A 72,089-nucleotide genomic window follows, 5' to 3' on the forward strand; every position below is an offset into this window, starting at 1 on the left:
CATGGGATACATCATCGCTGAGGATCAACGAAGCCTGAGGAGATGGTATCATTTGGCACTTTTTAGACTTGGATCATCATGCTTGACCTAGATCCAAAACTACTATTGAGCGGGCTGTGAGAATGTGTATGCATTCATCTTAGCCTATAGTAGAACGATGATTGTGGTCACCATGTATAATTGGATCCAAGCACTATCACCACAAAAGATAGTGCAGTCCTACTCAGAACCAACATAGGTGGACACCAATATCATACTCTATGGTCAACATGTGAGGTTTAGAGCTCGACATAGTCACAACAATGAAGTCAAATACTTAAGTATATTTAATTGATCAAACCCAAATGTATATTTCTATATGAAAAGAAAAACATAATTGTCTCAGCGAACACAGAAAGTAATAACGACATAGTACTTAGGGAACAACTGGTGAGGGATCACAGAACCCTCATGATGAATAGAAGTCAGATGATGAGGAATACAAGACAATGGTAGTACTATTGCCAAATGTTGTGACTAAGGACAAAACAAAAACTATATTTGCTACTAAATGGCACTTAGGATGCAAGAAATCCAAGGACTCTGACCAAAGGGACTCGTGAAAGGTCTAATAGTCGAGCATGGAAGTCCTTTGTCTTCAAATCCTAATTTCCCTTGGATACTTCATCCTTGAATTCATGGAATCTGCAACTCTTGATCTCCTCGCTCCCTTCCTTATATAGCTTGCTACCTACTACGACATTCTCTCTACCCATGTGCCGTGTGAGATGGTCTTCATTGCTCTTGCAGTAGTCCGCTCATTAGTATGTCATTTGCAGCTCCTAGCTTTAAAGACCGATACTACTGTCATCTTTAACAATGGGTTCACCTTTGTTTCTTGAGGCAAATTTTTCATTTTCTGGTGGCTAAGAAGTGGGTTTGGAGGGATGCTTCACTATTTTTTATGAGAGAAATAATAGCCTCAAATTTTAGCACCAAAACGTATAAAGAAAGTGATTCTACATCGGCAAAACATTTCATTATATGCAAAATTTGTAGCATGTATACCTTTGTAAATTGCTTGGTGTCACATTTATCTTTTGTGGAGGAAGTTGTGTCTTCTTCCTCCTTGTGGAGCAAGCACTTCTCTTTATAGCTTATCTCATTGTCTTTACTACAATTTCCATGACTTTTACACTTCTAGCTTGTCCTCCCTCAAAAAGTTTTGGTTGAGTTATGCCAATTTTTGGGCATCCTTTGATAGGTTGCATTCTTACAAAAAGGTGGGCCCCTTTAGACACCTCCCAAATTTTCAAGCAAGATGGCTATGTGTAAAGCTGTTGTGCTAAATAAGGCTTTAAGTGTGAGTTAAGAAAGTCTCATATAGTTTGTATTAATTGCATAGATGTTTCCCCCATTAATCTTCAATGTAGTTCCAATTCAACATTCTTACACATGTCTTAGTTAAAAGACAATAAATGTGACTAACCAACCTTCCAAATTGAACTAGCACTACTAGTCTATTAGCTCTATTTTTTCACCATTTCAATCAAAGATAAAACTCTAATATAAGAACTCTAACTAAATCCTAACCTTTATCAATACTCTAACTCAACCCTTTATAATAATTAATTAATAAATTAGATTTAAGCCATATTATCAACATCAAAATCCACACTATTTTTTCAACACATTTTGAAAAATAAATATACTATAGTCTCATTTCAAATGATTAAGAAATTTCATCACTATTTTTACTTATCAATTTTCATTCATTTTAAAGAAAATTAAAATTATTTAAATATTTACTTAGATTCATATTAATTAAACTAATTTAATTAAAATATTCTCATCATGAACATATTGTCCACATCAAGTTATTGTCAATAAGTGGACTGGGGAGAGAGAAAGAGGAGAGACAAGACTACAGAAGAGAGAGAAGGAGAAGTGTGGAAGTGAGAGAAAGAGAGTGACGAGGAGAGAGAAATACTAGAAATGGAGAGAGAAATATTGGAAAGAAGAAGAGAGATGGCTTGAAGTCATGAAAGGACAGGAGAAGCTAGAGAGGAAGGACAAAGATGTATTATTGTGCAAAAACTGGTTACATGTACACGTGTCCTTTGCCCTTTTATATGCCCCTAATTCAATTCTTTACATTCCATCCCCACTCAGATGTTATTTGTCCTCAAAATTAAATTAGAACTTATTACAAATTGCCAAGTGGTGGAAAGGGGTAGGGTACTCTGCATGGACTAAAAACAAAATGGCCTAATCTTCAAGGATTCACAAGACAAGTACAAATAGAGGGTTGAGAATCAAGTACAAAGCATTGAAAACCATTGGGAAATATAAAAATGAAGTCTTGGACCAAAAGGTTGCCATTAAGAGTTCCTCCTAGATGAAGACTCTGTGCTATCCACTGCAGACTTTGCTGTACTAAATCTGTAATAACTTTGGAATGATTGATTTAAATTAGACATGCTATAGCTCCAAACAAAGCTCTCATTAAGTTCTGTTAGCCCATATGCCTCACACATCTCTATCATTAATTCATCATTAATTCTGGTCCAAAATAGAGATCTATTCTGCAACAGTGAAGCAAAGCCCACTAGTTAAGCATAATAGTTGTCTCAAAATTCTTGAAGGTAAGGACATCATTCCCAAAGTAATGTTGGTCCATGTAGAGAGTTAAGTTCATCCATTAACCTCCCGGATCAAAAGGAAATGTAATATCCCATCCATGCATCATGATCACCAAATCAGAGATATCATCACTCATGAAATAATAGACATGTACGAATGAATCCACAAAAGCATAAGCAACCAAATCAAATAGAAGCCCATGGTCATAACAACTGAATCAAAGAGAAGCCCATGGTCATGGTGTTTAACAACTGGATCTTTGTAGGCTGCAACTATAAACCCTTTATTTTCCTCTAGATCATCATCAAAATGGTCTTCAACATGATTGTATTTATCCTCTTCATCCGAATATTCAAGTACCACAAATATCCTTGCATTCTTTAATCTGCAGATGTCTTGATGCATCAGTTCAGCACATCTATAGCATAACCCTTGAGCATGCAACTCTCTGATATGATCACTGGTTAATTGCTGAGCTTTATGGGTTGCAAAACCAATATTATCCACATCATCACTATATAGATCATCATAATCAAACTGTTGTCCATGGTACTCATGAGAAGCATATGGCTGAGAAGTACATGAAAGCTGCTTGTGGTCATTTTACTATCCATATAGGTATCAGTGTCCATGAGAGAGTGATTGGCTATACTCATTTCTATATATATTTAGCAATGATTGCAATAAGTCTTGTTGAACTACTGCATCAGCCATGACAATTGATACAACCAACATATACTTGTCACGTACATTTGCTAAACGCTCTTGCAAAACAAATTACCATAAAGATTGATGAGAGCTTCAAAGATGAATGGCTATACCAAGTGATCCACATGAGATGTCAAAAGTTTGACAAGTGCTCGTTCTATCCGGATAGCATCTATCACTTCAGCTGCCATCATGGTCGCATCAAAATGCATAAGTGCATATGCCAACACATCAATTATGTCAAGCATGTGAGAAACTGACTTGCTGAATTCCAATGCTCTTATGATGCTCATAATATTGCTACTCGATGCCATTCGGCTCCTATAAGACACTTCAGAGTCAATATTGCCTTGTGGTACATGATAGGGATCAAAACCATGTGAGCAATACCGCTGAAGCATCTCTTGCATCATAAACCATGGTAGTTGATAAAGTTTTGCTACCATGGTTACTAGAATTCTAACCAATAGTAACTGTTGCCACTACTGCCCTGGTAGATATCTTGAGTGATGTCCTCAGAAAAAGTTGTACCTTGTGGTGTTGGTAAATATAAGCTAGTTTCTCAATCTTCTTCCTTAGATCAACACAAAGAAGTGTAGGCTTTGAAGACTTGAGTAACTGAGCTTGCTGCTATTTAGGGAAACTCAACTTAAACAATCTGCCCAATTCTCAATAGCAATAGAACTGCTCATAGTATACTATAGAATTGCCATAGTTTCTGCTTTCTGCAATAAAAGCTTGGAGACTCTTCCCAATTCTTAACAACATGCCATTTCTCATGTGGAATTTCAGCTATGTAAATTCCCAAAGTTGGGATACCATTACAGTTGGCATATTCACAGTGACCATTGCTCCATTGAATGGGCACTTAGCTCTAATTACAAGGAGCTTAGGATCCTAGACCTTTCTTACACAGAAATCAACAACATTGACTTGGCATCTATCAAGAACCTCAGACACTTGGAATCTCTGAGCTTGGTTACTTGCCAAAGCATTGGTGTTGAAGGCTTGGCACACCTCAACATGGCTGCAAATCATTACAGATGCTGGATATATCCAAAAAATTCAGAAGTTGGAAGGCCTACAATCAATTAGGCTTGATGGCTATGATGTTGGTGTAGCTAACTTGTCATTTCTTGGAGGAGGTTGCAAAGCATTGAAAGAATTGAGCCTGAGCAAATGCAGAGGTGTCACAAATATTGGCTTACTTGCTACCCTTGTAACATCTCAGATATGCTAGAATTATAGGGGATGTCTCAAAATTAGTGTCAACCCCCCAAAATTGCCCATGACACACAGATGCTTTGAACTACAAACTGCAAATTTAATATGTGCTACATTACACCTAGTAGCACCAAAATCTTTTGCCTAAGTTCTGGCAGCTACACTTAGTGGCCCAATTTGGCCTCGTCCAAACAAAATAAGGATGTTTAGATAGCTTAAAGCTGTAGAGAAGCATACTCACTGATCTCACGACTTCTGTGCAAGAGCATCGGCATACATTTAGCCAACTCTAAACAAATCATCACCCTTCTTTATCTTTCCTAGGTAGATGATTAATCACATCTAGAAATTTCCTGCCCCAACAGTTGACACCCTCAACATTTGATTCTTGTCAAAATATGATTCCTTGAATTGATTTCAATGGCATAGACATTCAATTCCTTGAAACTCTACTCAAGCATCCACTCTTTCAGTACAGTAGACTTTCTGCATTAACTACAGAAAGTATGTCAGCTCTGATGGCAAAAGTTTGAAGATGCCTTCTTCTTCAAGAGTATGGGAACCTCAAATCTTTTCATGATGTTGTCATATCAGGTGCATGATTCTCATGCATAGAAAGTCCAAAAGTCATAAAGGTTTCTCAATTTTTTCTTGATTGGCAAATAGCGAGTATCTTTGATAACTCTATCTATGAGGTTGGACTTCCAAGATCAGTCTCACAGGTTCACTATTTGAATGTTGTGAAGATGTTAGAACTCTTTGTGAGTATAAACTTGCCTACATAGCAGCATGTAACCAAAAGCAATGTGTTGGGTGTGAGATCCACCTCCCCAAGTTGTAGCTCCAACATTGCCTATGCAAACCAATGTTAAACGCCACTAAAGCTGATTTAGTGAGCCAATATGATTGGTAGCTCTTGATTGGGAATCCTGTGCAGACTTGCTTGTGTTGTTGAACATAGACTTATTATTATTATTCAACTGGCCTCTCTCTAGCACCTAACCTTGAGGCATTTTTCAGATTTCTGTAGAAGCAGCTAGACCTTATGTTGAGGATTTTTTTTTTAATTATTCCAATTGTAGTCTACTTCTGTAACATTTGACTGTCCTTGGCATCATGTGAAAAGACCACACACAAGGAACTTTAGACACAAGACTAGATAGTAAAAATACAAACATCTAGTAAATGATCTAATTTTCCTAGTTAGTAAGTAGGAATTTTCATCTTCAAACAAGGTTTTTAATTTTACTACATAGAAATGAAGTGATAACTAGTAAAATGACTCTTAGCTCGTAAATGTATGAAAATTTTCTAGTTACCATGTAGGAAATTTTGGATTTAAACTAGGTTTTAATTTTACTAGATAAATGTATATAAAGCTAAAAAAGTAAAATAAATGTCTATATAGCAAAGCAAACAAATAAATTTTAGTTATAGTAAATAATAATGTTTATATAAACAAGCTAAGAAGTTGTTGCAAGCATGTTATGCTAGTGTATTGTACCTCAACCTATGATGTTGTCAAGCATAGGAGAGTTATTAGTGTAGCTTATGTTCTCAATCTCCTCTTGCATGTTTTTCATCTAGAACATACTATTTCCTGTAGAGGCAATGATGGAATAATCTTTCCTTGTAGCCATTGTTTGCACCAAACATAGTTTTGCAATGCAAAAGGGGAGGATGTATAGAATTGTAGAGTGATGTAATACGTATGGAGATTTTATAACAATATCATAAGAAATATGAAAAATTATTAGAACACAAACTTGTCAATTCAATTCTTGCATATCCATCTATTAATATTCTCATGCATGGTTTATGTTTGATATCTTGATAATCATGCATTTGCATGTACTTTCATTTATAAAAATTGTACATGCACATGGTATGTATTGCAAGAGAGAGATATTTTATATGAATTGAAAAATGTAAAACTTAGGTGAGAATCTTGATCACTGCAAGGCATAAACTTTTAAATACAAGACACACACATGCACATCATCTCAGTCCTTCATTTCTTTGCATGTGGATGATTAAATATGCATGTGCATGCATGTTCTCCTTCTTTTATGAAAATTGAATATTTTTATGCTTGTGTAAAACTTAAGATAACCTCATAAGTGAGCCTATTCAATGCTATCAAATGCAATAGATTTACTAAATTAACTTCCTCAATCACTCACACACACACACACACACACTCTCTCTCTCTCTCTCTCTCTCTCTCTCTCTCTCTCTCTCTCTCTCTCTCTCTCTCTCTCTCTCTCTCTCTCTCTCTCTCTCTCTCTCTCTCTCTCTCTCTCTCTCTCTCTCTCTCTCTCTCTCTCTCTCTCTCTCTCTCTCTCTCTCTCTCTCAACATAATCAAAATACATTAGAAATGAAATGTTCACACATTTTTTAATCAATGTCAATTGTTCTCAACTAGACTTCAATAATTGTCATAGTACTCATGTTTAAGTGGAGCAAAATATCAATAAAGGAGGATTTTCTTATGCAAATCAAGTCTTGTCTTGAATTTATCCATGCTATCATACAATTTGAAGCCATTCTTGATCCATCTTGCTTTGCGATGCTTATCTTAGAACTTCTCAGGATATATAAGATCCAATAGACACTAGATGTTGGAAACGGGTCTATTAGAGATGTAGACTCTATTAGATATGTAAATAAATCCACGAGTCTTGGTAGCTAATATTATCACTGATGAGACAAAACATTTTTAATTTAAAGAATCTTGAGTGTTACCAAGATCCCTTTAAGTCTTCCAATTTTGATGAGACATCGAAAATCTCTACAAGACTTGCATTTGGAATGATGATGATTGACAAAGTCTACTCATTGTACTCACAGAGATAATTGATGCGGTGTACGCACCAAAAAGCACCAAGAGTTGAGTCATCGAAGGCCGGGGGGGGGGGGGATTTTATAACAAATTGGTGATGCTATCAATATGATCATGTGACTTATCTTTTTCTAGAATTCTTCAAAAACGAAATAGAGAAATAAATATTGACAAACTCAAATTTTTTTTAAAAAGTTCTCATCCTACCATTGAAACACTAACCTTAATATATTCTCCCTCTAACGTTTTGGAACTCCCACCTTCTCTTCTTTTCCCCTTTTTTCATTCCGCAACATAGGAGTCCGTACTCTGTGAGCTGAGTGGAGGTACACAGATTTCATGATAGAGAAAGAAAAGATGGTCACAGAATATTGCAGCATCGATCACCATCACTAAGTTCCAGTCCATGTACAATTATATTTTTGCAATGTCTTATAAGCTTCTTTCATGCATCAATACGTTTTTGCTAAGGCTTATCAGGCCTGTTAAGCCTCAGTAATTACTTCTGATACGGGGGTCTCCTGCACTAGTACTTCTTTCTTGTGCTTGTATAGACACTGGCTTACAGACACTTTTTGGGATGTCATAGTAATAGTAGCCCTCTGAGTAGTTTCTCCCCTTCAGTCTTGAGAAGTACACTATCTTGCGATAGAGCAATGTTGCCAGTTACATCTACACGAATCTCAAGACCTTCCATGTAGTAGATCTACTTTGGGATGGTGCCTGAAAAATTGTTATTCGATAAGTCTAGAAGCTGAATTTTGTCAAGCTTCGGTATCCAAGAAGGTAAAGATCCAGTGAGTCTGTTATAACCTAAACTGAGCACTCTGAGATTCTCAAATTGAGCCCCGGAATCTAGTAAAGTTCCCTGAAACTGATTGTGGCGTATATCCAGAACTACCAGGCTAGTGTAATTGGCAAAGGATGCTGGAAGAGCTCTTGTCATGCTGTTGTATGCAAGCGAGAGTGTGTGCAAATGCCTGAGTGAGCCGAATGCAGTTGGGAACTCTCCATACAAAGAATTATTCCCAAGCTTCAACCATTCTAACTTGGTGCAATCAGCCAAGACTGCAGCTATTGTTCACATACATAGTCCTCGATGCTACTTGTGTCCTTTGAAGGGAAGTAGCTTAGACAGTTGTATCAAAACTTTGAAAGTTATTGGGGTGTATAATGATTATGAATCACAGAAAACTCTCCATTACGGAATCGTATTGCCCACTACTATAAAAGGACTTCCTATACTATAATGCTTCCAGAATAAGCAAGAGGGCTGAACAGTTTGCAGAAGGTTAACAAAATAAGTTTGGCCTCATGTGATGAAAGCCCATGGTGGACACAAGGTACTCTATACTCGGTCAAGTTAAAAAGAAAGGCCTGCTAAATAGTTACACATAAAGTCCTAGATGGCGCAGATTTGCACGAATTCTGTTACAAACTCAAACGAGCATCTTCTGAAGTAGGAGAATCGCCTATCAAGCATCTAGACCAGAATTACACATCATGCTGTAGAGACCATTTTGGACTACACATTCTAATCTGAGCTCAGGAATTATTGTTCATGAAGCCTAATAAGACATGGATCTTTAGGGCTAACCAGAGGATGGACAATTGTACAGATCACCAAGTTGGCCATTGATTGTGATGGCATCTGAGATATTGTGAGCCCCACCCTAGGCTAAAGCCTAAGTGATAGCATCCTCCACATTAGCATTCCACCATTCACCTGTCAGTATTAAATAAGCAGAAACCGAGGGAACCGTTAATTACACATGAAAACTCTATAGATGAACCAGAAAACAATTGTGGCCGTATGCAAGATTAGTTGTAGCTTTGAACTTTTGGAAAACATAGCTAGCTCTTCACATAGCTCAACATTCAGAGATTAACTAAATAGTTTAGAGCTATTAAGAAGGGTTGTGAAGGGATTTGCACTCTTAACATGTGGTGATTCTTATTTGAAAAACTAGCTACAATGACAGTAATAATGACATGTGGGTAAAGAATGGCCAGTAGAGGTGATTAAAAATTTCTCAAGGCTACACTTGAGTCTTGTCCCTTCTTGTTTCATGTGTGTACTGTCAAGGTCAGGAAACATGTCACCTGCAGCATGTATTGTCAAGGTTGTATCAACAGATTTCATTCATATAGACCTCCACCATGGTGAGGAAACATGTCACCTGCAGCATGTATTGTCAAGGTTGTATGAACAGATTTCATTCATATAGCAGCTGCATTTCTTAGGCAATCGAGCAGCCAGCACAGTCTCAGCATTGTCTACAAAACACACAGCTATGCCTGGTCCAAGCCACCTTGTTACAACTTGTATCAGCTTTAAACACCTACAAATAGCTAGAAACTATCCACTAGTAACACCTTGCTTATTTTGCCTTTCTCACTTGCCATACTTCACCCAGGCTCCAAGTTTTAGTACCTAAGGTGACATAACCTCAACCTAAGTCTTATGCATTGCTAAACACCAATCACACTTCTCCCAAATGACATGAAAAGAGTGATGATACAACTAGAGCTGATTCAATTTTACAATTAGCTGCTTCATGTTGCTTCTTGAGAGCCCTTGCTTCAATCTCATCTTTGGAGAAGAGAGTATTGTCCCAGTCTCGTATGATCTGGAATAAAGTACATTCAAGGGGGGTTATCATGCACCAACTGTAGCATCCTGGATCACTGCTAAGGCAAAGGAAGATGTAATGATCATACTAGGTGAAAGTTAAAGCTCTATATAGACTTACACTTCTCATAGAGCTGCTGTGGGATTGGATGCTATGTCCAACAATCTGAGACACTAAAAGTTACTGATAGTGTTTGTTTTATTTGACCACAAGTGGCTGGCAGAACATGACTGTTTGCAATAAGCTCTTCACCATTTGTTTGAGCATTTGCGAGGATCATGCCTGCTCCTCTGGCTTGCTTCACCACGATCCCCTTTGCAGCACGAGGATCAAGGCCTCTGTCATAGACTACAATCTTACCCTTGACAAGGTCTGGCATTAGTGAATCCATCCTGCACAAATTGGCCTCTCCATTGCTGTTTGGTTGGCCTGCATTGCCTGCATAAATTAAGGGCACTTGCATGATTTTTGCACACAAAAGAACCTTCATCAATTGGTATAAATGCAGAAGCTTGTTATACCAGCCCAGAAGAGATGCACAAGCTATGTTTTGCATCCATTCAGGCATACTCAAGAAAGTTGAAGTTTCAGCAGGATGTGTACCTGCTCATTGGCCAAATCATGGACTTGATACAATGAAACTCCTGTGTAGGTAGCTCCAGTACCAAGCTCTACAGTGGCTGGAAAATCACGATCAAGTGTGCTTGCACTTATAGTAAGCAGCCATGGGGAAATGTTTGTGACTAACTCTAGGTTTGGGCCTCCATTTCCAGTTGAGCCAACTACAAGGACCCAATGCTGCCAACAGGTCAGAACTGAAACAACCCCCTTTCCAATAGACCTTGTACATGGCAACTCGGGCCCTGGTAGCAATGCCCCATGCTGTTCCTGGTGCAGAACCAAGCAAGCTTGCCTAGGGGACATGGTTTCCTGCAGCGGTGGAGGCAGTGTGGGTTCCATGACCTTCATCATCTCTAGCAGATTTCGACTCCAAGGTCTCATTTATGGGTCCTACTGCAGACTCATATCCATTGTAGAATGCACGTGCACCTATAAGCTTGCCATTACAGTGGGAAGGAGAGAAGTTAGCTCCAGCCTCACATTCACCCTTCCATTTGATGGGAACAAGGCCAAGGGCCTCATCCTCAAAGCTTTTCCTTTCAGGCCAAATTCCCGAAACCATGATTCTAATTATCACATCATCACCATAGCCAGAGACCGGCCAGAGCCCATAAGAAGTGTTAAGGCCCATGAATTGTGGCGTCCTAGTAGTATGCAATTGAGTGGTAAAATCTTCAGAGACTGCGATCGAGTACACCGTTCAAATTTTCTAGAGCCTGAGCTTGGGTAGGGCTGAGCTTGGCTGAAAAGCCATGGAACACATACTGGACTCAAGATTGCACTGCAAAAGCTCCACAAACTTAGATGGGCTGTAGAGCAATTGCAGCGGTGACTATGCCCCCAGCATAGCCACGTAGCCCTCGATGTAGTCATTGCTCCCAATTGAAACATAGAACAGAGACCTGGAGATGAGGTGATGTGCTTGTTGCTGGATTCCCAAATTTGAGGTCAGCACTTGCTTGACGCGGAGCTGAAGAAAGAGACCTGTTCATGCAAAGGTATGTGCTGCACTTGCTTGACGAAGCTGAAGAAAGAGACCTGTTCATGCAAAGGTATGTGTCGGAGCTGAAGAAAGAGACCTGTTCATGCAAAGATATGTGATGTCCCTGCATTCAACACAGGTGGACACGTGCGTGCATGCATGCATACTCAAGAATAGAGCATTATATTACATCTCTAGCATCAGAAAAAGCTCTTCTTTGGCTTCAAGGATAGTGTTATGAGACATGTGAAAGGGTTACAAAATCTTCGTCTCTCTAATTTCAAGGACAGCATGTGAATAGGTATGAAAAAGCTCTTCCTTGGCTTCAAGGATGTAGCTATGAGGAATGTGAATAGGTAGCTACTCCAATTATAATAGGTAGCATATACCTGTTTGAATATAGTGTTTGCCATAGAGATGACAAAGACTTGTTTGGCATACAGAAAGGGACTTTCCAGATAAAATCCAAGGATTGGAAAGGAGTTTGAGGACTCACAAAAGTGCTACCCATGGAGTTGAGTATGCCTGAGGAAGGTGAAGCAAAGGCAACTCCCTTTAGGAAATTATCACCTGCTGACAGGTAAGGAAGGGGGAATGGCAGTCCAGCCAAAGAAGCTGCCACGAAAATAGGAAAGCCAAAGAAGCTGATAGGTAAGGAAGGGAGAATGGCGTGGGCGAGGGTGGAGAGCTTGTTGTTGTTGCCCGAGTTGGTGAGGGAGTCCCCAAAGATGAAGTGGCAAGGAATTTGCATGCATCTTTGTTGCCAACCTGGTAAATCTTGGTGTTGGCTATATTAGTAGACCAGGTGTGGGCTGGCGCATCACCCTGGCTGGTGCAGGTGTCCCTTCATTAATGCTGATGCTTGGAGGGCTGCTCCTTGTTGAGACCCCGATCAGCTTGATAGAGAGAGGTAGACTACAGCAAGGCATGGCTATCCTTCAGAAGGCGCGGGGCACGAAGAATGTGGAGGAGGAGTTCTAGGAAGTGGTGAAGTCGAGTGATGTAGCAAAATCCATGAAGGAGGACCCTTACAAACTCCTGCTGCAGTGCCGAAACAGGCCACAGTTGATCATATCTGTGATGGTCTCACTATTCCAACAATTTACAGGCATCAATGCTGTCATGTTTTAATTGCCATGGTCTAGCACTGGCTGTGCCCATGCACTCTATTGCTCTAATGAGGAATTATGGGCATATATGTATGGTAGGTGTAGAGGAGGGTATCATCATCATCATCTTCCTTGGTTTCACTACTATTGGTTCCAGTTCTTTGACAGAGGAGAGCAGGAGAGATCATTGTACCACTTAAGCTCCTTGCAGAACAGCCTCATTACTTTGTCTTCTGCACAGAAAGCAGCCACTGTGCGGATATTTCTTACGGCCTCTGCACCTGCCACTGTGGATATTGCTTACGGCCTCACCTGCCACCCTTGTCCTTCCTGCACGACATGCAAGGAGAGAAGCCCGAGTTTTGGCAACAGTACTACTAGATTGACTAGTGTGCATGAGAAGACATCCATCATGCATGAGAGCATGAGAGTTAGCCACGTGTCTAAGGCTTATAGAGTTAGCCACGAGAGTTAGTCATGAGAGTTAGCCATGAGAGCTAGTCATGCATCTTAATATAGCCTTATAGCTATTGAGCATGGGAATTATGCTTGTGTGTCTTCTCACTTCATTCTACATGTATGTATAGATGTATATGGTGACACCTTACCTAACGTTATTAGACTTCAGTTGCAACCTTGACCGACATTTGAGGAGCACTAGAGGCCATGACGCCCATTTTGGGCTTCAAATTTAAACACTGCCTCCACCGACATTTGAGGAGCAGTAGGAATAATGGTAGATCTAGTGGTAGCAAACAGGACAATCGGCTACATAATCTCAGTGTGGGACATGGAATGGTAAGGTGGGGATTCATAAGACCACCCAATGGTGTCCTCATTTAAGTATTTGAATAATAACTTATTTTTAAAAGGATCTAATTGTTGTTTTTGTGTGTTTCGAGAGTGGTTAAGGAGGGACTCCTCATCAAAGACAAGTGTGTGGGCATAAAAGAATATATGCCTACTTTCATCATATAATAAATATCCTTTCATACCAAAGGGTATGACTTGGATGGTTCTATCGAATTCGGAAAAGGTTCTTATTCCCTATTTGCAAATAATAAGCTACATATATGCTTAAGCATCCCCCTTGTTTGTGTACATCAACTTTTGTTTTCCCTCATTTTTCCTCGACTTTCCAATCCCTTATTTTGGCCTCATACCCACTTATGTGCTCATCAACTAATGCCAATGTTTACAAAATTCGACCCCATCACTTTAAGGAAGTGTTTAGGAAAGATTTCTTTTTTTAAAATGTTGTTAATTGTTTTTAAGGAAGTGTTTGGGAAAGATTGCTTCTTTTTAATTGTTTTTAAGGAAGTGTTTGAGAATAACAAACTAGTATAGACTATGATATCAACTACAAAGTATGGTTTTAAATGTAACTCTATTGCTAAACTAGTATAAACTATGATATTAACTGCGCAACTAAAATATGTTATTAATGTAAACTATGTTATGGGCCATTTTTTTGCAGTCTTGGAGTTTTAATTGTGGAGCTCATAATTTCATCAACCTAATTGGTCTGAAGATTTAAGATACTCAAGTAAGGGATGTCTTCTTCTTCAAGCACATTAAGAAAATGCACATGTAACTATAAGTGTGCACATAGTACTGAAGGTTGGCAATTAGTGAATCATAGTACTTATTTTAGACACGCTAAAAATGACATGCTTGGGATCACGCATTCTTCTCTAGAAAGATTACATCCTACTAAACCAAGGGACTCAAATGTGCAAGGAGATCATCTTGAGAACCAAAGGCACAAAGAACCATCTCTAATGCATGGTGAAACTAACATGGGTAAATTAAATAGACGATGTAGGTGGTGTGATTACCTTGCATATTGTAATGGTGGGAGGAGTGTTGGTCCACAAACTTTTATTAGGCACTACGAGTTGAAGGCCAAATATGATGCACTAAGTATGCAAATTGGTCTTACTCCTTCTAATGAAGGGCAACATGAACAAGGCAATGATCAAAATATCAATACTTCTATAAGTCCCTCCTTTAGTCATGACAAAAACTCAATTAACCATGTTGAGACTCCTCAAATAGATCCTTCTATAGACAATCACATATCTTTGGGATGAGAACCAAATATCAATTAGTGCACGAGAGAAGATGCTCCAATTATTGTTTGGAGACATGGCCAATCCAAGGGCTAGGGCTCAAAGAGTTGAAGAGTGCAAGCCAAGTTAAAGTAAGCTATTAGTGCAACTACCTGATACATGGGATGGAAATCTTGATGGAGTGAGAGTCCCGACATCTTGGGAGCAACTTGAATCTATGTATCATGGTCTTGGTATGGTCCAACCTGAGCGCTATAGGTTTTGCATGGGAAGTAAAAACAATGATCATGAAATTGAACTTCTTACACCTAGTAAAGAAGAATCTTATGCCAAATATGTAGTCTTGTGTTCTTACAAACAAAATATGCGAAAGCGTGATTGTATTGAATGTTGTGAAAAGTGTAAAAAATGCAATAGACCAAGGAGAGAAATGTTAGCTATTGATTATTTACCTCTAAAGAAACAATTAGAGCTTTTACTGCGATCCAGGAAACTTTGTCATGATTTCCTAAGCATGTGGCGTCATAAAACAAGATGGTTAGGGAAAGACATCCATATGCAACCAGAATTCATAAACGAGTTTTGGGATAGAACAAAGTGTCGTGAGTATCAAGATTTTTGGAATCATGATGCTGAGTATGAGATGGTTGTTGCGTGCAACAACCCTACATGTGGGAAAGCATATACAACTTTTCCAAGGTCTTGTTTCTCAATAGTTCTAGAACAAGGTTTTGACCAAGAGATGCAAGAGTATAATTTTGTTTGTAAAAAATGTCGACATCTCAACAAATGTAAAAGGAAAATGTGTAAAGGCGATCCTCGGAACTTGGCACTTCTTTTACATTGGGATGGCTTCCAAGCCTCTCGTACCACTCAAAAGGACTGTGGTGTGGTTGAAATTAAGGTCCTTAATGGTGGGAGGGGTTCCATATTAGGCATTATTCATGTTTTATTCATACCTTTTAGTTGTTCTAAATTTATTCGGAATATTCCTGGTGTATTTCAAACTTTTTTAAGACCACTTATTAGTGAGCTACAAGACCTTTACATAAATGGTATGCAAGTGTCATACAACTACCCTGTAGAAAAGATTTTTGAAAATCCAATGGGACAATCAAACTTTTGTGTTGTTAGATTAATGCTAATGATGGTTACAGGGGATCATCTTGCACAATGCAAAATAGGATCCTTCAAAGATGGTGGGCAATTCCTTTGTCGTAGAGACAAAGCCCAAGCTACTCTTGATACTAGTAATCCCTCATTCCAAGGACGTTACCTTTACGATGGTAGTCAATATCAAGCAAGATATCCCCCAACCCAACGGTCCATAGGTGAAATGATTGATGCCTTATCAAGTTCAAAGAGGGCATCCACACAAGCTGAAAAGGATGGAAAACTAAAGCTTGCAAGATTAGCTGGAGAGTCTATTCTATGGAAACTGTATGATTTGTATGGTTTTAACTTGTCAATAGACTTGGTATATGATGCGATGCATGTGTTATCTCTAAATATATTTCAAAAATACATACGAGTACTCATGAGAGCCATGTCCAATAAAAGAAAAATATGATAGATTTTTGTTGTGACAATGCTTATAAGCTCTCTCCACCCTCTATTCGTCATGGACGATGGCCTCGTAATCCAAGTAAGTACGATGAAAGCTTTAAGGTCGAAGAGAACCAAAAGTTCATCCAATGGTGCTTACCATATATTTTAGGTATATTTGATGAGATACCAAAGTCAATTTTTGACCTAGGTTTGTTGCTCATAGATATTGCACATGCCTTCTATAGTTATAGTCGATGTATTGGTTGGTCAAAAGAATGTTTAGGTATTGTACGCACTTTGTTTTCTTCTTGGAGAGTTCCAAAGGAAGAAGCCTTTGGTGCTACTTCTTCTCCCTTAGAACACATTGCGGGAAATGGAGAACTACTAGATGATATATTGAGACATGGATCGCATGATGTGTATTGGTGTTGTGACTTTGAGCGAATGGTAGCATTATATATAGCGGTAAAGACTAATAATCACTTTAACGAAATATCTTATGTAAATTATTATAAGAGGACATTCTTCACTTCAACATTTAAGTTATTAGAAATGGAAGTAGATGGGCTTTTGCCACATGAAAGAATGCTTATCCAAGTACATGCCTGTCTTGTTCTACCTGATGGTTATGCTTCCACTGATTACCAGACACGGTGTTGTTATTCATTTCATGAGAATGGTATTGTGGAGGTTTCTTCAATTGAGAAGGCAAAGGAGATGTGGAAACTTTTTGAAAGAGATGATTCCCAATATCCTTGTAACATAATGATGCGTGAAAAATGCATTTTAATCACAAAAAAAAGAAGAGAACGTAGGCCCCTTTCATTAGAAGAACAAAAATATATTGCGCAATTTCTTGGTCTTCGAGAAAATACACTAGTAGGACATCTAGTTGCCACATATAGAAGAATTCTTTATAATGGAGAAATATACAAGATCGCAGATGACGTCGTGGTAAAAACTGACACTTTTTGTAGTACGTTAGAAAGTATAGGTCATTGGAAAGCAAGACTCACTAATTTTTTTTCCATTCAATGGGATGGAGAGTATTACACCTTTTTTAGTGGAGAATATTACAAGCAATGCATAACTGTAAAAGAAAATGAAGAATGCTTACTTATAGATCCAATCATGGGAATGAGTGTACTACAAACTCAACGACTTCCATTTACATGGGATTGCATAAGACCGTTGAGTTCTTTATTGCATAAGTTTGTTCCTTTACCTTCACATAATAGACTTGTTGCATATGAGGTAAAAGATCTAATTCAAAGAACAAGATTATTACAAATAGGGGCAGTTGGTTGTATACCTCCTTGGTTGGAAAAATATGATATTGTGTTGGCAAGAAAACATGATGATATGGATGGGGAGTACATTCATGCAATGATAAGAGAGGTAAATTATGAAGAAAAAATGTGCAAATCGTCATGGTTGAAGTGTGATCATAATAGAAGTACATGGAGAATTGATATTGATGAAGATATTTGGAGGGATTGGAACTTGTGTTGCATGGTAATGTCAAACTTTGAAGTTACAAAGAGAAGGAGAGTAACATTATCAAATGGAGAGTCTATAGATGTTCCAATAGTGTGGAGATCACGTGATGTAACTTGACTGATTTAGAGAGAGTGTGTGTATGTGTGTTGCATTCTTGGAGATCCAAATGGGTGCTAGTAGCATTGGTCATAATGGACATCATTATCTGATCACCATCCCATTGTGTATATCATAATGCTTTATCTATGGGTGTTTGTATATTAGGACAGTATCTCGTGGATATAGCTCATGTTGTGTCTCATGTATAGGTAGTTGGACCTTTGTGTGTATGTGTGTATGTGTGCATGTGTGATTATTAAAAAATGAGAAAATTTCTTGCTTGAAGAAGATTAATGTATGGATATAATCTCTTGTTTGAGGAATACTAGCATATAAAGTTGTAAATTTGATTTTAGCTTGTATCTTGTTTGATTTTAGCTTGTCTCATGGTTTGTATAGTTGTATATTGTATCCTTTTTATATGATTGATTGATTCTTTATTGGTTGAATATTAACATAGTTTCTTGATTTAATTTTAGCTTGTCTCATGGCCTCCCCAAGTCAACAAACTCTAGATTCAATGATGCAAACTATCATCACTCTGTAAAAAACAATTAAGGAACTAAAATCAAAGAATGATAGTTCCAAACAAACAGTGACCATGAGCAAACCAGTTTCAATACCAAGTAAAAGAGTCCAGTTGCCACCTCAAAAGCAAATCAAGAGTATACAAATAGGGGATGTATCTCTGATGAAGACTCCTACATATGACTAGATTTTCAAACCACCTAAAAGGATTAGTCTAGGAGACCAAGATGAGTTTGGAAAACCATTTTTACTAAAATACTATCGAGATACACAAAATGTTAGGTATTGTGCTAATCACAGAAAAGTGTATAATTGGGTCAAGAGCAATCAGATTGGCAATGATTTACGGTTTCATAATAATAAAGATGACAAACATAGAATTTTAGAGATCATAGATCAAAACTATGATCAAATTTTACCCCTTGAGTTTCCTGGTGCTACTTACCTTTGGAAAAAGGAGGATGTATATCTGTACTATCTTTCTGTTGCTCAAAATCTCAGAAAGAAACTCAAGAGGAAAAGATCATCTTTGGTGGATATATCTTTGGTAAGCATACTTATTTATCAAAATTTTCTCACCATAGATTATATGCATAAGAAATTGGTACTGATTGGCACAACTATGTTTTTTTAATAGAAGAATCATAGCTTCGAGCAAGTAGATATGCAACAAAAACCGGTAAGATTTGCAATTTTCATCTCAAGTTTTATTTTTTCTATTGTATAATTTTTATTATCTTTATCCTTATTATAATCATTTCACTTTAAGTTTCTTAGACATATTTACCTTTCATTATATTTTCTCTAAAATTTTAGGATACAAGTGAGGAGGTGTATTATCCACAACTTATGGTGAAAGAACAATGTATCTTTTCTGAGAATAGTGCAACATATGTATGTACATCGTTCATCCATTTAAACATTTTAATATTTGGAGTTTTTAGTTTTTGATATTGACTTCAATTTTCTTGCTTGTACTAGTTGGAATCTCACAATGGTGGTCCGCCTCTTGTTTCAATTTCTGCTTCCGAAAAATGTCAAAAAATTAATGAAATGGTTAGTATATCTTGGTTTGTAGTCTTTTTTCATTTGATTGTCTCTAACACTTAACCTATGTTCAGGGCTATTTAAACTCAGATTCTAGTTACTACAAGGAATTCCATCTGTATGAGGAATATATACATATATTCTTAATTTTTGTATACTTTCAAATTAAAAGATATTCCATTTTAAGTTTTACTTTTCTTGTATTATAGGGTTCATGTAGTAGTGAACACTCTCTTCCACAAGATATGATCCAAGGTCCTGAGGAGGTTGAAGTAGCACGGAAAAGTCTTCGTGTACAAAAGGTATGCTTAGCCATCTCTTGATATTTTATTTTAATATATGCATTTAATAAATTATATCAAATCACAAACTTATTGTGATAAGATGAGCGAGAAAATGCAGCAAAGCAAGCAACAAAAAAAGGAGAGTAAGGGCAAAAGTAAGAAATTATCTAAGGTACTTCTTTGCATTTCTTTTTACTAAATGAGGCATAATTTTATTTTGTTAACTTTATTTTCTTGTCTATACTATAGACTCTTGACCATGTTGAGCCATCAAAAAGTGTGGATCCTTCTAATGTAGAATTGCCATCAAGAACTTCATCGGTAACTCAATGTTATTAAATATTAAGACAATAGAGTAGCTAATTAAATTATGATGTAGTAGCACACTAATCTATGTTGTATTTCTAAAATGCAGGTTGTTAATGCATTTGAAGAGGAAGACCAAGAAACCATTCTTCTCAAATATTTAGACATCCAATCCATTGATGAGTTGTATGCATCGTTAAAATCTACATATGGTGTTATTAAGAGAGATCCTACTTTTTTAGGAGGACGCAATGAGCAAACATTGCCAGCCATGAGAAAAGCTCTCGTGGATTGGTTACTCTATAGAGAGAAATTTTCGTGTCACAAAAAATCACAATAAACCTTTGAGTATTGATGATATATGTATCTTGAATTGACCTCTTTATTAATGAAGATAACATATTTTAATTCTTTCTATTATTTTGATTTATATTTTTTACCATAATAGTAATTCTTAAAACTATCTACATGATTGCAACTAGTTTTCTTATATATATACGAAAAACTATATGATTAGTTCTAGCTAGTCTGTTTATATAGTAAAATTTCACTACATAGATAACTGGAGAATTTTGAAATTCCTATACAGAAATATTTTACTATATCACTAACTTGTAAAGTGTTCCACTTTTACTAGTTGAGACTTTTTCTAGATACTTTGATAAGTATCTAGAAAATTTCTCTTTTTTTTCTATATGGATAGGTGTCTAAAGTTCCTTGTGACACGAACACTATTAATCAATTTTTGACTAGTTGAAGTTTTGCCTAATGCCTCAAAGAAAACGTTCGCTACTTTGTTGGCTAGATTTTCTCTAGGTACTGAAGATGAATCCTCCTCCTCCATGCATAGAATATTGAAACGCTGCAGTAGCACTGATGAGCTCTCTCTTGTTGTGCTTGCGGCGGCTGGTGATGACAACACCAGTGATGCTGGCCATTTTAAGCTTATTCTCTTGGAGGCCCTTCAAAGAAAGACACAATCACGAGACCAACCCCAGCCAATTAATCTCAATCTAGAAGTGGCTCAATTTCTACATCTCAGAACTGGAGCTAGTGGTTGGCATGAGAGGCCATGTCTACACATTCAGAACCACTTTGGACCTCCTTCCTAGTTTGACTTGCAGCTAAGCATTCCTTACTTCTAGCAAGACCTTGAGAACCCATTTTCAAGCCATGATATTTTAGTGTCTTTCTAATCCATGTCTTGTGGAAAAATTGTGCAGTAAGCTCCCTTTATGGTTCAATGCAAGGTGATCTTGAGTATACTCAATCCATTATTAGTACAAGACATTCTGAACTTCTATCAAGCATTTCTTCTGCAACTGCAGCTACAAATGTAAGGCCAGCGAGGATGTCTTTGTGTCTCGAATCTGAGAACGGAAAAGTCTGTTGCGTTGGCATCACCTACATTCCGAACAACAGTCTGCAATCCAATGATGTATCTCCTCTACCTTCAAATTTGTCGATGGTCCTCATAAAATCAGAGGAGTAGTTATGATCGATTAATTTTGTGATCTGCTTCTTTGAATCTCTTTTCTGTAGTTTCCGCAGCAACTTTAAACTTCCTAAACTGATCCAGTTTCTGCAACAATTTTGAACTTCGTAGACTGATCCGCATACTCTGTGGCACTTAATTCCTTAACCTTAGTCCAGAGAGACGAGACTCGAAAGCTCGCTAACTTGCTTGTGGCTTCATCTGATCTTATAAGGAGAAGGAGGTGGAGGCAGAGAGAAGGAGAAGAACAGAATAAGTGCTGCCCAGGATAGGGAACCTTTGAATTAGCACGCGAAGCAGATGTCAAGCTGAACAAATTTCTCGTTTGGTTGTTGCCGTCCACGAAGAATAGATTCTGCTTTTGGTAGCTGAAGACGACCTTGGCACGGATCTCAGCCTTGGCCAAGAAAGAGGCCTATGCAAGGCTATGGAGGCTGGCTAATGCATCGCTCAGTGAGAGGGAAAGGGAGAATACGAATCAAGAACAAGCTTTCCTTCAAAAGTAGTTGTAGCCAAGTTCCCTCTTCATTCCTATGAGCCCCCAACTTGGCCATGGTGAAATTTCCAAGAAAGTTTGCCATCTCTCCTTCAAAAGTAGTTGTAGCCAAGTTCCCTCTTCATTCCTATGAGCCCCCAACTTGGCCATGGTGAAATTTCCAAGAAAGTTTGCCATCTCTCCTTCAAAAGTAGTTGTAGCCAAGTTCCCTCTTCATTCCTATGAGCCCCCAACTTGGCCATGGTGAAATTTCCAAGAAAGTTTGCCATCTCTCTGGTCGTTCAATGTTGTACTTGTCCCGACCTACTAGGGTTCCTCAACTAAAAGAAACTAAAACTAGAGGGAGGAGAGAAAGAAGAAGGGACCAAACATCTAGGCTCTGATACCACTTGTCAAGACGTGGACTGGGGAGAGAGAATACTAAAGAAGAGAGAGAAGCAGAAGTGAGAGAAGAGAGTGATGAGGAGAGATAAATACTAGAAATGGAGAGAGAAATACTGAAAAGAAGAAGAGAGATGGCTGGAAGCGATGAAAGAACTGGAGAACCTAGAGAGAGAGAGAGAGAGAGGAAGGACAAAGATGTATTATTGTGTAAAATCTGGTTACATGTACATGTGTCCTTTGCCCTTTTATATGCCCCATATTCAGTTCTTTACATTGCTCTGATACCACTTGCCAAGAAGTGGACTAGGGAGAGAGAAGACTACAAAAGAGAGAGAAGGAGAAGTGTAGAAGTGAGAGAAAGAGAGTGACAAGGAGAGAGAAATACTAGAAATGGAGAGAGAAAGACTGGAAAGAAGAAGAGAGATGGCTGGAAGCCATGAAAGGACAGGAGAAGCTAGAGAGAGAGGAAGGGCGAAGATGTATTATTGTGTAAAAACTAGTTACATGTACATGTGTCCTTTGCCCTTTTATATTCCCCTAATTTAGTTCTTTACAATTATAAATATGTTTAATCCTTGTCTCCTAATATTCACTAACCACTCTCTAAAAATGCTCCACAAAATGCCATTTTCTACCTTTAAAATTATATGAGTTTGTATCATAATGTCTCATAGACTATGGATTAACCACATAAATGTTTTCCTTATTAATTGTATATAGTCCAAATTCAACATTCTTACATGCTTTTCTCAAAAGACCCTAAATTTGACTAACTAACTAGCCTTCCAAATTGAATTATGGCTACAAGTATACAAACTATGATTCCCACACCATTTTGATGAGACATAAAATATTATTTTAAAGAACTCTAATTAGGCCTTACCCTATGTTAATATCCTAATTGAGCCCTCATTATTCACAAATTATGAAATCAATAGCCTAAGGGCCCATTTACAAACAAATATTCTTAAATTAAATCCAAAACTCATGAAATTCTTTTCATATATTTTGACAAATAAATGTATTATAGTCTCTTTTCAAAACATTAATCCATTCCATCTCAATTTTTATCCATCAATTTTCTTGATTTTTTATCAATAAATGTAAATATTTGTAATAATTACTTGGTTGTGTATTAATTGAAACCCTTTAAGAAAATGCATCCCAATAATTAACATAATGTTGCCACAAAGTTTCATGCATGAGTGTTACTCCCATATCTTAACATTCACTAACTACTCTTTGAAAATACGAAAAAATTTGTTATTTTTAAAAAGTATGTAACTTCATATCATAAACTCCAATAATATGGCTCAAAATTCATCAATGAAAGCTTATAGTATAATTTAACTATGTGTTGATATTCCCATCTTAATCTCACATTAATGTTTTTAATTAATTCTACTTATTTTTTAAAAATACAATTTTAAATAGAAAAACCCATTTATCTCATAACGTGTTCATGATCAATGTATAAGAGTTAATATCCAAGTTGATTTCAACATGTCTTAACTCTTTCTTAGCATTCCATCCCTTGACAATGAAAGATTGATTAATTTTCACTAATTACCTTGATAATATAGTTTTAAAGCCATTTCTTATCATTTATCTTTCACCTAAACTATCAAAGTGTAGAAAATTGCTATTATTTTATTTCTCTTATTTCTAGAAATCATAACAACAATAATTGCAATATCATTTCTCAAGCAAATGCATGCTTTCACTTAAATTTCATTATAAAGAAGAGACCCCTACAATTAGTAGTATGCAAATCATATGCCATATTTCATTATGCAAGCCTCTCCTTCTCCTTTTCATTGACACACAAACATCCTTACTTTTTCTAATCTCATTTGATTGACACTTATTTACTAATCTTTCACTAGTCCTACTATAAACCCTCTTTTTCTACACTTCACATATGGTTGCAAGAATGGGTTTGATAAAAATAGGAGAGAAAGAGGAGTAAAGTGCTATTGAGAACCATTGCCAAAGTGCCCATTTTTTGCTCCAACTTCATCAAACTCTCCAATGTGATGCTGCCATGTTTTTTGAAGGATTCTTGCTTCTCTCTCCAACTCCCCCCCTTCACATGACATGAAAAAACATTTCTTGAATAACTCACTATATGCAAACTTACTTTGTCTCCGACTTGAACTAGTTCCACTATCACCTTTCCACATATTTGGCTTATTTTTAATCTCGTCCAAGGTTCTCTTGGCCAAATTTTTATGTATATTTTCATAAATTCTATTGCAAACATGAAACTCATTTCCTGACTTTAAATGTCTACTATTTTCTACTACAAATCTTTATAACTGGGTCTTTCCAAATAACTAAGAAGACAGATACTAGAGCTGCCAAACAACAAGAAGATCTCTCTTAGCAATGAAATGCTATACTACATTCCTTCTTAATATATATGGCAAGAATAAGTTGCTACCTCATGAAAAGTTGAGCACCAAACATTGACAAAACAGATCTAGTGCATCACCACTAGATAGAGCCTCTATGGTCAGAACTATTAACTCACTATGACATAAGAAATAACTTGCCTATTGAATTAGACATAATTCAACAACTCTCTTTTTATCAAAAGTATTTTTCAATAAATTCATTTTAGACATATTTTTTAATTTAGCGAGAGCCACCATCAAAGAAATCCCTAAATCCTACTAGGACCTCAAAGAGGTGATGGGTATCTTCTTTTGATATTTTTTGTTTTTTTGTCTTTTTCCTTTCATTCATGGCTAGTTTGTTTCTTTTTTCTTTCTTTCTTTGGTATAGTACTTTACTTATACTTTCACTATGCAAATTTGAACCTAAATATATATAGCTCAACAATCCTCCTCAAGAGACTTAATCTAGAGTACCTTACCAACTATTTTGCTAACATCCAAGCTGATCTCACTAGATGCAACAAAAACAACCCTTCTCACAAAAAATTCAATCGAAATTTCATGGAGAAAGTCCTTGTTACATAGTTGATCCTATCGAAAGATTAAAAAAGTTCAATAAGATGCATTTCATTGGACTTTTAATCAACTAACTCGTATTAGAGATTTCTTAATCATACATTAGCCAAAAATACCCACTAAATCTATATTCTTATCTATTGTGATACTCTCTCCACTTCTAGGGTTATATAAGAGTTAATTAATAAAATACTAAAATTTTAATAATCCAAATCTTTAAAAAAATATAAGAAGGACAAAAAACACTTAGATGACCTATGAAAAGGTTAAATATGCACTACAAAGATCACATGAAAAGCAAAAGAGGAAAGTTGATTGCCATAGATGTACTTTGCAATTTGTAGAGGGTGACTATGTATTCTTGAGTTTTGAAAAGGCAAGGCCGAAAAGGATGAAAGGTAGAGAGAGATTGTATCAAAAACTAAGTATGTATTATAATGGGCCCTTTCAAGTGTTAGAGAAGATCAATGATATTTCTTATTAGGTGAATTTACATTTGAAGAAGAGTCTTAGAGATCACAATAGGCGATAGAGGTGTTATTTGATGCTCAAGAATGCTACACTTGCATCATCTAGGTTCTTTAGGCTTCCAATGAAAATATGCCAAGACATCCACTTGAATTCCAAGCAACAAAGGAACATGATGAAGATCCAAGAGAGACTTTGCAACAATATTAGGAGAAGCAAAATGATAAGATGGATTTAGCCTTTGACTTTAATGTCTACCGAGAACACATCTTTACAAAATCTTTTCCCTTGAGCACAGTGTAGACACTCATTAAAGTAGGGGAAAGCATAGTAAGAAAATGGTTGGACCAATACAACAAGGATGCTCTTAATGAAGCTTGCAAACCCTATGACAACATGAACATAAAATAATGCCTTGTAGTGTTTAAGCATCAAGATGTATGGAAGCTTCAACTTGAATAGTGATATGTTCTTCTTAGGGCAAATGAGCATACTTGGTTTTCTTTTTGCTACCCATTGCTACATGAGTGGGATGATGTACTGGTGCAGTTGTAATGGCCTAGAAAATTATGCATAAATAACCAAGTGAGGATGCTCGCAATTGCAAAGGCCAAAGGTGGCATAATTTTGTATGGAAGCACCCTAACTTGAGTCATCAACATGACTATAAGAATACCTGAGGCTACATCACCACCTATTTCAAGAGTTCTAGCACATCAAAAGATCCAATCACCCCATCTACGAACATAGATCTAAGGAAAGAAGGAGAAGGAGAGAAAAGTAGTAGGAGGAAGAAAAGAGGCCAAGAGAAAAAGAAACTAAATCTAACCTAGAAGTAAAACTCAATCAATAGAAGAAGACAAAGTGACATGTAGTAGCTTTTGATAGTTGTGGAAAGGTTGCAAACTAAAATGACCTCTCAAGATCATGCTAGCTTAGAAATTTTATAAGAGGAGATCATGAAGGAAAAAGTTCGAGCAATCAAAGAGTGAAAAAAGCTTGAGTGTAATATTTTGAGACCCCTGAAGACCGTGTGTGAATGGGGAGCTTAGGACAAGGGAATTAAAGGTTAAAGTTTAAAGTTTAAAAACGTCAAAGAAAGAAGAATCACCTCTTGTTATTTTTTGCCACGTGTTGGCATATTGACCAAATCGCCCCATCTCCACCACTTGACTCTCCCTATCCCACCGAAGATCACATGCAACCCTACCATGACATCCAAAAGTGCTGCCATGCCTACTCAAGTCCACCATGAAACCATATCCCATTTCCTCACCACAACCACGATGAAGAAGAGGTAGACAAGTCCCCTATTACATCTATAAAAAGACTTAATGTGTAAGGCTTGGGGGGAAATTATTGTTTTGTGGCCAAGATGTTGCTCATGAGAGAGAGAGAGAGAGAGAGAGAGAGAGAGAGAGAGAGAGAGAGAGAGAGAGAGAGAGAGAGAGAGAGAGAGAGAGAGAGAGAGAGAGAGAGAGAGAGAGAGAGAGAGAGAGAGAGAGAGAGAGAGAGAGATAGAGAAGGGGAGAGATAGAGATAGAGGGAGAGGGAAAGAGGTAGGGATAGAGAGAGTATGGTGAGAGAGAGAGAGAGGGATAACAAGAGAGATAAATTGAGATAGAGAGATAGAGAAAAAGAGATAGCATGATAAAGGGAAATAATAAAGAATAGGAAGAGGGGGAGATCAAGAGCCAAAGAGAAGACAAAAATATGAACTGATAAGGATAGAAAATCCTTCTCCCATACAACATCCCATCCTCCCACTCCATCCATTGATGAAGAGCCTATCAACATGCATAACCCAAGGATTCTTACACGAGAGGCAAATCTTGGAGAAGCATAAGGTTGTATTGACCTACAGTGAGTGCAAATATTACAAATTTCGAATCTATAAGTCTTGAGGTATTTGCCACAAAGAAAACATAATTTTATCTACAAATAGGTTGCAAATTGCATGTACTATTCAGCAGTCAATGAAAAAGGATGCTTGGTGTATTGCTATACACTTATTGTGAAAGGTTGCAAAAGACTTGCTTGTTGTTTTATATCAACTTTGTGATAATGATAGAGAACAATGGAAACCCCATCATTGAGAAGTTGGACAAGAATAATTGTCCATAATGGAAGTTTTATGTGATGAACTTCCTGATTGGAAAAGGTCACTTCTGTATATGTACAGAAGCCATTTCTAGATTTTGATGAGTTGGTCTCTCATAATCATTGAAGAGATTAACATGTAGGGTAAATTATCATAAGGAAGTGGTAAACATGTCCAAGCATTTTAGTTCAAGAAGGGGATTGAAAATCCTATTGATGAGGTCGTAGAATGGGATGTATTGGTGATAACTAACAAAACAAATTAAATTAGCAGTTTAGTGAAATGCAATTTTTAGGAGGCCGTGGAAACTTTAGAGCCAAGGGGATCTCTAGAGGAAGTAGTGGATGTCAGAATAAAGGTTCTGAAAATTTTGGTATTGTTTGTCATTATTATGGAAAAACATGTCATATTGCAACTCATTGTTATACTAAGAAGGATGATATTCGTAATGGTAAATTGTAGCAAGGAAACTATTCATCGTCTTCATGATAGAATGAAGACAAAAAGGAGTGTATGCTTATTATGTAGCATATGATGAATGCTGTTACAGAAAGGGAAAACTTGATAATGTATGGTGTATTGATTCAAGTACATCTAATCATATGACTAGTCATGTTGAATGATTTGGAGAAATGTAGGATTTACAAAATCTAGGTTATGTGCAAAGACATGTGATGATTCATGCTATCCAATTTCACACATTGGAAAAGTTTTCGTATCCTTACATAATGGCTAGACAAGAGTCTGTCACATGTATTACATGTGCCATCCATCACAAATAATTTAGTGTCTGTTAGTTAGATGGTATAGTAAGGGTTGTAGGTCTTTTTGTAGAAGACTTTAACGATAAGTGTAGATTGGTCGCAAAAGCAAGTAGAGTTAGCTATATGTTCACTTTAGATATTGGAATTCTTACTATTAATGCTGCTATATATGCTAAAGAAAAAGAAGGGGTTGCAAAAATTAAAATATGGCATAAATGTATTGGACATGAAAATATGCAAAGGTTGAAATTAGTACAGAAACTGTCCAAAGGATTGGTTATAGGGTTGCTTGATTTTAGAGTTGCAAAATTCTATAAAGTGTGTGAAGCATGTCAGTTTGGTAAGTATGCAGGACAACCTTTTTTGCACGATAGAGATGTAAGTAGAAATATAACTTGATGTTGTACATACAAATATTTAGGGACCTACACAAAACATATATATTGTTAGCAATAAACACACATTTATTGATGATTGTTCAATAAAGCTATGGGAATACTTCATGAAGAAAAAGAGTGATGTATTTGAGCACTTCAAAATGTTCAAGGCTATTGTTGAAACAAAAACATGCATGAAATTTAAGTGCTTTGGAGAGGGAGAGTACCTCTTGAATGAGTTTAGTGACTTTTAGAGTTCTCCTGAGATAAAGAGATAATTTATTTGCAAGTATACCCCACATCATGATAGGAAAAAAAAGGGGTTGTTGATCACCTTGTACTACATCTATAGTTAGCTCTTCGTATGGGAGACTGAGGAGTTGCCCCACATCTTTAAGTGCACCTACAAGTGTTATAAGTAAAGACGAAGAGAAGAATGGGGCTCCCCTTACCAAGAAGTTTGGTGGCCTAATTGCAAGGTAGGGTTGACTATAGGGCTACAGATACGGGAGTCTCTGAGGTAGTCAACAATGCATGGCGTCATGGCCACCTACCGCAATTAGCACAAGGTCATGACCTAGGGTCCTGACACTTGGGTGGTAGGTAGTTCCTGCATGCAATGCATGCATTGGACATGTGGGCAAGTTGGTCGTCTCATCATCTCCTGTAGTTTATATATTTCCATCTTCATCTCTGCTAGATCTTGTCCTGAGTCAGTGCCCTTCCCTTTATCCTGAGCACTTGGGCCTGATCTCTCACTTGGTGTTGAAGCCTAGAGCCCCAAGAGAAACACCAAGGAAAATAGAATTCTATTGCAAGAAAATTTATCTTGTAACATCAACAAGCTTTTTATTCATTCTTTTGATTACCAAAATAAGGAAAACAACAAATCTTCAAGCAACATCATAGTAGATATCTCCCATGGATTTGATAAAATCAACCATAACCTTCAACATCTTCATTAAATCCATAAATAGAACAAGGAACATAAAATAATACACCTATTGAGAGTGGAAAAATACTGAAAATTTGACTGATTTTTGTTGATTTTGAGGATTGAATGATTGATTTTTTATGGATTTAGAGTGATGTATGGTTGTTAATGGAAGTATTTGAGAGTGTTTTGGATGATATTGATTATGTTTTGGAAGTTCATGATGATTCTCAGTAGAGATATAAAGCTCTATGAGGTTCTATTGAGGTTCTGATTGGTTATGTATACCTTCTGTATAGTTTTTGTTTTGTTCTGATTGTCTTCTGTATAAAGCATGGATTGATGATTGATGAAGATTGAGATCTTTTGGAAGCTTATTGAATAGTTTTTTATAGTATGGAATGATTTGAGTATGAGTTATGAGGTTTTGATGACCTTCTATAACTGTTCTGTAGACCTTCTATAGAACCTCTGTCTCTGTTCTGTCTCTACTGTAACTGTATTGTCGCTGCTCTGGTACTATACTATAACTGTTCTGTAGAACTTCTGTAAGAGTTTTGTAGAATGTATGTGTGACTTTGGAAAAGTTTTCTAACCTTTCAAAAGGATGAATCTAAGTTCAAAAGAGCTAAAACAAGTGGAAGAAGCAGCTGTTGAAGACTGAAGAGAAGACTGAGTGACAGTGACAGAAGCGAGCTGTGAAAAGACACCGTAGTGGCTCTGGTGACTCTTCATATCAGACATGCCTCTTGGGAGGTGCATCAACGAAATAGAAGGATTATTGATAGTTATTATGAGAGTATTTTAGTGAGGAGATGATGTACTATTGATGGAGAGAGAGAGAGTCAGAGATACTCAATTCTATCAAAACAGTGTAATTGTATACGAGAGATTGAGAGAGAGAACTATGAAGACATTGAAGAAGGATCATATGTGATTAATTTCCATTCAAAGATGGTGTGCTCTCTTTGTGTTCTTTTTTATATTGATGGATTCTATGAAGATGTTGAAGATTATGGTTGATTGTATCAAATCCGTGGGAGAAATCTACTATGATGCTGCGTGAAGAATTGTTGTTTTCTTTGTTTTGATGATCAAAAGAATGAAATAAAAGCTTGTTGATGTTAAAAGATAGTTTTTCTTGCAAGATAATTCCCTTTTCCTTGGTGTTCCTCTTGGAGCTCCATGTTTTTTGTGCGCAGCTGAGGAAACTTGCCATCAACAAGCATCAAAAGAGGCTGAAAATGAAGGAAATGGCATTGTCAAGAAGAGGAGAATTCAATGGAAGTTTGCAAAGTTCCTTATTCCACTGAAGAGTTGGAAATTATCATTATCAAAGCCACTCTCCACAAGAAGTTCATCCCACAATGGCGAAAATATATCACCATCATGATGCATGCTCTAAGTGGTGGACTGTTTCCTCTTCCTGTTGAAGCAACAGAAACTTGCATCTTGGTGGCAAATTGTTTGGGAACAAATTGAAGAGAAGAAACAGAGAGAATGACCATCCATGGAAGATTTGGCATTCATTGAGAAGTTTCTAGACATCATCAAGTGGGAGATCGTGAAGAAGCTTCAGGAGTCGTGGTTTGTGGAGGTCCACAAAGACAAGAAGGAAAAGAGTTAGAACTTGTTCGTGGATGCTCAACAGCAAGATACGTGGGATGCTTGGTGCACTGACAATCTTCAATTTATCCAATTAGCAACCCACTGGAAGTTGGTAGACAGAGTGTTTTTTACAACATACACTGTTGAAACCCTCAGAAGTTGTCATTATCATAATGACGCAACAACGATCCTAAGAAGAATGAGTTTTAATACTTTCAGAATGGAATATCTCCCCCTCTACAGTGGTTTGAAAGCTGAATTCAGAGATGTTGAAAAGAAGGAAGTAGAGGAGATGTTGGCCAGAGAATCCCTTAGATACTGAAGCCCTCTCTGATATTATCCTGTTGAGTACAGACCAACTGGTTGAAGTCAACCCTGTGATGAATGACGCAATAAAGAGGCAAGCGTTAGAATGAGTCTAGAGGTACGTGAGAAGAGAGAAGGAAAAAATCAAAGCTGAGAACGAGCTTGCTATCAAGAATCGTGTGGTGGGGGGACTTGCTCAAGATGCTGCGCCAAACACACACAGAATGCACAAGGAGAAGCTCACTCAAGAGACAAGAAGAGAGATTGAGGCCTAAACGTTTTCTTGTTGGTTTCTTCTTCTTCTTCCACACACTTTACAATGTACACAAAGTATAGATAAGATACAACATAAAGGACAGTGACCTACTAAGTCAAACAATGCATAACCGACTACACTAGTCGACTAGCGCTATAACTATGCCAATTGTAAATAGGTGTAACAACCTGAATATACTAAGTAATGAGTCAGTGGCCATGTGAGATTCATAATGACCACCGACGTGCTAAGTGTAGACGTGTGGACCCATATAACCAGGCGGTCCATCATAAATGTCCGCATGTGTTGAGCTTGTCATCTCAACACTCCAGCTCAAGCTCAATTGCATCTCTGCAACTCCAAGTAAGCTTCAAAACTTTTGAAGCTTCTTTGTACCCAATGCCTTCATGAATATGTCAGCTATCTGATCCTATGTGCTGACGTACACCAAGTCAATCTCACCTGCTAGTACCTTCTCTCTCACAAAGTGGTAGTGTACCTGAAAATGTTTTGTCTTGGCATGAAACACAGGATTCCTAGCCAACTGTATACTGCTCATCTTGTTACAATAAATGACAACTAGACCTTCCACCTGCACATCTAAATCAACCAATAACTTTTGTAGCCATACTACCTCACATGCTGCAACAGCAGCACCTCTATACTCATCCTCTATACTCGACAAAGCAACTGTAGATTACTTTTTGATGCTCCAAGCAACTGCTGCACTACCAAGAGAGAACATGTATCCGCTGGTAGATCTTCTATCAGACACACTACCAGCCCAATCTACATCTGTATATCCAAACACCTATATATCTATACCTGCCTCATAGAAAAGTCCATAATGTAATGTGGACTTCACATATCTCAATATGTGTCTGACTGCATCTAAATGTGGCTTTCTAGGTACTTGCATAAACTGACTCACAAGACCAACAGCGTAGCTCAAGTCTGGCCTTGTAATGGTCATGTAGGTCAAACTCCCCACTATCCTCCTAAACATAGTAGGGTCTTCTATCTCATCCCCAACATCAGCACTCAACTTTACATTCTACTCCAACGGGACTGAAAGTGGTTTGCATGCTGTCATACCATACTTGGACAACATATCCAAGCCATACTGTCTTTGGGACAGCCATATACCATTATCACATCTGATCATCTCAATGCCAAGGAAGTACCTTAGCTCACCTAAATCCTTCATCTCAAACTTCTTCTTCAAAAAGTCCTTGACTTCAGTAATCCCACTATCACTATCAGCTGTAATAATCAAGTCATCCACATAGATGACTATGATGACCAAACCTGCATCTCCCTTTCTCACATAAAGTGAGTGATCAGCATCAGAAACATAAAAGCCAATATTGAGAAGATACTCTCTGATCTTGTCAGATCATGCTCTAGGTGCTTGCTTGAGCCCATAGAGCTCCTTCTTCAACTTGCACACATACGTGGGATGCTCTAAATCTTCATAACCTGCTAGCTGATCCATATACACTTCTTCCTACAAATCACCATGCAAGAATGCATTCTTCACATCCATTTGCTGCAACCTCCAACCTTTGGCTGCTGCCAAAGCAATCACACATCTGACAGTTGCCATCCTAGCAATTGGACTAAAGGTTTCATCAAAATCTATGCCATATGTCTAGGCATAGCCTTTTGCAACCAGCCTAGCTTTGTACCTACTAATAGAACCATCTGCATTGTGCTTAATCTTATAGACCCACTTACATCCAATAGCTTTCTTGCCCTTCGGCAATGATACTAGATCCCAAGTCTTATTGGTCTCTAATGTAGCCATCTCCTCATCCATTGCTGTATCTCAATGAGTATTATCAACAGCATCCTCAAAACAAGTGGCCTCAACATCCTCAACTAGTTTCACCATATAAGCATAATGGTGAGCTGCAAAACCTTCCAAACCAAATCTTTTAATAGAGTATTTGACCCTGGTAGATCTGTGTACCATTGGATCACTCAATGGAGCCTTTACATTACTATGAGCTCTCTGTACACTTGGTGTCCTGACAAAAGGAATGCCAAGCTCATCATCCAAGCTCTCTGAGCCACTGGAGTCTCCATCGAGAACTGCATCAATGCCATCTGGCACTTTATTCTTTTCCTTGTCTTTACTTGTAGTGCTACTAGATGCACCTGAAGATGTAGAGCTACTCCTTAGTCTCCCAGACCAAGGACTACTAGATGATGTCTCTAGTCCACTAAGAGTCTATGATTCTTGCTTTTCAAGCTGTACATGAATGTCATGATCATCATCATCATCCAATGCATCACCACTAGATGCATACCAACTACTCATTTCATCAAAGATGACATCCCTACTCACTCTGAACTTACATGTGACAGGGTTATAACAAGGATACCCTTTCTGCTCTAAAGAATATCCAATAAATACACATTTTTCTGCCTTTGGATCAAGCTTCTTCCATAGATCATCTGGCACATGAACATATGCAACAGAGCCAAATACCTTCAAGTGTGATACATCAGGCTTCTTGCTAGTAAAGCATTCTTCAGGAATCATCCCATGAACTGCAGCTATGGGAGTTCTGTTCATAATATAAACAATAGTATGAACAACCTCAGACAAAAAATGCTTAGGCATATTCTTTTCAGCCATCAAGGCACATGCAACTTCTGCAATATGCTTGTTTTTCCTTTCTGCAACCCCATTTTGCTGTGGGGTATACCTGCATGTGAACTGTCTCTTTATCCCAAGAGACCTCAGAAAATCACTAAACTCATTCGAGAGTAACCCCCTCAATCTGACCTTAAGTACTTTACTTTCAAGCATGTTTCTCTTTCAACTACAGCCTTGAAAGTTCTAAAGTGCTCAAAGGCCTCACTCTTTTCCTTCATAAAATATACCCACAGCTTTCTAGAACAATCATCAATGAATGTGAACTACCTCCAAGAGATACATTTTGTGTAGGCCTCCAAATGTCTGTATGCACAACATCAAGGATATTTTTGCTTACATCTCTATCATGTGAAAAGGGTTGTCTTGCCTGCTTACCAAACTGACATGCTTCGCATACCTTATGAAATTCTGCAACTCTAAATGTAGGCAAACCTGTAACCAACCCTTTGGACTGCATTAATTTCAGCCTTTGTACATTTGCATGTCCAATGCGTTTGTGCCAAATTTCAATATCTGCAACAACACCTTTTCCTTTAGCATACATAACAGCATTCATAGTAGTAATTCCAGCATCCAGAGTAAACATATGTCAAACTCTACCTCCCTTTGCAACTAACCTGCACTTGTCATTGAAGTCTTCTACAAAGTAGCCCTTTGCATTAAATCTGACTTGCAGCCCTTGCTCTACCATCTAATCGATTGACACCAAGTTTTTTGTAATAGATGGCACATGTAATACATCTGAAAGACTCTTTGTCTTACCATCATGTAAGGACAAGGAAAATTTTCCAATGTAAGAAATTGGGTCGCATGAATCATCACCCGTCTGCACATAACCTGCATTTTGCAAATCTTGTATCTCTCCAAACCATTCTGCATGGCTGGTCATATGATTGGATGCACCTGAATCAACATACCAAACATCATCATGTGTTTCCTTTCCTGTAACAGCATTCAGCATATGCTGCATAATAAACAGATGTTCATTTTTGTCTTCATTCTGTCGTGAAGACGATGCATAGTTTCCTTGCTGCAACTTACCACTGCGAATATAATCTTTCTTAACATAACATTGGGCCGTAATATGACCTATTTTTCCAGAGTAGTGACACACAATACTAGAGTTGTTAGAACCTCTATTCTGCCATCCACCTCTTCCTCTAAAGCTCCCCCTGCCTCTAAAGTTACCATGACCTCCTGAAACCTACATATCGCCAAATTGCTGATGCAATTTGTTTTGCTGGTTGTCACTACCACGTCCCGTACCACGGCCTCTTGAAGAGAACCTACCACGTCCCCTTCCTGAACTGGAGTAGAAAGCTTGGACATGTTCACCACTTCTTTCAGATGTCTCACTCTGCATGTTGATCTCTTTAGTGAAAAGAGAGACCAACTCATCGAAATCTGGAAATGGCTTTCTAACATATACAGAAGTTATAAAAGACTTCCAAGCCTTTTCATTGTTAAGTCCACCCAAGGTATACGACACCAAATCATCATCATCGGGCATTGCATCAATCGCTACCAAGGCATCTGCAATGCTCCTTACCTTCAGTGCATACTCATTGATAGACATCTTCCCTTTCTTCAATGTATTCAACTCTTGCTTGAGTTGAATCTTTCGTGCCTTTGTATTTACAGAAAACATAATTTCAAGTATGGTCCAAGCTGCATATGAATTCTCTGCATTTCTGATATGTCCCAGCATATTATTGTCAATTACTGCAGACAACCAATACATGACCTTTTTGTCTTTTGCATTCCATTCCTTCCGTGCCTTTGTCTCTTCTGCAGTTGGAGGATCACTCACCTCCGACTCCTTTTCTTCACTTGACACAAACTCGTAGAGGCCTTTTCCAATAAGGAAGTTCGTGACATGAAACTTCCATGAAGGGTAGTTGCTCTTGTCGAGCTTCTCAATGATGGGGTTTCCACTGTTCTCTGCCATTATTACAAAACTAATACCAAACAGCAAGCAAATTTTCTACAACCCTCGACCTGTACTGCATAGCAATACACATAACATCCTTTTTCATTGTCTGCTCAACAATACATGCAATCTACAACCAGTTTGTAGATAAACCTTGTGTTTGTTTGCTGGTAAACACCTTTGAACTTACAGATCTGAAATCTGTAACTTGTACACCTGTATACAGCAGACACAACTAAAATTGCAGGGTATCTCGAATTGTTGTTCGCAACCTTGCGGCTCTAAAACGGGGCTTGAAATGACCTTGGATGGCCAAAATAGCAGCAATAACCCCTTTAGGGCTTATCTATAGAATACACAGTGCTCTTTGCGCACACTAAATCTCACTACAATCTGAGATTTTTGCTCTGCCCTGCTTCTGGTGCCTCCACAGGCACTGTCCAAGTGAAAGAGTGGAAGAATGGGAGAGCTTCTTACTTGTGGATTGCTTGCTCAAACCTTTCTTCTTTTCCTTCACTTCAACCTTCGAAATCATCCTCTCTCAGTGGTTGGCTCTGATACCATGTCAAGAATCGCATGGTGGGGGGACTTGCTCAAGATGTTGCGCCGAACACACACAGAATGCACAAGGAGAAGCTCACTCAAGAGACAAGAAGAGAGATGGAGGCCAAAACTTTTTCTTGCTGGTTTCTTCTTCTTCTTCCACACACTTTACAATGTACACAAAGTATAGATAAGATACAACATAAAGGAAAGTGGCCTACTAAGTCAAACAATGCATAACTGACTACACTAGTCGACTGGCACTATAACTATGCCAGTTGTAAATAGGTGTAACAACCTGAATATAATAAGTAATGAGTCAGTGGCTATGTGAGAGTCATAATGACCACGGACATGCTAAGTGTAGACGTGTGGACCCATCTAACCAGGCGGTCCATCATTAATGTCCGCATGTGTTGAGCTTGTCATCTCAACACTTGCAGCAGAAGCGTCCTTTGATGCCCTAAAAGCACTCTTTATAGAAGTCCCCATGGAAACTCAAGGTCCCCTTCCTAGTCAAATTCGTCCTGGAAATATTGATGACAGGCCAGAAATGTAGTCCCATTGCTAGCTTTTAAGCGAGAGTACAATGAAGAGCTTGATCTTCATGTAGCAGAATTTATGGTAGCATGTGTGGCTAACAATGCTAGAACCCCCGAGCATTGGTTAGCAATCTTTCCCACCACTTTCAAGGGCGCGGCGTTTCAGTGGTATGAGAGACAAGCAGTAGGAAATTTTGGCACATGGGACGACCTGAAGTTGGCCTTCCTTACTAAATTGAGGCGTGAAGGTTTTGAAGAGTGGATGCGAGAGGAGTTCATGAACCTAAGTCAGTCCACTAGAGAAAGAGTAGAAGCTTATGTCTCATGAATGGAATCCATCCTGAAGAGATGGACTAACCATCATTTGGATGAAGGAATCCAAAAAGGAGTGTTTCTCAGGGACCTACAACCAGAAGTTTGCAAGTTCGTAGAATTGAGAAGACCAGTCAATCTGCAAGCTACAGTGGAAGGTGCAAGATTGTATGATGAAGTTGAAGCAAGGCTGTCAATGACTCCAGGAAGAAGATGAGTCTTATCTCCTCCCATGCCAGGAATGGTATACCCACCAAATGCAGTCCCAGGGACAGTTCCCTACCCCTATTCCCAAATGCAAACAGTGCCGCACTATAATGCACCTAACCCATTGTGGTCACCGCAGACGACACTGCCTCAAATGATGGTTCAGTCACAACAACAGTGGCCTCAAACAATTCCTCCAATGGCAACTCAACAAGAGTGGAACCCTACCAACCGGAATCAATAATCCCAAGTCTCAACAGGAGCTCTGAATCAGAGCCAGAATAGAGGACCCTCTGGATCGACCCAACCAGTGTATGCAATAATTACAGAAGCTTCCCAAAACCCTACTACAAGTACTTTAGGAGGTGAAAATCTGAAGGACTATTTATCCAATTTAGTTGCAAGTATCAAGAAAGAGCTTCTCGATGTGATTATAGAGTAGCTACAGATGCTAGGTGAATATCGCCAATATATCCACTCCTGTGGGAGCTGGAAGAGATGTGATGCGCTCTAATACATGGTGTGAAAAATGTCATCAAGCGGGCCATTCAGCCATTGAATGTACCCGAAAACCAACCATTCCTGGAGCCTTCTGTTCCTACTGTTTGCGGAAGAACCACACAGAGGATATTTGCTCTCTGAAAGAGATACATGAACGAAGACAGAAGGATGAAAATGCAAGATTCAATTTGCTAGAATCCAAAATGATAACACAGGATATTGGACCAAAGCCTAGAGAGTTTGGTCCTAATTTCGGTCCGAGGAGGTTTCCCTCTCAAAGTTACAGAGGACGACAGTCTGGCGGTGGTCAAAGATCACAGGTGGAATGTTATAGGTGTGGAGAAAATGGTCATATCTCACTGAATTGTCCAAACCCTAGAGGATCTGTGGATGACAAGCCCTTATGCAGTCGATGTAAAGGTGAAGGCCACACTGCAAAGGATTGTCCCAGTCCAGCCCCTCTAAAGGCCAATGCCACTGATAGCCAACAGAAGGTACAAGAGCATGCTTCCAATTTGGTAGAGTTGGAAGTTGCTGCTGTTATGCGTACCAAGAAAAATAAACCAATGATTCTCCTACCAAGTCTGTGAAGTTCCACCCGCCAACAGAGGGATAGAGCAGTACAGAACAAAATAGTGTAGTACAGAGCACTGTAGCGCCACAGAGGGATACAAAGACAGTCCCAGAGATAGGACCGGAGGCCCAAGAGATAGATGATACAGAAGCACTTCCAGAAACAGAAGAAGTGCCGATGCTGCAATTATTAGAAGAAAAAGAAAATATGAAAATGGATGTAGCCCCATTCCCCAGCCGGCTGGAGAAGCATGTGGATCCTATCAAAGATTATAACTTGGTCAAAGACCTAGACACTTTTAAACCAAACTTAACATTCTGACAGTTGCTGATGTTGTCTCGCAGTCGCTGAAAGAAATTCAAAAGCATCTTGAGAAGACGAGGTGGAATATAGATCGCTCCATCAATAATGACCAAGACCAATAAGGCCCCAGAGCTTGTAAAGGAAGTAGATGTGACTAATTCCTTCCTAAATCCTGGAACCTCAGAGATTAGTGTATGGATAAAAGGATGCTTCATTTCAGATGCATTGATTGATGGAGGATCATCATTAAACGTAATGACGGATGTCACAATGAAAGACTTAGGGTTGCAAGGAATTCAACCTACATAGTGGCTTATTAGATTGGCAGACCAAACAGAGTCAAATTATTGGGCATCCTCCCATATGTAAAAATAACCCTTGCAAGAAGAGACTATTGGCTGACATACCTGGTGGTCAAACCCTCTGCTATTGGGAAGACCTTGGTCATACCCTCTGTTGTTGGGAAGACCTTGGCATTTTGAAGCAAGAGCCAGGACGAACTGGTTCAAAGGAACTTTAACTCTAGGTAGAGGATCCAACAAAGCGGTGTTAAAGCTGTATGGATCGCAAAAAGGCAATGGATCCACATCCATTGAAGTCATAACTGACTCCTTAGAGGTAATAGATGGTACATCAAGAGATGAAGAGGCTGTTAAGCATATCTTTCCTAAAAAAACAGAGGTACAGTCCCTAACAGTGGGCACTGCAAGCAACTACCAAGGGAAGTAAAATCCTTGTCCATGGGTAAATACCTCCTGCCTCAACTAGAATTGACTTCTGAAATCACCTCTGACAGTGAAATAGAAGCATGGATGTATTGCTCTCCCTGTTACATGACAGTCGCAGAGACAGAGCAGAAACAGTACAAAGATAGTACAGTTACATAGTAGAGACAGTACAGAGGCAAAACGGATATAGAGTGGCTACAGAGCAGAGACAGAGACAATAACAGATATAGAGGCAGAGCCAGAAGTAGAGTTAGAAGCGGTGAGAGAAGTAGAAGCAGATGTAGAGGTAGAAGATCTGTTCTTCTCCTACAGAGCTTCTACAGAAGCAGAGACAGAGACAAGGATGAAAATAATGAGAAAGAAAATGAAGCAGGTTATGAAAGTGCAGATGAAGAATTCCCTCTGATAGAGGATGATCTTGTTGATGTCCCTACAGAGACCTCAGAGGCCAAAGGTCTCAAGGTGTTTGGATTGATCAATGGACCACAAAGTATGCAGAATCTGTATAAGCAATGGATTAAAGGCATAAAAATTAAGTTCACCAGTGGCTCCTGTTGCCCTAACCATTTAGTCCAAAGAAAAGATGATGATGATGTCCCCTGCCAACAGAAGCTAGAGCCATCAGAGCCCCAGCCTCTAGCAAGTCCGTGCTATGTGACATTCCTGCCAATAGAAGCTAGAGCTGTTAGAGCCCCGGCCTCTAGCCAGTCCATGCTATGTGACATTCTTGGACGCATCCTCAGAAGATGAATACCTAAGTACAGAAGAAATCACCACTCACACAGAAGTAGACAAAGCTCTGACACCCTTCCGACAACCTCAATAGACGAATGAGTCATCTGTTCAGAAGGAGGACACTGGTTCTAGTGGAACATCAGACGAGGATACTACTCTCTTGAAAGAGTTGGACCTCTATCCAGAAGCAATTCGTGGGACATTTATCCATGAAGTGGAAGGTAAAAGACAAGTAACGTTCCTGGATATTGATGGTACTGAACGTCACCTCAAAGTGGGTCTCAATCTTCCATAAGAAGAACTAGTGGTCCTGCAAGACCTACTCAAAGAGAACTTCGACGTGTTTGCTTGGTCATATAAAGATCTAAAAGGGATTAATCCCACAATATGCCAACATCACATTGACCTAGAGCCCGACGCCAAACCTGTAAGGCAAAGACAAAGGCGTATGAATCCTAATTACTCTGCTCTGGTGAAGGCCGAATTATTGAAACTTCTTGAAGCAAAGTTCATTTATCCCGTGGCTAGCAGTGAATGGGTTTCGCCCATTGTGGTAGTACCCAAGAAGAACGGGAAACTTTGAATATGTGTCAACTTTCGAAAGCTCAATTTGAAGACGAAGAAGGATCATTTCCCTATCCCTTTTATGGACCAACTGCTGGACACAGTGGCAGGCCATGAGCTGTATTCCCTCTTGGATGGATTCAGCGGATATAACCAAGTCCAAATTGCAGAAGGAGGACCAATCTAAAACAACCTTCACCACGGAATGTTGAGATATCGAGCTCCACTCGTGATACGCCAGGGTGACCGTTGTATATTTATGTCACCGACTTGTCAGTTGCAGACGCGGTTGGTACACCGCCCATGAATAATAGCTACATGATAGCTATCCTTATCTACTCTAGTTCGTGGCTCAGTTAGTATGCCACCTTAGTTAGTTAAGTTTGGTTTTGAGACCCATATATAGGGTTCTTCTATTTCTTTGTACTTGAGTTCTTTTGGCTTACACAACTAAGAAGAGGAAAACTGTTTTCAGCCTCCACCCTTGTGTGTCTTCCCCCATTGTGCAAGCAAGAAAGCTTCAAGCGAGACTCCTTCCTTCTCTCCCACAATCTTGACATGGTATCAGAGCCTTGTTCGTGGTAAGGAGCTCAAGAAAGCAAGCCAAGCTCGCGGTGGTCTGGTAAGAGGAGCAGTGTTGCTTTCATTTCCTGTTTTGGGAGCAGATCTCTGCAGGTAGCACAGCCGGAAATTGCAGGAGTGCATTGTCTCAGGTTGAGACGCCCTTCGCGGTGAAGCAAGAGGGCAGTATATGCTGCGGGCGAGGGCTTTAGCCCTCGGCGACCTTGTTTTTTTGATTTGAGGCCATTTCGGGGCCTGTTTTGCAGACGGAAGTTTTCTGCACGCACTCAGGAAAAGGCTCAGTTTTATGCTGTGCGACCACTGTTCTACAGGTCGGTGAAAAGTTACTGTAGAAATTGCATCGTATGCTTGTGCGCAGAGACATTGGGAGTTTCAGAATCATCCTTGGTTCCTGTTTATGCAAAATCGTCACTAGGAAGTGACTGTGTGGTCAAATACCACTTTCGCCAGTTTTGCAGATTTGCCCTTGTGAGGGTGAAGCTGTGTTTTTTGCAGTGACAGAATTTCTTGCAGTATTCTGTAATGGCATCTGATTCTCTTTCACAGATTGTCACTGAAAAGCTTGACAAGAACAACTTCCAGGCATGGAAGTTTAGAATGACGAATTTCCTTATGGGAAAAGGATATTGGGAATTTGTTGCAGGAAATGAAGAAGAACCAGTTCTTCCTGATGTTCCCAATCAACAACAAATGCAGGCATTTAAAACATGGCATGAGAGAGCCAGGAAAGTTATGTATTGGCTGTCTATCAGTATTTCAGACTCTATGATTGTGCATATTCAGGATGCAAGTACGCCAAAGGAGGCATGGGATACTTTGTCAAAAATGTATAGCACAAATACGCAAGCCAGGAAAATGCAGCTCAAGCAAGAGTTGCATAATGTGCAAAGAGAAAGTATGAGCATCAACGACTACCACATGAAGGTGAAGAAGATTGCAGATGCACTTGCTTCCATTGGGTCGCCAGTGGAAGATGATGATTTAGTTTCCGTGACCTTGAATGGTCTAGGAAAGGATTATGCACAGTTTCGGACATCCATTTCAGTTCGTGAAAGATTTCCTGATTTTGAGGAGTTGATTGCTCTTCTAATTTCTGAGGAGCAGAGAAATGGTGGTGCATCTTCTTCAGGAGGAACTTCAAAAGAAGCTGTCTTCTACTCAAATGCTGGAAGAGGTAGAGGCAGAGGTAGAGGAGGCCGATTTGGAGGCCGTGGTAGAAATCAGAATATGCAGCAAACTCAAGAAAACCAGTCCTATGGAGGAGGACGTGGTAACTCTAGAGGCAGGGGGAGCCAAAGAGGTCGTGGTGGATGGCAAAGAGGTCAAAATGCAAACAGTAATGTTGAATGCTACTATTGTGGTAAAATGGGTCATATGGCTAAAGACTGCTATAAAAAGCAGAATGACATCATGAATGGAAAACTGCAACAAGGGAATTATGCATCTTCTAACAGACAGGGTGATGACAGAAATGAGCATTTGTTCATGGTGCAGCACATGAACAATTCTGTGACAAGTGCAGAAGAAAGCAATGATGTATGGTATGTTGACTCAGGTGCATCAAACCACATGACAGGTCATGCAGAATGGATGGAGGATGCAAGGAAAATGGAAAAACCAGGATTTGTGGAGACTGGTGATGATACTGCACATCCTATTGTGCAGATTGGAAAAATTCCTTTGTCTATGCAGGATGGGAAAAAGAAATACCTGTCCGATGTATTTCATGTCCCGAATATCACCAAGAATCTGGTTTCAGTTGGTCAAATGGTTGAACAGGGCTTGCAGGTCAGATTTAATCCTCATGGATGCTTTGTTGAGGATATGAAAAATAAAGGTCGCTTGATAGCAAAAGGAAAGAAGAAGGGCAGAATGTTTACATTGGATGCAGACATGTCTGAATTGAGTGCATCAATGTTTGCACATGGGACCGGTGTAGTTGCAGATATTGATATCTGGCATAAACGCATTGGTCATGTTAATGTACAGCGACTTAAATCAATGCAGGCCCAAAATATTGTTGCAGGATTGCCCAAATTCAAGGTTGCAGAAATGCATAAGGTATGTGAAGCCTGTCAGTTTGGAAAACAGGCAAGGAAACCATTTCCTAGACATGTTCAAGAGAGTGAGAAGCCATTGGAATTAATTCACTCTGATGTGTGGACAACTAAAGCTGCATCTCTTGGAGGCTGTCATTATTTTGTCAGTTTTATTGATGACTATAGCAGAAAAGTTTGGGTGTATTTTATGAAAAAGAAAAGTGAAGTTTTTGGGCACTTCAAAACTCTTAAAGCTATGGTTGAAAAAGAAACAGGCTTGCAGATAAAATGCCTAAGGTCAGATGGAGGGGGAGAGTACCTCTCAAATGAGTTTGCAAAGTTCTTGCAGGAGCATGGCATAAAGCAGCAATATTCATGCAGTTATACCCCACAACAAAATGGAATTGCAGAAAGGAAAAACAGGCATATTGGAGAGGTATCTCGTGCCATGCTCAATGAAAAAGACTTGCCAGATTTTTATTGGGCTGAAGCAGTTGCTACAGCAGTCTACATAATGAACAGGACTCCCACTGCAGCAATACATGGAATGACTCCAGAGGAGAGGTATACTGGTAGGAAACCAGATATTTCTCATTTGAAAATTTTTGGTTGCATTGCCTATGTACATGTGCCAGATGAGCTGAGATCCAAGTTGGATCCAAAAGCTGAGAAGTGCGTCTTTATTGGTTACTCTCTGTAGCAAAAAGGGTATAGATGCTATAACCCTTCTACTCGTAAGTTTACAGTGAGCAGAGATGTTGTTTTTGATGAGATGAGTAGCTGGTATAAACCAGTAAATGTGATTGATGATGAAGATGCACAAAATGGTAATGCTACACAGAATTCACAGCAGCAGTCACAAAATATTAGTGGACCTGGAGCGTCTTCTAGCAGTGGTTCACATTCTTCGCCATGGACAGGCAGATTGAGATCAGGAGAATCTTCTCAAAGCAATGCAGATAGTGGTATGCAGGTATCACGAAAAGGAAAAGAGAAGGTTGATCAGCCCATGTTTGATGTGAATGCAGGTCACTCTTATGTGGATGGTGAATCCAGTGGCTCAGAACAGAGCATTGATGATGAGTTGGGTATTCCTTCTATTGTTACACCTGGAGTAAGGAAGACCAGGGATGTTTTGAGAGCACCTGGGAGTGAACCTACTTTGCGCAGGTCTACCAGAGTTAGGTATCCTGTGGATAGGCTGAAATATGATGGATTTACAGCCATTCACTATGCATATATGGTCAAAGTGATACAGGAACCAGAACCCACTTCTTTTGAGCAAGCCATGGGAAAAGAAAAATGGGAGAAAGCCATGGATGAAGAAATGGATGCCTTGGAAGCAAATGCTACATGGGAATTGGTACCTTTGCCTAAAGGTAAGAATGCAATTGGCTGTAAGTGGGTTTATAAGGTGAAGCACAATGCTGATGGTTCTGTGAACAGATACAAGGCAAGATTAGTAGTCAAGGGGTATGCACAAACATATGGCATTGACTATGAAGAAACATTTAGTCCGGTTGCAAGGATGGCAACCGTAAGAGCAGTCATTGCTATGGCTGCATCAAAGGGATGGTCTTTACATCAGATGGATGTAAAGAATGCCTTCTTGCATGGTGATTTGCAAGAAGAGGTCTATATGGAGCAGCCACCAGGTTATGTGCATGATGTTCATCCTGAGTTTGTTTGCAGGTTGAAGAAAGCCTTGTATGGCTTGAAGCAAGCACCTAGAGCATGGTCTGACAAGATAGGACAGTATCTTGTCACTATTGGCTTTCAGATTTCCAAGGCAGATTTCTCACTTTATGTGAGAAAAACAGAGAAAGGTATTATGCTGCTTGTCATTTATGTTGATGATTTGATTATGACAGGTGACAGTGATGAAGATATCCTTCATGTGAAAATGCTATTGAAGCAGAAGTTTGAGATGAAGGATTTGGGAGAGCTGCGTTATTTCTTGGGCATTGAGGTGATTAGATCACCAAGTGGGATACAGCTCTTGCAGAGGCAGTATGGATTGGACATGCTGTCCAAATATGGGATGACAGGCTGTAAGCCTATTTCAGTTCCTTTGGAGCAAAATGTGAAGCTGAGCACAGATGCAGGTGAGCTTCTAGAAGACCCTACTATGTACAGACGCATAGTAGGAAGTTTGATTTATATGACTATTACCAGGCCAGATTTGAGCTATGCTGTTGGATTGGTAAGTCAGTTTATGCAGGCTCCAAGGAAACCACATTTGGATGCGGCTAGACGCATACTTAGGTATGTGAAGTCCACATTGCAGTATGGACTATTTTATGAGACTGGGGTTCAGATACAGTTGCATGGATACACTGATGCTGATTGGGCTGGTAGTATTTCTGATAGACGATCTACCAGTGGATATGTATTCTCTTTTGGGAGTGCTGCAGTCACTTGGAGCAGCAAGAAACAGCCTACAGTTGCCTTGTCGAGCACAGAGGCTGAGTACAGGGGTGCAGCAATGGCTGCATGTGAGGTAGCTTGGTTGCATAAGCTACTTTATGATATGCATCAGTCTACAGATGGGCCAGTTGTCATTTATTGTGACAACATGAGTAGTATACACTTGGCAAATAACCCAGTCTATCATGCTAGAACAAAGCACATTGAGGTGCATTATCACTATGTGCGAGAGAGGGTTTTACTAGGTCTTATTGATCTAGTTTATGTCAGCACAGAGGATCAGGTAGCTGACATATTCACGAAGGCATTGGGCGCAGAGAAGCTGCGCAAGTTCAGAGACCTGCTTGGTGTGCAGGAATTGGGATTGAGCTCGAGGGGGAGTGTTGAGATATCGAGCTCCACTCGTGATACGCCAGGGTGACCGTTGTATATTTATGTCACCGACTTGTCAGTTGCAGACGCGGTTGGTACACCGCCCATGAATAATAGCTACATGATAGCTATCCTTATCTACTCTAGTTCGTGGCTCAGTTAGTATGCCACCTTAGTTAGTTAAGTTTGGTTTTGAGACCCATATATAGGGTTCTTCTATTTCTTTGTACTTGAGTTCTTTTGGCTTACACAACTAAGAAGAGGAAAACTGTTTTCAGCCTCCACCCTTGTGTGTCTTCCCCCATTGTGCAAGCAAGAAAGCTTCAAGCGAGACTCCTTCCTTCTCTCCCACAATCTTGACACGGAATAGGGGACCTATGCCTACAGAGTGATGCCATTCGGGCTCTGTAATGCTCATGCCACCTTCCAACAAGTAATGATGGCTACCTTCCAGAATCATCTGCATGATTTCATTGAGGTGTATCTTGATGAATTTTGTGTCTATAGTTTGATTCGAGAGCATTGGGGACACCTAGAGCAATGTTTTGACAGATGCCGTGAGTATGGGATCTCTCTCAACCTCGACAAATGTGTCTTTGGCGTCTCCTCAGGAGTTCTGTTGGGCCATATTGTCTCTGAACAAGGCATTGCAATAGACCCGACAAATATTGAAAAGATTACCACTTTAACAGCACCAACAAACCTCAAGCAATTAAGAGGATTTCTTGGACATGTGGGCTACTACAGAAGATTTATTGCACATTTTGCAACCAAGGTAGCCCCTCTGCACAAGCTCCTAAGGAAAGAAGTTGATTTCCTTTGGACGGATGACTATGAAGAGGCCTTTAATACCCTAAAATAGTGCTTGATCCAAGCATCTATTTTACAGCCTCCTGATTGGATGAAGGAGTTCCATGTGCACACCAATGCATCAATTGAAGGGCTAGGTGTTTTCCTATGTTAAAAGGGACCCTCTAAATTAGATCAACCGATATATTATGCAAGCCAAAAGGTCACTGATAGGGAACGGAACTATATAGTGACAGAGCTTGAGTGCTTGGCAATGGTGTTTGCACTGGAGAAGTTTCGACACTATTTATTGTCAACACATTTTAAGTTCTATGTGGACCATGAAGCCCTGTCCTTCTTGATGAACAAAGCAGATATTAAAGGATGAATGAGATGTTTGCTCCTATTCCAGGAGTTTGACTTCGAAGTAGTAACTAAGCCTGGCCGTTCCCATGTCCTAGCTGATCATCTATCACGGATCTCTCAAACAAAAGAAGAAGAACATGATGATCCACACCTTTCTAATGCTTCCTTGTTTCTAGTTTAAATAGTTACTCCTTGGTATGCAGACATAACCAATCTCCTAGCAACTCAACAATATCCTCCTGGCATCTCAAGCCATGAGAAGAAGAAGCTTTTGTTAGAATCAGTCCCCTACACCTTGCTAGGCGGTGCCCTGTACAAGAAAGGCAAAGATGAAGTGCTGCGAAGATGTATTGCAAGGGATGAAATCAGCATAGTATTGAAATCATGCCATGACGAACCATGTGGTGGACACTTCCTAAGAGAAGCAATGGCCAGGAAGGCTCTATTGGCAGGATACTGGTGGCCGACCCTCCACAAGGATGCATATGATTACTGTAAGAGATGTGATGCTTGTCAGCGAATGGAATAACCCACAAAAACAAGTGCCATGCCACTGCTTTCCCTAAAGCCGTTCGAGAAGTGGGGGATTGATTTTGTGGGTCCCATTGATCCACCTATAAGACGGAAGCAGAATAGATACATCTTAGTATGTACGGATTATGTCACAAAGTGGTGTGAAGCTAAAGATCTGAAGCTGGACGATGGTAACAGTGTAGCCCTATTCATGTACGAGAATATCATCACCTGTTTTGGTAGTCCCCTTGAGCTGGTAAGTGACAGAAGTACTCATTTCCTTAACAAAATCATGGAGGAGCTGACGGAACTGTATAAGATCCTCCATCGCAAGTCCACTCCCTATTACCCCAGATCCAACGACCAAGTTGAAGTCACCAATCGCATCCTCCGCTCAATTCTGACAAGAACGATTGTTGCACATCGTCGTGATTGGGATGATCGACTTACAGAGGCCCTCTAGGCATATAGAGCCTCCCATAAGGCAGCTACATGATAGATCCCTTTCCAGCTAGTATATGGTACAGAAGCCGCCTTTCCTGTTGAGGTGGAATTGCCCTCTTTGTGAGTGGCAGTTAAAGAACGTTTGGGAGATAATGAGTCACTGCAACACCGTCTCCTACACTTGGAATGCTTGGATGAGATACGGCGGATCGCCCTACAGTGCATGGAAATTACTCAGGCATGACACAAGGCCTATCATGACAACTTCATCAAGCACAAGGAGTTCAAAGAAGGTGATCTTGTTCTAGCCTATGATTCGAGATTTGGCAAGTTTCCTAGCAAGCTTCAACAATGGTGGATGGGCCCATACAAGGTAACGGCTGTCAATCCTAACGGCTCTGTTTCAGGTGCAGACCGTTGATGCCTCTGATAATCCTTTCCTCATCAATGGCTATCGCCTGAAGAAGTACTTCCCTCCCTGGGGATCTTGACAATGACAGTCGACCTACCCCTTCCCTTTTGGGCGTTGCACTGTCCTTCTTGTCCTGCTTCTAATAGACATTATGATTCTCCTCATGAGGCGGTCTCGTTCTACTACCCCCTTGCAGAAACATCTCAACCTGACATTGTTCTCTTCTCGTCTGATCCCACAACGGTGGTGAGGTTGCTCCTGATATATGGTATTTCTACCATTCTCTTTCTTAAGAAAAAAAAACACAAGAAGAAAAGAGAAAAAAATGAAAAAGAAAACAAAAAAAAGAAAAAGAAAAAGAGAGAGAAAAAAAAACTGCTATGGGAGAAAATGAAGAAATTCCCCGTCATAACAGGCCTCATTCCAAGAAAAGGTGGAAACACCCTTAGGCGGGAAGCTGACTGTGGAAAAGGTGGTAATACCCGGCGGTTCAGGATAGCTGACTCACCAGTAGAACCTCTTCAGCATGTAATTTGAAGCCACCTCCCTTGGTGCACTGTCTTTGCAATATCAATCCATTTGCCCTTCTTAACAGATGACTCTTCTTACAAGTCATTGAAGTACGAGACTTGTTGGCCGCCTCCATAGGTACGCTTCATTTTCAAGATCCTTATGACAACAACAGTTGACATGATCTTCATCACCAACCCCTTGAGTGATGTGAGATTTCATCCTAACAGGATGGGGACATGAGTATGGGTTGCTCTTTGTATCTATCCGAGAGTGAGACAGAGGGTGGGGTGAGTGACCAGTCTTTCCCTTTAAATCAAATGAGAGGTGAGATGTGTGAACAGAATGTTGCATGCATGGGATAGGCCTCTCAATGCACAATGCACGATCTGTTCCTGTGCACTCCACCATAAGGCTTCCTGGCCTTCCTTCTTGTACTGTATATCGGCACAGGGTGGGATGCACTGTTGTACCATCAATTGCGCACAAGGCATACAACCTCTGCACAAGTGGTAGTGAGGATTACATCAATGGGTTTTAGGAAAGGGCTGCCCTCTGTATCTTTCAACAGAGCCGAGACAGAGGGTGGGCTGAGTGTGACTGGTGTTTCTTCAATCAATTGCCGAGAGGTGAGGATTGAGAGACATTAAGACCTTTGTAGTCAAGTACGTTCCCGTTTCCCTATGCACCCACGGGCTGGGTTTTTGCCATCAGCACAGGACACATCACTCTGTTCTATACACTGCACTACAAGGCTCCCTGGCCTTTCTCCTTACACCTATGACACACGGGGTTGGACACACTGATGCACCATCAATTGTGCACCCTAGCATACTCTCTTCGCACCATTCCCTTGTTGATTCCTAAACCGGGTGTGAGTTATGGGTTTCATTATTATTTCCTTGAGTGATGTTAGTAATGGGGCGAGTGACTGTTCTTTCATTCCATTTGAGTGATCGTGAGTTGAGTGCAATATTCCTCGCCATCAATGAATTTCCTGTAATTCCTTCAACCAACTACCTCCCTAGGTACTGCAGCATGGTCCCTGCCATAAAGGACATTGGCCGAGTGTTGTGAAGATACCTTCTTACCTCCTGCAATGAACGCTGACGACAGACGCAACCTCGATAGTCGACATTCCTCCTTGGGCAATATGGGCCAATTTTTTCTAACCCTACACCTTCTATTTCTCAGTACCGGTCATGTCTTCAGTGTGGGGATGTTGTGGTTGGTCTGATGTGAGGTACCAGGTCCTTGATGTTCGGTTTACCCTTCCTGCTAAAGGTCTTATGTGTGGGGACATGTCCCTGCGCGTCTATGTTGCATACCTCCAAGCATATACCTTGTTCTAGTCATGCATCTATGCTGTGATTTTATTTTACCTTGATGGGGTCCCTTCCCCACCCTTTTATTCTATTTCACCCTATCCTCGGGGTTGTTTCTTGACCGTTTGCCCTTATTCTTAGTTTTGTGCTTCTTTCATACGAATGGACCTTATGTTCACCGGAATCTTGATTCAACCTTACAACCCTGTTTGTCCCCTTGAATTGCCTATTTTTCCTTTTTATCAATCCTTTTTCCAACATACAGTTCTTAAGTTATTAATTGTAAAAGTAATTCCTATAAAATGGACGATTTTCCATGAGAACACGTCTTTATTGCTTCGAAACTCTGATCTGATGTGCCATCCCTGTCCTACCCATTCCCCCTGACACTTTTCCTTTTTATTTCGTGTCCTTTTGATGCACAGTTGATCCGTTATTAATTTTTACGGGTTTTCAGGCCTTTTTCGTGCTTATTTTTCACATTTTTCCATGTGAACCTACCCTATTTTTACCAAAATTCCAGTTTGATTTGACAATCCTATCCTGCCAGCCTTTCCCTCACTTTTTCCTTTTTCCTTCCCCCTCTTCTGAATGTCAGATTTTTGGTTCTTAATTTTTTTCAAGTGTTTTCCGATGTATTTTTTGTGAATTTTCCACGTGAATCGAGCCTAATTTCCCCCAAACTGAATTTTGATGCACCAACCCTGTGAATTCCTTTTTTTTGGACATTTTTTCTTTTTACTGTCCTCTATTCTAGTGCATGGTTCTTCCCGTATTAATTTTCTAGTCCATTTTTGGATCGAGTTTTGGGGTTTTTCCCATGTGAATGCATCCTCTCTTAATTGGAACTATGTTTTATTGTGATCAGATTGTTGGCGACCTTATTCTGCACACTTTTCCTTCTTTCCACACTTCGTTCTGATATGCAGAATTTTCAATATTAATACACGTATGTGTTTTAGGTTGGTTTTTTGCGTGTTTCCCATGTGAACACCTTGATTTTTCCATGGAACCTGTGTTGCATGTTTCCAACATTTTCCCCTCGTCTCCCGGCACATTTTTCCTTTTTATGAATTTTTGATCCGACAAATGGTTTGGATTTTGTTATTTTTTCTTCATTTTTCTTGTTAAATGTGTTTCTTGCCTCGCGCATAAACGCGTCTGTTTTTGGTTTTATGCGCCTCAGGACGCCCCATGGCGTCTGTCGCTTGCGCGTCATCATCCCTGCCCGTTTGACCCTATCACTACAAATTTTTTTTATCCCTGCCCGCGTATGCGCGTGGGCCGAGGGTGTGTTTCTTACCTCCATTTTCCATTTTTTATTTTCTTTTTCTAGTTTTCTTTAAAAAAAAAAAACAAAACCAACAACAAAAAACAAGAATCACCACAGCCACCCACAAAACCAAACAACAACAATAATAATTCAACATCCAAATTTTAAATTTAAAAAAAAACAGAACATTAAAAACAAAATCACCACAAGCAGAAAGAGAAAAAAAACCAAAAAAAGCACAAAAAGAACAAAGACAACAAACAAAAACAACAAGAAACAAAACTAGAAATCTATTTATTAAAAAAAACAAAAAAAGAAGAAAACAAAAAAGAACCACAAAACAAGAAAAAGAAGCAAAAATAAAGCCACAAACATACATACATACATACATACATACATACATATATATATCACGACCATGAAATAAAACCTTAAAATTTATTTTAAAAAAACCATACCTACCTATTCCCGTTCGTGGCCCTTCCCCTTCCTTTTCTCTCCTCCTCCTCCCTTTCTTCTTCCCCTTCCCCTCCACTTATTCTTCCCCTTCTTCCTGTCTGATCCTCCTCCTCTCTCTCCCACGGCCGTCGCCTGCTGGAGGACGCCGCCCGTTGGAGGACGCCGCACGTCGAAGACGCCGCCCCTGCCGTCGGCCATGCCCGTCTGCGCATGTGCCGCCCGTCTCCAACGCCTGCACCGCTCGTCTCCACCCATTGCCCCTAGTTAGTTTAACCCCCTAACCTAGTTACCCTAGTTAGCTTTGACCTAACTAACCAACACTAACTAACCAAACTTGGTTAGACTTGACTGACTACCCTGACTGGACTAACCAAACTAGATTAACCTAATTTAACTAAACTCACTAGACTAGACTAACTCAGAACTAACCTAATCAACCCTAATTAACCTAACCAGACCCGACTTGACTTACCCTGGCTTAACTCACCTACCTAGACTAACCCGACTTAATTGACCTCACTTGACCTGACTTAACTAACTACCCTGATTTACCTCATTTAATTAATTTAGTTGATTCCAAAACAATTCATTTAAAATCAGAAAAATTTATAGAAACATTTTTGAAAATTTCCCAATATTTTTAAATTTTTTTTTGAATATTTTTAGGGTATAAATTCAAACCCAAAAAAACATAAAATTTAAAATCTGAATATTCATTCAAAATTACATGAAAAACGAGTAAACTTCATTAAAAATTAGTAAAAATTCAGAAATAAATTTTAAAAAAATCCAAAAAATTTCCACAAATCCCACTACCCTTTTTTCACTAATTTTTGGCTTAAAAATATTTCTATAAAAGGCAAAAATATTCTTTGAAGCCAAAAACCCCTAATTTTAATACTACATATCATAAAAATTCATTTTAAATCCAAAAAATCAGTTGAAAATCATGGCTAAATTAACATACATTGTGGATACTTGCTGAATAGCTAAAAATCCATTCTTACACTTCATAACATATCCATGTGTTATATATCCTGATTTAATTCTTAAAAAAAATAAAACAACAAACAAATAAAAACAATAAAACAAATTAACCAAACCCAACAATATACACAAAACAAACACACCTAAAATAAAAAATACAAAAATACAAAATAAAAATAAAAATAAAATAAAAATCCAACAAAAACACTAAGATGCTTTTTTTTTCAATTAGTGGTCTTTGTTTTTGTTTGACTGGATTCATTGCTTTTGGGGGACTATTCCGTGCACCTTCAATCCATTGCATACACATCTCTACTAGGTATTTATTTTGTGAGTTTTATTTATTTGCATTACCCCCTTAACCACAATTATTTGCTAAAATAAACTATGTATTCATCCACCTTTTTCATTTTTCACTCACATTTGCACTAAACACACAATTTAATAATTTAAAAATCAACCAGCTGTTCACTTTGCATGCGCTACATGCACTTAAGAGACACCTTAATCGTTAATAAAAATAAACCAGACGTCACAAAAAAGCACGCGCTGGAAAAAAAATGCTCCACATCACTATTAATTTTTAATTAAGGAATTTGCATTTAGAGACCCAGTCTGGGAATTGTAGTTCGGGTTTCGATAAAGCACCGTTTCACCCTAATAATTTGTAATTAAAATTTTAAGAAGGAACCACCATTTTCTTATTAAGGTTTATAACCTAATAAAATGTCACCTATTGTTAATAATTTCTTAAAATGAACCCTTCATTAAAATAATTTCCCCTCACTGCACTCTTTTTCCCTTTTAATAAACACACTTGGTAGAATGGGTGCGTAAACGTCTTTTTAGTTGACACTGATGGTCAAGGTTATGGTCCAGTCTTGAGGTACATTTTTATGGTATTATGATTTATTTGTGTTACGATTACGGGAACGGTGTGTAGTTCTTTCTTTCTTGCCTGATACAAGGGTTTGGGTGCTTATTTGTTGCATCGCATGAAGTTTTCAATCGCATATGTGTAGAGGTCATACCGAATTTTTTCTAGGATGTAGATTGTCTGGGGTGGTAAATGGATTAGTTACGTCTATGTATGTACGTGTGTCCTTCTATTTATTGATTTCTTTTTTATATCCCTTTGGTTGTTTTGTTGGCATTTTTTGTGATTGTCTGTGTTGTGGTGTGTGTGTTTTCCATCTGAATGGCACCTTACGCTCCAGTATGTCCTGCTGGTCAGTAGGGGTTACTCTTCCTTACTAGCTTTTGAGCCTATAGCGAAAGCGAGACTCGCGACTTTCGTGGCTGCTTCATTTCCCTTGATTCTAGAAGATCCATCCATGTGTGATGAGTTCCTTGCCTCATACAGCAAGAAGTCGGGACTGGTTCATGGTGCTTCCATGACATTGACACCCCAAGGGTTAGGGAATGTACTATCTCTTCCCTATAAAGGAGAGCCCTTTGTTATAGCTAGACAATTATTCTCCAACGATGAGATTTTCAAGCTGTTACAGAAGCAGACCAAGGAAATTCTGGATGTCAAGAAAGTGATCAACACTTTAGGAGTCTCTTTTTCCACGATCACTGATCTTATGTGGAAGTTGGTCTAACAGTTTCTCCAAGATAGGTTTATGCCTACCAAAACACCATCCCATTACTTGTCCAAAGAGCTCTTTACGGCTTCCAGGATGGTGTTAAAAGGAGTGGCTATTGATTGGAGCACTTACATGCTTACAAAGATGGATCAACATTTCGTCAAAGTAACCAGGGGAAATGCCACAAACGTCACATATGGATCCTACCTATATGCTTTCTTGACATACTCAGCCTTAAAGAAGGGTGTGCTTCCACCTCCTCCATCTGATCCAGTACCTCCTCCACCACCTTCAGAAGAGTCCGAACCTATTGATATAGAAGATCTTGATTCTCCTCCTCCACTAGTTATTCAGCGAAAGCTCTTGAAGTGTGTGGCAGATAAAGCTCCTTCAATTCTTCCTTCAGTCACAATTCCTGCTACATCTGGCAGTGAACTCCCTGCTTATCTGACATGTAACAACCTATTCAGAGCACATAGAGAGGGTTTCTTTCTTGGACATATCAATCCCTTCATTGAATAGTCTAGTATCAGGAGATGCCATTCCATTCCTCTGTAAAGATATCCAGAGTTTGATTGAACTTTCAATGACAGCTTGTGTTCAACAGTTGTATGCTTCCTTTTACGAAGAACAGATGCAGTCCAAAGACCAGTTGCATAAGGCAACATCAGAGTTAGCCTCTACAAAAGACACACTTGCAGATTTGTTTAAGCAGATGGAGCAATAAATCCAACTGATTGAGACCTAGAGAGAAGAGATATCTTCTTTGAAGATTCAGTTAATAGAACCTTAGTCAGAGGTCACTAGAATCTCAGAGGAGAAGGAGAGGATGTCCAAAGAAGCTCAAGTGTTTCAAACTCTTTTCGATGCAAAACTCTCAGCCGTTACATACTACTCATGACATAGTGGAATCACAAGCTTCCCAAATCAAGCAGTTGCAAGACCAACTACCACAGTCACGATCTGTTCCTGCAAGCCCCAATGTTCCACTGATCTCTTCTCTCTCAAAGTAGGACTTGGCAGTTCTCTAGAGACAGGCTACCTTGTGTCTATTATTTCAAGTTAAAGTGGAGAGATTGCAGTCCAGGATGGATCTGCTATGGTCTACATTTGAGAATTTCCAGGATTATGTTCCTCCGGACCATTCTTTCTTTGTCCACTATCAATTGCAAAAGTTGCCCTTTTACATGAATCTTTCAACGATGGATCTTCCTCTTCGAGAGGATGGTTGGAGTGGGGCTTGGTCTCCTGAGTTACTGACAGAAGTGGTCCATATGGTGTTTGAAGATTCTGTGATGACGGATACCATGTTGCTGTCATATATGTATCTATGAGGTAATCTGTTGATTCCACATGAAGTAGATATGGCATGGTATGTGGGAGACAGGGTTTTTTGAGTTGTTTTGTATGTCAACTATTTGGAGTTGCAAATAGATTACCTATTTTAGTGTTACTCCTCAAAAGTGGTTACTTGCCCTGATAATTCTTGGCACTCAATGATTGATTCTGTGGTCCTGAATCAACTTCAAAACACAGCTTCTACCTATGTACAGAGCACTAACCAACTGAGGGTGGATCTCTTAGCTCACCTTTCCAAAAACCATCCATTTGATTCAATCTTTTTTAATGCCTATTAGAGAAGATCTGTCTTAGGTCCCTCTGTTCCTAGCCTACTGTACTATCAACAAATGGCTCATCGCTATGATGCCTATCTTTCCCTTTATCAAACCAATTCAACAGCAATCTTACCCCTTCTTTTCCAACCTCAATCTTTTCCTCAAATTCCCATATTTACCTATTGCTATTTTTTCGAAGATAGAGTATTTTCCCCTTCTCCACCATGCCCTTCTCCATCTATCCATATACCTTTTACCTTTCATGTTTATCAATTAACACCTTTCCTAACTGATTTCCTAAAATTTTCAGCCACTACTTCTTTAACTTATTCCTCCTTTTATGATTTTGCCTACCCATCTCTTCATCCTCTTTTACTTATTCCATTTCCATCTCCTACCACTTCTATTTCTCAACCCCCTTAGTTGGTTAGTGAATATGATGGGTTTGATCAACAGATTCCAAGAAGAAGGGGATGGATCTCGACTGATTCTCTTATAGAACCTCAGATAAACTGGCCAACAATTCCAGGAGATTGGACAACTGCCAGTCAAGCATACTAGAACTACCTTCATTTTTCTCACCAATATTCACAATCTCTAGATCCTTCAGTGAGATTGACAGCTCATTTTGCTTGGTATCTAGCATACATGCATAGGCATTCCCATAATGATCAAAAGGCCATTCCAAAACTTTGTATGAATGTCAATGTAAACATTGACTCCCACTAGTTGGATGTCCTGTATTTTCATGCCCTATGTCTCCCTAGCAGATACCTTGTTTTGCAAGAGAGGATGTGCTGCCTGCAGTTCTTTCAAAACCCTCCAAAGACATTTGTAGATGAATCCTTCTCCATGGATTGTTTTCGAAACCACCAAGCCTTCAAAAGGGATCATCTTCATTGATGCCTTTGCAATGTATTTTGGAAGATTCTTAATTATATATATCTCTTTTTAGAGGTGTCATTCAGATGGTTGTGTTAGTGTTTGTGTATGTGTATGTGTTGTAATAATTGTATATGATGAGTTCGTGCTTATTGAGAATAATTTGTTCGAGAGCTCTTTTCAAGATACTGATGGATGGAAAGCCTATGATGGAAAGATGAAGAGAACCTCTCATATCCTTTACAAATTTGTCATGGCTTTTGAAATGATTAATCAGATGCGTTAATAAATAACGGGAGTTTTTCTTTAGTAGTGTTTTTCTATCAGATACAGGTGATAAGTTGGGGTCGTGTTTTGGAGAGATTATTGAAGATCCTACGGAAGATAAAATTGAGCTCTTTAATGAACTTATATTCTCCTTTTCCTTAGGTCGCGAGGATGCTTCCTTTCTAAGTGTGGGGATATGTTGAGAGTGGAAAAGACTACATTTTTTACTGATTTTTGTTGATTTTGAAGATTGAATGATTGATTTTTGATGGATTTAGAGTGATGTATGGTTGTTAATGGAAGTATTTGAGAGTGTTTTTGATGATATTGATTATGTTTTGGAAGTTCATAATGATTCTCAGTAGAGATATGAAGATCTATGAGGTTCTATTGAGGTTCTGATCGGTTCTGTATACCTTCTGTATAGTTTCTGTTTTGTTCTGATTATCTTCTATATAAAGCATGGATTGATGATTGATGAAGATTGAGATCTTTTGGAAGCTTATTGAATAGTTTTTGATAGTATGGAATGATTAGAGTATGAGTTATGAGGTTCTGATGACCTTTCTGTAGACCTTCTGTAGAGCCTCTATCTCTGCTCTATCTCTGTACTGTAACTGTACTATAGCTGCTCTGGTATTGTACTGTAACTGTTTTGTAGACCTTCTATAAGAGTTTTGTAGAATGTATGTGTCACTTTGGGAAAGTTTTCTAACCTTTTAAAATGATGAATCTAAGTTCAAAAGAGCTAAAACAAGTGGAAGAAGCAGGTGTTGAAGACTGAAGAGAAGACTGAGTGACAGTGACAGTAGTGAGCTGTGAAAAGACACTGTAGTGGCTCTGGTGACTCTTCATATCAGACATACCTCTTGGGAGGTGCATCCACGACCTAAGAAGGATTATTGAGAGTTATTATGAGAGTATTTAAGTGAGGAGATGATGTACTATTGATGGAGAGAGAGAGAGAGTTAGAGGTCAATTCTATCAAAATAGTATAACTGTATATGAGAGATTGAGAGAGAGAACTATGAAGACATTGAAGAAGGATAATATGTGATTAATTTCCATTCAAAGATGGTGTATTTATTTATGTTCTTTTTTATATTGATGGATTCTATGAAGATGTTGAAGATTATGGTTGATTCTATCAAATCCGTGGGAGAAATCTACTATGATGTTGCATGAAGAATTGTTGTTTTCTTTGTTTTGATGATCAAAAGAATGAAATAAAAGCTTATTGATGTTATAAGATAGATTTTCTTGCAAGAGAATTTCATTTTCCTTGGTGTTCCTCTTGGGGCTCCAACACCATTTTTGAATGGAAATCGATCACATAGTATTCATCTTCAATGTCTTCATAGTTTTCTCTCACAATCTCTTATAGAAAGATACATTGTTTTGATAGAATTGACTCTCTGTCTCTCTCTCTGTCTCTCTGTCTCTCTCTCTCTCAATAATACATCATATCCTCACTACAATACTCAATAATGACACTTAATAATCCCTCTTAGGTCGTGGATGCACCTCCCAAGAGGTATGGGAGGTATGAAAGGGCACCAGAGCCACTACAGTGTCTCTTCATAACTCACTACTATCACTATCACTTCAGTCTTCTCTTCAGTCTTCACCAACAGTTGCTTCTTCCATTTGTTTTAGCTCTTTTGAACTTAGATTAATCCTTTTCAAAAATTAGAAAACTTTTCCAAAGTCATATACATTCTTACAGAAGATCTACAAAACAGAACAAAGCAGAGACAGAAGGTTGGCAGAGGGTTATAGAAGGTCATTAGAGAATAATAGATCCTCCTAACTCATACTAAAACCATTACAAACTATAAAAAACTATTCAATAATATTTCAAAATACCTCATCCTTCTTCAATCATCAATCCATGCTTCATACAGAAGAAAATCAAAACAAAACAGAAGCTAAATAGAAGGTATCAGAACCAATCAGAACCTATCAGAACATCATAGAGCCTCATATTTCTACTAAGAATCATCATGAAATTCCAAAACATAATCAATATCATCCAAAAAACTCTCAAACACTCCCATTAACAACCATACATCACTCTAAATCCATCAAAAATCAACCATTCACACTACAAAAATAACAAAAATCAATCAAAAATTCAGTCTTTTTCCACTATCCCCACACTTAGAAAGGAAGTGTCCTCACGACCTAAGGAAAAGAAGAATGTAAGTTCAGTAAAGATCTCAATTTGATCTTCTGTAGTATCTTCAACAATCACTCCACCACGACCCCAACTTATCACATGTATATATGATAATACTACAACGAAAGGAAAACACCCTTTTGAATATTATCTCCATTAAAAAAAAAATGGTTAGCAACACAAAGTCATAAAGAATATAAGAGTTTTTTTTGAATTAGCATCATCTTCTACTAGCTTGTAGTCCAAAATCTTCTTCATCAATCCAGCTTCAACTTCAGCTCCATCCAACAAAGATAAACAATATATACATAACACATATACAACTCACATAGGTACAACATTAGGTAATCTGAGTGGCACATGCCCCCCAAAAAATGGAGAGCACAGAAAAATATTTCCATTAAAGAAAAAGAACTAATACATCCAAAAATAACTCCACTACTAAGTAGGATGCAGACACTTCTTCTTAAACTTCATGCTAGACTTGAGATGCTCCAGAGTTTTACTCTCATCTACAAAATGGAAAGGCACATTCTAGAGGAACTGTATACAACACATCCTTTCCAAAAAAATAAGAAACCTGGTAGGGAAAGCTTGTGCAAAGTAATACAAAATATCCATCTAAGCAGCAGTCACATCCACATTCGAATTGATGATCAAACTGGGGATACACTTGCGAGTGTTCATATTAGACTGTTGATGCATAAAAACAAGGCACTAGCAAAAATGAGCCGCAAGATGTACAGAGGTATCCTCAGAATGAGCATGCACCCGAGCAAAATGAAGGTAAGAATTCAAACATGCTGCAGAGGTATCCCATGACCCTAGAATGAAAGGCCAGTTAAATACCAGTCGTGTCACAGAATCATGCAATTCCATTATCGTCGACGAAGTATGTCACTATCATACCTTGGTGTATCCAGGCCTGAGTGAGGAGGAAAGCTAATGTAATTGGAAGGAGAGGGGAATGGAATAAGAGGAGAGCATTGTAAAGGAGGATAGGATAGATCATAAAAAGAAGTAAAATGAAGAGATAAGGAAGATGGAAGAGATGGAAAATTCAGCAAAAACTTATGAAGGGAATCTGCTGAGAAAACAAAAGGAACAGGAGGAACTATAGGAGGAGGTTCAGAAGGGGTAGGTGATGATGTTGGATCGGAAATGAAAGGACAAAAAGTAAAAATAGGAATGTGAGTGGAATTAGAAGGAGTAAAAGACAGTAGAGGAATAGTGTCAGGATTGGAAGTGAGGAGGGAAATATACAACAGAAAACGATATGACCTAAGAGAATAACACAAAAGATCAATGGGATCTAATGGATAAAAAGAACAACGATAAGCAAGATCTTGGAAAAAATAATAATTGAATAATGGATGATCAGCAATACGACACAACAGTTGAGTTTGCAAAGGTTGGATATCAAATTTGTGGAATACACCCCTGAGATGACGAGGCTCCAAAGCAACATCCTCCAAAGGTAGATGCCAAGCATGTCCTCAACAGAGTCTAAATGCTACACACCAATAAACCAATTAGGGCCATTGGCCAAGACCCATAGATTTAGGAGAGAGGCAAGTGGCTAGCAATCTCCTCAATACGTTGGTGACCACCCCTATGACTCTAAGCTTAGGCTACTTTCTTAGGCAACATCCAACGCTATTGAAAGAGCTGAAATAGTGGGTCGAAGAATCAAATGAGCCAGTTGCCACAGACTTTCCTAAGCACGATGTAGAAATGCAAATATCGATTCTGACGCTGCACTCCATGCCTAAATCCTTACACATCAATTCTTTTTGGGAAGGTACAAAAATGCATACAGTCCTGCTAGTCTTAGTGCTGGGAGATGTCATAAGAAAGCGAATCGTAGACACGGGGGTAGAAGTGAGTGTGCTAAGCCATGCAGTACTCTAAACTTGGGGTAACCCACCAGTCGAGACTACTAGGTTCAATGTCACACTGGCTAATGGAATGAAGGTGAAACTATTTGAAGTGTTGAAAATTTGGCCAATGAAGATTGCAGGAATCCAATTTTTTGTTTACTTTATAGTCATGAAGGGAGTGGACTACGACATCGTACTAGGCCGATACTAGATGTGCAACGCGAGAGTTGTAGAGAAGACTGGGAAAATGGTCTTATCTTCTTAGGCAATCAAACAAAAGTTGTAAGAGTAGAGATGTACACTAGGAAGACTATGCCAACTAACCTAGATGCCATCTCCACCGTGCTAAAGGGTGACAGCTAGATTAGGAAATCCTATGGAGCCTTAACCAAGTATATATTGTGCCTTGAGGATGAGCAAGACTGGATACATGTTCTTGCTACCATCGACCTGTCATTCTCAGACAAAGAGGAGTACGAACAAGAGATCAAGGCAATTGGAAAGCCCAAGGACGCACCCTTAGCACCAGCTTGCATGATAGCTCAAAACTTATGCAAGAAGCCCAACCCTGTCACATTCCAAATCATGAACAATAGATAAGAGCTCTTGGAAATCCTAGGATATTTGATCGACAAGTTGGATGGCAATCCAGCAATGAATCTCAAGCCACTCCATGATCTCTTGGATGACCCTGAATGGCGAAGGTCCAAGGTGCACAATTGAAACTACAATTGGGCTTTAGTCCCCAACCAACAAGAAGAGATGTATTAGAACTTGGAGAATGATGAGCAATTGGATAAAGAAAACTCTGATGATGAATATGAAGATTGTTGTTCCTCCAGTGATGAGAGCCAAAGGAAAATCCATACTATAGAATACGACACGTGGGGATGTGTAATCGAATAAATACGAGTTGACTCCAGGCCACACAAGCAGAACGCCTTTAGGAAAGGTGATAGGACCTAAAATGTGCCGACATTGGCTATGGCACTAGCCAGACCTCATGCATACAAAAAACAACCCCACCACACGGCCTTGCAGGCCAGGAGCGTCTTTAATACACCGATGTACACTAGATAGACTTAATTATACATTTGTAACTGATATGTAGTCCAACATTTACCTTTCCTTCTCCTCAAAGGGAGATCCCATAGCATATAGGCATAGTGCCTCGTAACACAAACATAAGGAAGCTCCTCTCTCAGCATATTGCCGTGGCTCTACTGTGACTCTCCTACTCCTCAAGGATTGATCCCAATATGCGTCACTTCAACATATAAAACATAACGCACAAACTCCACTCGTTTTTTGTTTTGTATGATCTAGGAATGTATAGATCCTCACCAAAAAGTCCCAAGGAAAGCGTACAACTATCCTACAACAAAGGCTCCTTTCCACTCCACGTATAATTCATATCCTAGGAAGACAATTGCTATGGAATCTAGGACTGATACCATGTCATGCGTTATGCATAGTGCATATGATCCTAGTGCACCAACAATATTTATCAAATCAACATTTTGTGATGTGAAAAAACCAGTCCTTTCATGATCTTCACTAAACCTATGCTTCAATGCATGGACACTAGCACCGATTCCTCGTGCTACTAGTCTCTTAAACTAAATTATCCCAATTCTAAATGCAATGCATAGTCAAATATTTCAAACATTCAAAACCCTCTTAGCCCTCTTAATCTCTTAACATCACTCTTTCCCGCTAAGGTTTAGATTACATTGTGTTGCATAAGTGTAGGGTTTTATTTCGTATGTATTTTTTGCATAAAACTAAAAAAACAATGAACTATGACACATAAACAAAGCCAAAACTGAAGCCAAACTTCATTCCTTAGCTTTTTTATACAGACACAACCACGAATCATACTTTTCTAGATTTTTATAGCACACAAATCTTTTTTTTCCCATTTTTAGCTATTTTTCTCTATTTATTTGTACTTAAAAATAGATTAATTTCTAATTTTTGATTAGTGATTGATTATGATAGCTAAAAAATGGTTTTTACTAGAATTTTATCCCATGCGCATCTCTTTTTCCCACCCGAAACCAACAAAATCTTCATTTTTACTCTAAAAAGACACTTTTCGAGCTATAATTTAATTATTACAACTATTTATGCTTACAGATCTACATTTCTTTTATGCACAGCCATCAATCATAATGCAAAAAAGATCCAAACAAATTTTTCTTCCATATGAATGTCAAGATTGTGGGAGAGAAGGAAGGAGTCTCACTTGTAGCTTTCTTGCTTGCACAATGGGGGAATACACACAAAGGTGGAGGTTGAAAACAGTTTTCCTCTTCTTATTTGTGTAAGCCAAAAAGAACTCTCATACAAAGAAATAGAAGAACCCTATATATGGGTCTCAAACCAAACTCAACTAACTAAGGTGGCATACTAATTGAGCCACGAACTAGAGTAGATAAGGATAGCTGTCATGTAGCTATTATTCATGGGCACTGTACCAACCGCATCTGCAACTGACACGTCGGTGACATAAATGCACAACGGTCACCCTGGCATATCACGAGTGGAGCTCGATATCTCAACACTCCCCCTCGATCTCAATCCCAATTCCTGCACACCAAGCAGGTCTCTGAACTTGCACAGCTTCTCTGCGCCCAATGCCTTCGTAAATATGTCAGCTACGTGATCCTCTGTGCTGACATAAACTAGATCAATAAGACCTAGTAAAACCCTCTCCCGCACAAAGTGATAATGCACCTCAATGTGCTTTGTTCTAGCATGATAGACTGGGTTATTTGCCAAGTGTATACTGCTCATGTTGTCACAATAAATGACAATTGGCCCATCTGTAGGCTGATGCATATCATAAAGTAGCTTATGCAACCAAGCTACCTCACATGCAGCCATTGCTGCACCCCTGTACTCAGCCTCTGTGCTTGACAAGGAAACTATAGGCTGTTTCTTGCTGCTCCAAGTGACTGCAGCGCTCCCAAAAGAGAACACATATCCACTGGCAGATCGTCTATCAGAAATACTACCAGCCCAATCAGCATCAGTGTATCTATGCAACTGTATCTGAATCCCACTCTCATAAAGTAGTCCATACTGCAATGTGGACTTCACATACCTCAGTATGCGTCTAGCCACATCTAAATGCAGTTTCCCTAGATCCTGCATAAACTGACTTACCAATCCAACAACATAGCTTAAATCTTGCCTGGTAATAGTCATATAAATCAAACTTCCTATTATGCGTCTGTACATAGTAGGGTCTTCCAAAGGCTCACCTGCATCTGCGCTCAGCTTCACATTCTACTCCAAAGGAATTGAAATAGGCTTACAGCCTGTCATCCCATATTTGGACAGCATGTCCAATCCATACTACCTCTGTAAGATCCATATCCCACTTGGTGATCTAATCACCTCAATGCCCAAGAAATAACGCAGCTCTCCCAAATCCTTCATCTCAAACTTCTGCTTCAATAGCATTTTCACATGAAGGATATCTTCATCACTATCTCTTGTGATAATCAAATCATCAACATAAGTGACAAGCAGCATAATACCTTTCTCTGTTTTTCTCACATAAAGTGAGAAATCTGCCTTGGAAATCTGAAAGCCAATAGTGACAAGATACTGTCCTATCTTGTCAGACCATGCTCTAGGTGCTTGCTTCAAGCCATACAATGCTTTCTTCAACCTGCAAACAAACTTAGGATGAATAGCATGCACATAGCCTGGTGGCTCCTCCATATATACCTCTTCTTGCAAATCACCATACAAGAAGGCATTCTTTACATCCATCTGATGTAAAGACCATCCCTTTGATGCAGCCATAGCAATGAATGCTCTTACGGTTGCCATCCTTGCAATCGGATTGAATGTTTCTTCATAGTCAATGCCATATGTTTGTGCATACCCCTTGGCTACTAATCTTGCCTTGTATGTGTTCACAAAACCATCTGTGTTGTGCTTCACCTTATAAACCCACTTACAGCCAATTGCATTCTTATCTTTAGGCAAAGGTACCAATTCCCATGTAGCATTTGCTTCCAAGGCATCCATTTCTTCATCCATGGCTTTCTCCCATTTTTCTTTTTCCATGGCTTGCTCAAAAGAAGTGGGTTCTGGTTCCTATATCACTTTGACCATATATGTATAGTGAATGGCTATAAATCCATCATATTTTAGCCTATCCACAGGATACCTAGCTCTGGTAGACCTGCGCAAAGTAGGTTCACTCCCAGGAGCTCTCAAAACATCCCTGGTCTTCCTTACTCTAGGTGTAACAATAGAAGGAATGCCCAACTCATCATCAATGCTCTGTTCTGAGCCACTGGATTCACCATCCACATAGAGTGACCTGCATTCACATCAAACATGGGTTGATCTACCTTCTCTTTTCCTTTTCGTGATACCTGCATACCACTATTTGCATTGCTTTGAGAAGATTCTCTTGATCTCAATCTGCCTGTCCATGGCAATGAATGTGAACCACTGCTAGAGGACGCTCCAGGTCCACTAATATTTTGTGACTGCTGCTGTGAATTTTGTGCAGCATTACCATTTTCTGTATCTACATCATCAATCACATTTACTGGTTTATACCAGCTACTCATCTCATAAAAAACAACATCTCTGCTCACTGTAAACTTACAAGTAGAAGGGTTATAGCATCTATACCCTTTTCACTGCAGAGAGTAACCAATAAAGATGCACTTCTCAGCTTTTGGATCCAACTTGGATCTCAACTCATCTGGCACATGAACATAGGCAATGCAACCAAAAATTTTCAAATGAGAAATATCTGGTTTCCTACTTGTATACCTCTTCTCTAGAGTCATGCCATGTATTGTTGTAGTGGGAGTCCTGTTCATTATGTAGACTGCTGTAGCAACTGCCTCAACCCAGTAAAAATCTCGCAGGTCTTTTTCATTGAGAATGTTACGAGATACCTCTCCAATATGCCTATTTTTCCTTTCTGCAATTCCATTTTGTTATGGGGTATGACTGCATGAATATTGTTGTTTTATGCTATGCTCCTGTAGGAACCTTGCAAACTCATTTGAGAGGTACTCTCCCCCTCCATCTGACCTTAGGCATTTTATTTGCAGGACTGTTTCTTTTTCAACCATAGCTTTAAGAGTTTTGAAATGCCCAAAAACTTCACTTTTCTTTTTCATAAAATACACCCAAACTTTTCTGCTATATTCATCAATAAAAGTGACAAAATAATAACAGCCTCCAAGAGATGTAGCTTTAGTAGTCCACACATCAGAGTGGATTAATTTTAATGGCTTCTTACTCTCTTGAACATGTCTAGGAAATGGTTTCCTTGCCTGTTTTCCAAACTAACAGGCTTCACATACCTTATGCATTTCTGCAACCTTGAATTTAGGCAATCCTGCAACAATATTTTTGGCATGCATGATTTAAGTCGATGTACATTAACATGGCCAATGCGTTTATGCCAGATATCAATATCTGCAACTACACCGGTCCCATGTGCAAACATTGATGTACTCAATTCAAGCATGTCTGCATCCAATGTAAGCATTCTGCCCTTTTTCTTTCCTTTTGCTATCAAGCGACCATTATTTTTCATATCCTCAACAAAGCATCCATGAGGATTAAATCTGACCTGCAAGCCCTGCTCAACCATTTGACCAACAGAAACTAGATTCTTGGTGATATTCAGGACATGAAATACATCTAACAGGTATTTCTTTTTCCCATCCTTCATAGACAAATGAATTTTTCCAATCTACACAATAGGATGTGCAGTATCATCACCAGTCTCCACAAATCCTGGTTTTTCCATTTTCCTTGCATCCTCCATCCATTCTACATGACCTGTCATGTGGTTTGATCCACCTGATGTCATTCTGACCCATTTTACATTTCCCATTCATGATGTCATTCTGCTTTTTATAGCAGTCTTTAGCCATATGACCCATTTTACCACAGTAGTAGCATTCAACATTGCTGTTAGCATTTTGCCCTCTTTGCCATCCACCACAACCTCTTTGGCTCCCCCTGCATCTAGAGTTACTATGTCCTCCTCCATAGGACTGGTTTTCTTGAGTTTGCTGCATATTCTGATTTCTACCACGGCCTCCAAATCGGCCTCCTCTACCTCTACCTCTACCTCTTCCAGCATTTGAGTAGAAGATAGCTTATTTTGAAGTTCCTCCTGAAGAAGATGCACCACCATTTCTCTGCTCCTCAGAAATTAGAAGAGCAATCAACTCCTCAAAATCAGAAAATCTTTCACAGACGGAAATGGATGTTCGAAACTGTGCATAATCCTTTCCTAGACCATTCAAGGTCACAGAAACTAAATCATCATCTTCCACTGGTGACCCAATGGAAGCAAGTGCATCTGCAATCTTCTTCACCTTCATGTGGTAGTCATTGATACTCATACTTTCTCTTTGCACATTGTGAAACTCTTGCTTGAGCTGCATTTTCGTGGCTTGCATATTTGTGCTATACATTTTTGACAAAGTATCCCATGCCTCCTTTGTCGTACTTGCATCCTGAATATGCACAATCATAGAGTCTGAAATGCTGATAGACAGCCAATACATAACTTTCCTGGCTCTCTCATTCCATGCTTTAAATGCTTGCATTTGCTGTTGATTGGGAACATCAGGAAGAACTGGTTCTTCTTCATTTCCTGCAAAAAATTCCCAATATCCTTTTCCCATAAGGAAGTTCGTCATTCTAAACTTCCATGCTTGGAAGTTGTTCTTGTCAAGCTTTTCAGTGACAATCTCTGAAAGAGAATTAGACGCCATTACAGAACACTGCAAAAAATTCTGTCACTGCAAAAAACACAGCTTCACCCTCACAAGGGCAAATCTGCAAAACTAGCGAAAGTGGTATTTGACCACACAGTCACTTCCTAGTGACGATTTTGCATAAACAGGAACCAAGGATGATTCTGTAACTCCCAATGTCTCTGCGCACAAGCATACAATGCAATTTCTGTGGTAACTTTTCACCGACCTGTAGAACAATGGTCGCACAGCATAAAACAGGGCCTTTTCCTGAGTGCGTGCAAAAAACTTCCGCCTCCAAAAAAGGCCCCGAAATGGCCTCAAATCAAAAAAACAGTCGCCAAGGGCTAAAGCCCTTGCCCGCAGCATATACTGCCCTCTTGCTTCACCACGAAGGGCATCTCAACCTGAGACAATGCACTCTTGCAATTTTCGGCTGTGCTGCCTACAGAGATCTGCTTCCAAAATAGAAAAAATGAAAGCAACACTACTCCTCTTACCAGAACACCGCGAGCTTGGCTTGCTTTCTTGAGCTCCTTACCATGAACAAGGCTCTGATACCATGTCAAGATTGTGGGAGAGAAGGAAGGAGTCTCACTTGTAGCTTTCTTGCTTGCACAATGGGGGAATACACACAAAGGTGGAGACTGAAAACATTTTTCCTCTTCTTAGTTGTGTAAGCCAAAAAGAACTCTCATACAAAGAAATAGAAGAACCCTATATATGGGTCTCAAACCAAACTCAACTAACTAAGGTGGCATAGTAACTGAGCCACGAACTAGAGTAGATAAGGATAGCTGTCATGTAGCTATTATTCATGGGTGGTGTACCAACTGCATCTGCAACAATTGACATGTCAGTGACATAAATGCACAATGGTCACCCTGGCATATCACGAGTGGAGCTTGATATCTCAACAATGAATTCCATTTCAACCATCAAACATAAAAAAAGTAAAATTCATTTGTAAAAATGACACATACTGCTTACTTGTGTGTTGCGGGTTTTTTTATTATTTTTTCGGGTTTCCAATGGATCAACCAACAACAAATCTTCAATGTTGAACATCTCTCCTCAGACTCCTCTTGATCTTGGAGCAATCCGATTCATGCGAGTCATTGCATTCTCTTCTTCTTTCTTGCCATGTGAAGCACCATTTGGAGGAGAGAGATGGAGGAGGGAGAAAGACTAGATCTGGTTCTTCATGTCTGGGCACCCATTGGATGTGCGAGAGGTGGCGATGGAGAGCGTAGATAAGCACAAGATCATTGCTATAATCGGTTGGGGGGGGGGGGTTTGTTCTCAGCCACCATAGCCCCCTCCCTCTCCAAAAATCGTTACGTAGAGAGCAGTTGCCTCTTTTTTCCCACGAAAAAAACAGCACCACCCCCCCCCCCCCCACGAAATCGATTTGGGGAGTGGAGACCCCAAAGGTCACACCCACCATAATCCCTTAAGTCATTTTTCACTTAAGTTCCTTTTGGGCTTTGGACACTGAGAACTCCCATTCTCGCGTCCGATGTCCATTTCGCAAGCTGAAATTTTTTGCACACTCATCTTGAAGTCCCGCACCGTTGGGCATCTTTTCGAGTCTCATCTAACATGTCAAGAATTTATGAAAGTTCCCCAACCGTCACTCCATGGATCTTTAAAGCACTTTACACTACAAGGATTTAAGCCTATAGCGACGGCGGGTAGCGATGCGGGTACCGGCGTCGCTATTTGCGTCACATATAGCGACGCTCCACAGGGAAAAAAACAAGTCGAAACTGAGTGCCAATTTATTTTGCATTTTTGCGTTGTGTTTTGAGAGCGAGAGCAAGAGAGAGAGAGCGACCGTTGTGAGAGAGGGAGAGGAAGAAGGCTTGCCGCCACCGCCGCCGCCGTTGTTTGCAAAGGAGAGGAGGAACCTTCATCGCGAAGAGGAGCTGCCCCACAGTCGCCATATCTCATCGGTGAGTCTCCCTCTCTCCTTCTTTTGCTTGTTTAGGGTTTAAATCACTTTTTCTTTTGCTTTTTTAGGAGAGGAAATGAGAGAGAAAGAGAGGGAGAGGGAGAGGGAGGGAGAGTGCATTCTCTCTCTCCCTCTCCCTTTTGCTTTTGGAGAGTGTTAGAATATATTGTGAGAGGGAGAGGGAGAGGGAGAGGGAGAGGGAGAGGGAGAGGGAGAGGGAGGGAGAGTGCATTCTCTCTCTCCCTCTCCCTTTTGCTTTTGGAGAGTGTTAGAATATATTGTGAGAGGGAGAGGAAATGAGAGAGAAAGAGAGGGAAAGGGAGGGGGAGGAAATGAGAGAGGGAGAGAAAGAGAAAGAGAAAGAGAGGGAGAGGGAGAGGGAGAGGGAGAGGGAGAGGGAGAGGGAGAGGGAGAGTGCATTCTCTGAGGGGGAGGAAATGAGAGAGGGAGAGAAAGAGAAAGAGATGTATACTCAAATGGATAGCTTTATGGAGATGTATGTCTACTCAAATGGATAGCTTTTGTCTACTCAAGATGTAGTCCACCTATGTGTGTATATATTGGAA

The 72,089-nt window shown here is 39.3% G+C and overlaps 1 pseudogene; it reads right to left on the bottom strand.

Moving 5' to 3' along the window:
* Positions 1–8,103: 8,103 nt before the first annotated feature.
* On the bottom strand, positions 8,104–53,660 carry LOC148027422 (subtilisin-like protease SBT1.7; annotated as a pseudogene).
* Between the last annotated feature and the right edge of the window lie 18,429 nt (positions 53,661–72,089).

The sequence above is a fragment of the Lygodium microphyllum genome, chromosome 12 (genome assembly GCF_053477565.2).
Source record: "Lygodium microphyllum isolate KBCC chromosome 12, Lygodium_microphyllum_v1.1.10, whole genome shotgun sequence".
Taxonomy (NCBI): Eukaryota; Viridiplantae; Streptophyta; class Polypodiopsida; order Schizaeales; family Lygodiaceae; genus Lygodium; species Lygodium microphyllum.